The 69502-nt window shown below is 50.8% G+C and overlaps 2 protein-coding genes across 16 annotated transcripts in view; one reads left to right on the top strand and one right to left on the bottom strand.

The window, feature by feature from the left end:
- Positions 1 to 10924: 10924 nt before the first annotated feature.
- Positions 10925 to 43913, top strand: LOC116073835 (maestro heat-like repeat family member 5). 7 transcript variants are annotated; one of them, XM_031346000.1, is made up of 30 exons: positions 10925 to 11037; positions 12179 to 12277; positions 13483 to 13764; positions 15415 to 15503; positions 16624 to 16759; positions 18777 to 18925; positions 19881 to 19973; positions 20175 to 20291; positions 20510 to 20629; positions 21194 to 21340; positions 21799 to 21921; positions 22015 to 22091; positions 22859 to 22994; positions 25588 to 25683; positions 28350 to 28454; positions 33109 to 33244; positions 33321 to 33418; positions 34450 to 34599; positions 35061 to 35215; positions 36139 to 36283; positions 37318 to 37502; positions 37689 to 37826; positions 38000 to 38111; positions 38310 to 38453; positions 38979 to 39155; positions 40139 to 40294; positions 41666 to 41788; positions 43165 to 43267; positions 43465 to 43539; positions 43728 to 43913. In XM_031346000.1, the coding sequence occupies exons 5-30, from the start codon at positions 16672 to 16674 to the stop codon at positions 43826 to 43828; spliced, it is 3249 nt and encodes a 1082-aa protein (XP_031201860.1). In that variant the 5' UTR covers positions 10925 to 11037; positions 12179 to 12277; positions 13483 to 13764; positions 15415 to 15503; positions 16624 to 16671; the 3' UTR covers positions 43829 to 43913. The 7 variants fall into 7 exon arrangements, with proteins under 7 accessions (XP_031201860.1, XP_031201896.1, XP_031201885.1 ...); XM_031345987.1 differs by lacking the exon at positions 10925 to 11037 and adding an exon at positions 11430 to 11581; XM_031346015.1 differs by lacking the exon at positions 10925 to 11037 and adding an exon at positions 11430 to 11581 and having other exon boundaries at positions 12102 to 12277.
- A 13729-nt stretch (positions 43914 to 57642) lies between these two features.
- Positions 57643 to 69502, bottom strand: part of Adgrb1 (adhesion G protein-coupled receptor B1) — a 71160-nt gene continuing 59300 nt past the window's right edge. For 4 of the 9 annotated variants that reach the window (XM_031345910.1, XM_031345919.1, XM_031345926.1 and 1 more), the window contains 8 exons: positions 69441 to 69502; positions 66151 to 66322; positions 64179 to 64274; positions 62736 to 62790; positions 59722 to 60422; positions 59028 to 59063; positions 58761 to 58868; positions 57643 to 58415 (listed from right to left, as the gene is read on the bottom strand). The exon at positions 69441 to 69502 is cut by the window's right edge and continues 37 nt beyond it. In XM_031345910.1, the coding sequence (XP_031201770.1) occupies positions 58218 to 58415; positions 58761 to 58868; positions 59028 to 59063; positions 59722 to 60422; positions 62736 to 62790; positions 64179 to 64274; positions 66151 to 66322; positions 69441 to 69502 (1428 nt within the window). In that variant the 3' untranslated portion in view covers positions 57643 to 58217. The remainder of the gene's footprint in view (positions 58416 to 58760; positions 58869 to 59027; positions 59064 to 59721; positions 60423 to 62735; positions 62791 to 64178; positions 64275 to 66150; positions 66323 to 69440) is intronic. The other 5 variants (XM_031345933.1, XM_031345979.1, XM_031345952.1 and 2 more) reach the window with 3 other exon arrangements.

Genomic DNA, 69502 nt, shown 5'->3' with positions numbered 1-69502 from the left:
AGTTCTCTTCATTAACCTTGGCTCCTAGTGTTCCTCATAAGGTAGTAACAGGAGAGACACCATGATTGACCTCTGAACTTGAGGTGGCTGATGAGCTCAAGTCAAGGCAGTGGCCTACCTCAGTGCACTCCTCCCAAAGGACTAAGGCATCAAGGAGATCATGAGCCTCGCTGATGCTCATGACAAAGCTTGTAGAAGGCTCTTGGGATGTTTTTCTTGCCTGTTCTCCTCCCCTAAGAAGGGCAAAGCTGATTCAACTGCTTTGAACCCCATTTTCAATGGCAGTCATAGTTCTTCAAACAGTTTGAGCTCTTCTGTGTTACAAACAGTGCCTCACTTGCACAGTGTAAGGAAGACATTGTCCTCAGCTAGCTATCCTTCGCTCTATGACTCTATGGCTGACTAGTTCTGCTGAAGCTCTCTGGATCAGCCCCAGGATCCCAGCTTCTGAGGGACTCCTCCTTCTTGTCTGCAACATAAAATACTACCTGCCACAGCAGGAACCAGGGAGAACAGTCGTTGCCCGCATTCCCAATGGAAGTCGTGCCAGTTTCTGAGATCGGAGAATGAAGCAGGGCCAGGGCACCTTAGCCTGACTGAGAAAGCAGAGATGGGCCCCTTTAAGAGGGCTTTCAAGCTCCTGTGGTTGCTCTCCTCACCTCACCTGTCACAACATCCTTTGAGGCTGTCATATTTGTTGTCTCTACATTGCTCTTCTCTCCAGGGGATATAGGATGGAGTTCTTTGTCCATCCTATAGAATGAACTTGGTGGTACCCTCTACATGACCACCTCTCACCCAGATTCCCGGAACAGCTGTAGGGGCTTGTCCAGTATTTGAAGACCTCCACTTAAGGTCATTATGACTGACTGAAAATCATGACAGAGACCACCTCTGGCATGCACGCGCACACACACACACAGCCGACTTCCCCAGTCACTTTCACTATGCAGGTCTTTCTTCCAGAATGTACAGTTCTTTGTCTATCCCACAGAATAAACTTGGTAGTGCCCCCTGACAACCACTCCTTACCCCAGACCCCCACAACAAGGTAAGTTCTCAGGTCCTATCTTTCTGCTCCACTTTCAGTAAGCCCTTGTGCAATACTCATGTGTTCCCAGCATCTTTGGTGTGTTTATATCTGGTAACTTTTTACTTTAAAAGTAAATTGTTTATCAGTCTCTATCATGTGGGTGGTGCTGGTCATGTGGTGTCTGTGTACATAATGAGGTGCAGAATCATTCTGAGCTACATGCACACTTAAAAGGGTCCAAGTACTTCTTGTAAAATGCAGTCACCCAGGGCAAGGCTCAGCCTGAAAGCCATGGTCACACAGTATGAGGGTGACTTAAACCAGGACACAACCTGATATCCACATTCTTTGTGTTGAAAAGTGTTCAGCTGAGGCCTAGGGTGTCTAAAATGGCAGAGGAGATGCCATTATAATTAGCTCCACAGTGCATGGAGGTTCTGAACAGCTGTGGGGTCTGGTGGCTCCACCCTTGAAGGGGATGGTTTTACTTGCTTCCCAGAGCTTGCCTTCAGCTCTCTGAGTCCATGTCTGCACATAGACAAATGTGGTTTTCCCTCCACTTGACAGATATCTCAGAACAACATTACCCTTCTCTGGCATAGCAGCCAAGCCCTAGACAAGACACCAAGGACAAAAGTAGGGGTGGTATATGGCCAAAGCCCATCAAATCAAACCCCTAATCCCAGAGGTCTGGGGACCCTACAGGACAGCAGCTGCTCTGGAAAGAAATGACCATGCCAGAGCCCTAGGCAGTACAAGGCCAGAGGGTTTTAACTCTGTGCTCTTTGGTTTCTCTCTCTTCTCTTTGGGAACCTGCCTGAAAAGTCTCAGGAGTGTGACAGGCAGCTTGGTGGCCTCTTGGCCTCAGAGCTGAGTTCAGCAGTTTCTCATACCCTTTTCCTTGAGGGGCATAAGTAGTCACCATTCCAGATCAGCTTCACAGTTTCCAGGCCAGGGAGGTGCACACAGTCCCTGCCTATCACCAGGACAGTGTCAGCTGCCCCACTGAGGTGTTGCCAGGCACTTTCAGTGGGTGGAAAGGCTGAGGCTGCCGTCCTGATGCTGCCTAGCTCTCATTAGATAGGCCTTAGGAAAGCATTAGAGATAACTTGCCAGGAGGTAGATCCCAGCCCCACAGAGCCCTGCACTTGAGACCCTAAGACAAGGATCCCTGGAGGGCAAAGGGGAAATACAACCTCACCTTTGTTTCCCCCTCACCCAACAGACTACCACACTCTCCTAGACTTCTGTTTTGTACTTTTGGAAATAACCCGTCATAGCACCCAGCACCTCTGTCACGTGGCTGCACTTTGGCTTCTGCAGTTGGGAGAAAGGGTGGATGTCCATTTGAATAAGGTACTGAAAGTCAACAGATGAGGGTGTGGTCACATCTGAGAAGACCCTCTGGCCTAGGAAGGAGCAACCTCTAGCCAAGCCCCCTGGACCCTTTGGGCCTTCTCCATGGCCTCATCACCTCAGTTAGGTATTCTTGCTCTCCTAGAGTCTTTCTAAGCACACAGACCAGAATCAGATCTCTGGCCTCACCAGCTGAAGAAGAGATATTTGAAGAAAAAGGTTTCAAAATTAGAATTGCTTCATTCAACGATCACGTGAATGAGTATCAAGGCTTTAAGTCACAAATGAATGAGAAAGCCAACTTGACAGACTGACTCTCAGTTTAAGAGACCCCAGGGCCCATGAAAGGACTCTCTTTGCTAGAGATAGCCCCTCCCTGTATCTAGAGGATGGCTCTGGCTCTGTGAGCTGCTCAGGAAGTGCCTTGCCCACTCGTCATTCCAGTGGATTCCGAGTGTCAGGCCTGAAAGCTTGTACACGGATTTGAGGTGTGCAGCTTCAAAGGGAGCTAGCTAGCCTCCCGGAGATCACTTCTTACCATCTTGGCATCTCCTAACTTCTATGTGTTTCAGATTGGTGTCTGCTAAAGTCTGTGGAGAGATCTGCATGCTTTCTTTATTCAGGCATAAAGGTGCCCTAAGAAATATTTCGTTATTAGTTAAAACAGATTTAACATTGTTTCCTGGCCTCCACAGTGTTTCAATGATCCTAATTGATTTCCTAGCTGTTATTAGCTTGGAATTTTTACAAGGGAAGCTGCCTTAGCAGGCAGGGAGTCCCTAGAATTAGCAATAAAGGTCAGGCATTATTGCCTACTGATTCCCACAAGGAAGCTGCCTTATCAGACAGGGTGTCTCCAGAGTTAGAGATAGTAGTCAAACACTATTGCTATCTGTAAACATGGTTAGAACTCTAAGAGCAGTGCCACACAAGGCAGGATTGCTTTACAAACTAGAGAGTAGTTGAAAAGCTTCCTGAACTAATGTTTGTGTTACAAACCAAACCAATCCAAACAGGAGCTGCTAGAATGTGACCTCCTGGTGCTTACCTGCTTCAGACCAAGAGAATTTGCTTAGGGCTGCCAAGATAGCCCATCGAGGAGGAACACTATTGCTCTTCCGAAGGAATCATTTACACCTGGCTGTTTGATCTTACTTTGATGTGACCACTACCTGCCTACGTGATCCCTGACATTCTCCCTGTTTCTCTATACTATATAAGCCTGATTTTCACTTTGTGCAAATGCACTCAGATTCTGTACTCCCTTGTGTCTGTTTCTGTTTGTCACTCGTCGAATTCTTTGCCCATCAGGCCAGAACTCTTATCATCCCTAGGAACAAGGGGTCCCTGCAGAAACCCAGTCCGTAACAAGGAAGAAAGCAGGAGAGAATATGATACCCCTTCCCCTAACACCTGAACCAGAGATAGCAGGAAAGACAAGGTCACCCTAAAACTCGCCTGGGAAGGAAAGGGATTTGATATTTTGAAAAAAAAAAAAGGCAAAAGGGGGAGGGACTCCACTCCCCATGTTCAGGGCTTACAGGACAGGTGTAGCGACAGAGGTTAGTTGATGTGACACGGGGAGAGATGTGCACAGAGAATAAAACAGAAAACACAGAAATGCATGGCCATTCCTGCTTGTTTAGTGAAGGACAGCTGGTTACTGAGTGCTGGGAACCCCATGACTCCACTGTACCTCAAAAGTGGCCCTGGCTGTAAGTCCTGGAGGATGGCAAGGGTAGACAGCCCATTCATGAGCACCCTGAATGATGAGGGGTATTGAAGCTATGGGCCTTATCCCTTGTGCTACTGTCAGTACTGAATAGATCCACCTTCTGTCCACCTCTACAGGTATGCCTGAATCATATATGCTCTCTTGGCCTCCTCTGCACACTCAGGTCCCTTCTCTGGAGACTCATGAGACTGCCAATGCTCATCCCAGTTCCTCTCAAAGAATGTTTGGGGAAGGCTCCCTTCTCCACCTGGTCGGCACCCAGGCAAACATGCTGCAGCTGAAGCCTCCAAGAGATGCCTATTCTCAGCTGGTCCACCATTAGCTCTGATGGGCCCTGTGCCACCTCCTCTGTTCTCACCACCTCCCAACACTCACTCAGATACTTGGCATACAGCATCACAAAGTGCCAGAGAAGATAAGCAAGATCATTTTATCTCAGGGCTCTAAGACCTCTTGAGCGACAAGCTGATGCTGGGCAAGGGCCTGCAGCTCCTGCGAAGGCAGTGGCAGCAGAATACTTGTTTCCTTCAGCAAGAGATGTCAAGGAAAGGGGGCCAAAATCATTGGCCTTTCACATCTTTTGTTCTGGAAACCTTACATTGTAACCAGGCTGCACCAGTACTTTCTGTACACAAGGTTAATCCTTCAGCAGGCATGAGCCGAGGGACTAAGGGGCCCAGAGCTTACCTCTGCTGCAACCTGTTAAAAACAGTGAATCAGTGTGGGTAAGGAGGGCCCTGAGAAGGAAGAGCTTGGTGTGTGGGTGTGGCAGTAGGCTAACCTGCTACACACTCCATTCTCCTTATCCTCCAGCTTGACCCTTGGAGGATGAAGTCTAGACTGAAGACAGATTGGGGGGACAAGTGGGGCCTCAGCACCTCAGAGCCCCACCCCCTGGCTTCTCACAGGGCATGGGAAGGCATTCTGTGCTGGAAAAAGTCTTAGAGGCCATCCATGCCCAGGCTTCCTCCTCAGCTTGACTGGGCTCCAGTCCTGCCCAGTTGGACTGGTGAGCTCACAGAGCACCCACTGTGTGTGACACGGCCTCTATCTTAACCAACTCTGTGTCCCTCAAGGCACAAGGGCTGTGCATTGTTTATCCCGTTGTCCACTGTACTCTTCCAACCTAGTGCCCAGGCTTCATCCTGGACTTTTGCCACATGTTGGATGGACTGAGGCAGACAGAGGGGTAGAAACCATGTACAGCGTGGGCCTTGGATTGTCTGTGCCTTCCCCAGCACTCCTGGCTCTTCCTTGGACACAGATCTACTCTCCCAGGCCTCTGTCCCATTCTCTATGCCACCCCTATTTCTCCAGAACACCCCCCCTCCCCAGGCTCCTAGCCAGAGGGATGTGCCTACCACCCTCACAGCCTCTCCTAACCCAATCACTATCCCCACCCCTACATTATGAAATGCCTCCCATCAACATGACACCTATGGTGCAGTCTTTTGGGGACTGGCTCTGTCTGCCCCAAGCCCCACTAAGCACTTATCAGTTATCACAGCCTCATGCAGTAGGCGCTATGCAGGAAAAGTAGCTCAGGGATCCTTCCAGAGCTGACCCTCAAAGCCGGGGGCCTGGTGTTCCCTCTCAGGGTGTCTGCTGGAGTATCAACCAGATGTTGATAACCAACACAGCTCCATCTGCCAACCACACCACCCGTTGAGTTTGGAGTGTTAGCAGAAGCCCAGACACTGCCACGAACACTCCAGACTATCTCTGGCTCATTACCAATCGTATAGTGGAAAAAAAAACAAACCACCATCTCCATAACAGATCCAACCAAATCAGAGGAAGAGGTAGTACCTGGTCCCTGAAAGGTTCCCTTTCTGTGAAAAACTCTGACAATGACAGTGTGCACACCACACCATCACAACCCTCTCTGTTCAAAAGCCTGCCGGAGAAGCTGCTTGGTAGGAGGTGGGGCCGCCTTCCTCATTCGCTAGCCACTGAGGTAATTTCCTGCCAGTTCTCAGGACTGCTGGAGTATCTGCCCTTGGGTAAGAGGAGGAAGAGGACTTGTAGGTGCAGTAACAAGACATCACAACACTAGTAGAGGGGTGTGGCTTCCACAGGAGCTGGGAGTGGGTACCTACCTGTGGCCCAGGGGCTTAGGGGAGAATCTACTGCTGCTACTGGGAAGGCTGTATGCAGGAGAGTCTGACCAGAGTGCCTCCTGAATTCTCACTTCAGACAATGTCGAAAACTTGTCAGGATTCTTCCCCAACATCCAGTTCCCATCTGGAACTCAGATTCAAAAGTGAGGGACACTCTCTTGGGGATGACTAAAGAGGCAATCATGGGAGTATCTCAGGAATGTCACCCCTGCTTCTCCCCGCTATAGCCCAGAGAGGGGAGGGAGGAAAGCCCCCGACAAGTCAGACTGGCTTCCTGTGATTGGGTGATCCTGCTCCTTGTTCTGGCTACTGGTCCCTGCTGAGTGACAGGTCAATTGGGTGAAAGGAAGTAGGGTGGCTACCCCGAGCCTCCTCCTCAACGGGCCTTTCCTCTTGAAAGGGCCCAGAGATGTCACCCACCTCTGCTTCTCGCCCTTTGAATCTCATAAGACACTTTGCACTTTCAAGCAACTTTGCAGTGGGCACCAGCCCACTGCCTCCTCCTGCTCTGTTGGCCAGGCTGGCCATCCATGAGAACAAATCCCAGGCTGGCATCCTCAGCCTCCAGCTTGCCACATCCGTCTTGCCATAGGTCTCTGAGTTCCCCTTTTGCTTCTGTAAAGCCATTTCCCTCCCAGCCACCCAGCAAATGTCTATGCGTGCTCCAAGCCTCAGCTCCCAGCTCTGTTTCCCTGGTGAGGCCTACATCCATTTTCCAAGAAGAAGAGCTCCTTCCTCTGCTTACTTGCCCTGTGCTTTTAAAAGTCTTCTCTACTGGCTCTCAGGCTTTGCCTCCCTCCTTCTACATGTGACAGGTGACAGAACATCCTGTGTTCTCAATCATTTTATGCAGAAGAAGAGACGCAGCAGAGGAAGCCTGAGGGTAACAGAGGCCACGGTAGACTGGGAAGCTAAGAAGACCCCCCCCCCCTGTATCTCTCTCTGTAAGCATGGGAGCTACCTTCCAGCACTGGCCCACACTGCCCAGTCTTGTTCCCTTGTGCCCCAAATTCCCTTCTGCCCCACCTCCATAGGTAATGGAAGCAAACACAAGTCAACAAAACATAGTACACTGGAAAAGCCAGCCCCACCCTGGGTTTCTGTGCCTGTAAGGGACAGAAGCAGTCTCAAGTGCCCCACATAAAGTTTCACACAGCCCAGGCCTTGGGATAGGGCTTTTTTTCTTCAGGTCCCTGTTAGGGGTGAGGGTGACCCCGTGTGGTTTGGATGTGAAGTGTCCCCAGAAGGCTGAAGAGTTGAAGTCTTCCTGCCCAACTGGTGGATCCAGTCATTAAGAAGTGACTGGACTTGAACCTCACCAATGGATTAATCTGTTGCTGGAGCCATAATTTGGTGGCATTTAGGAGGTGGGAATCTTGCTCAAAGTAGCTTATTGGGAAAATATCTTGTTCTGCTTCCTGGCCATTAGGGAGTAAGTAATCTCCCATGCTAAGCAATGGATTCAGTTGTCCATGGGATAAAACAATTGAATCTACGAGCCAAAATAAATCTTCCGCCCTTGCATGGTCATGTATTTGTTGTAGGGACAAAGCATCGGGCTCCCACACTGCACCAGTACCCTTCACTGGGAAGCAGAGTCGGCTCCTAAGACTCTGCCCCAGGCAGTGACATAGAGGGACTTGGCAGCCAGCCCAAGACCTTCTGACGAGAAAGAGGCGGTCTGAGAAAGCATGCTGCAGACTGCAAGCTCTTTAGTGTCAACTCTGGGATGCTCATTTTTTTTCTAACAAAATTTCTTCAGAGCTGATGTTCCATGAGATAGTACCACAGTGCATTTCACTCTAACACACCGAGATCTCCAGCCAGGGAGGAGCTTGGGCCTCACTTTTGTAATATGGCAGGTACAGAGAATCAAATAGGTTTTGATGGCACCTGGAAAGGACCTGTCCACCTCTGGTTCTCACTTTCTGCTGATCATCTTTCCATGACATCTGCTTTTACTGTTTGGTTCTTAATCGGCACCAAGAAACAGTCTCGTTGAGCCCTTCTGACAATTCACTAATGGCCCAGAAGGGACCTTTCCCTGTCTGAGAGGTGGTGCTGACAACCTGCCTGCTGCTGATCCAGAGGCCAGGCTCAGCCTTTGCTCAGGGATTCCTGTAATACAAGAAGTGGTGCCATCTCCTTGACATAGTTTGGGGACAGATTCTACTTGGCATGTTGAGTCTGGTACTATCGGGGGAGGGCAGCTGGAAGGAGGTGGAGAAGAGTGGTTTACAGGACTCTGCTGCAGAATCCTTGACAACACTTGCTGGTTTGGGTCAAATAAAAATGGCGAGAACCTGGTTGGCACACCAGTCTGATTCAAATCTATTTCTCTGTCTGTTGGGGATGCCTGACAAAGAGGCATCCTGTGTCTGTTCACTGCAAGCCTCACACCCTTATTCATCCAATGCACAAAGCCTGCCTCCTTTTCCAGTATGAGCTATATGACCAGCTCATCAGTCAGGTTCAAAGCTATCTTTTACTTCAGTTTTGAAAGAAAAAGAAAAGACACAGTCCAAGATTAAGAAGTCTCAGCATTAGCGTCTAGGTGTTTAAAAAACAATCCATTGCTTCATTCGCCGTGGCACTCATCCCTGCATGACCTTGGAGACTATGCATAAGGTATGGTGAACCCTGTGCCCCGGAGGCCAAAAGGTCTAACTAGGAAAACTTGGCTAAGATTCTTCTGCTGACTCCTGGCCCCTGGAGGAACGCGTTTCCAGTCTCCATGGTAGTCCTGTGTGTTCAGGCGTTGGTACTGGATGTATCAATAGCTTCAATAATTAGGTCTTTTGTGTAAAACAGTACATGCCCCAGGTTGTCACTACACTCTTTCAGAAGTTAGGACAGCAATAGGCTCACATGTGCTCCAGTTTGAAAACCACAAAAAGAAATAAAAGGTCAAGGCAGGAGAGGCTAAAGGGGAAGGTGTTAAGTCTTTCCTAGTAAACACACACACCCCCTTGTATTCCTAATTGCTCAAAACAAAATAAAAAATGGCTGCCAGTGGCCCTGACCTCAGATACAACCTCCACAGACCCGAGCTTAGGTGGATCTCCATGTTCTTAGGGGACCATTAAAAACAGTATGGGGAACCCTCTGTGGTAGACAATTAAGGTTTCAAGTCCAAGGAAATCTGTGAGCTGTGGACTGTGGGTGTGTGGGAAGAGTTGATCCAGATACATATGCTCAATGCTACCATGGCTCTAAGGATGTCTTAATGTCAGTTCTCAAAAGCAGAGCTCAAGGAAGGTGCCTGAAATAGTGGGACAGTGACTAAACAGTCTGGTGGGACTTTTGTCTGTCGTAGCAGGAGGAACATTCTTAACACAACCACTGCTGAAAAGGTTTGCAGCCACTGCTAAGGTCTCACCGATAAAATCAGATTCTATTTCAAGCTACTCTACAAACCCCAGGTCCTCTGGAGCCTTGGTTACAGTTTCTGGCTTGCCCCATCACCTTTTTTTTTTTTTTTTTTTTTTCTTTGCAGAGAAGGGAGAGGGAGTGTGCCAGAAAGTAGATCGTGACATTTTCCTGTTGATGTGTTAGGTAGAATCCCAACTGGCATCATAGAAGTTTTATAGGAGGCAACTTCGATCTATGATATAGAAGACTCTACTCTCCACAGAGATTTGAGACAGTTAAAAAAAAATCTCCCCCAAATTCAACCTGGTTTCATCCAGGACTATGAGGCCCCAGTAGCTCTCATAAAAATTCTGCTATAGACCTTGCGCCCTTGACTGCCTACTGCCTTTTCTTAGATGTAGATGAGAAATCATCCTGGGGTACAGACAAACATGTCACCTGAAGAACTTCAAACTTATCTCAAGCTAGACGCTTAACATGTTCTATAGTGATTCTTGAGCAGTTCCCTTACTCCACGGGAAGTAGGTTTGGAAGGAAGGTCTATATCTATATCCCTCAGGAAGAGAAGCCCAAAATGTCTCAGGGAGGTGACAGTGTGCAGGGTGTAGTAACGGCTTCAGGGCGATCTTCTCCAAAGGAAGGAAGTCTTTCAAGAGAACCTGAGGCAGCCACAGCAACTACCCTGGGGTTTCTCATTCAGAGGTTTTCTGGGGACCTGAGATTAGAACCAAGCCCTAGACCCTGGCTCTTCTCAGAGGAACTCCCTCTCTGGACAACATATGAATGTCCCTCAGCCCTTGACAGTGGTAGTAGCTATTCTCAGCACGAGTCTGACCTGCTTCAGCTGAGCGGGCCTTGACTTTTGTTCTCCCAGGGGTAGGTAGCTTTTGCATCCAGAGACTCTGTCTGTCTTCCTACAAAGCTTCCATCTGCCAGCTTTTATCTGTCTCAACTTATGGAGAGTCAAACTGTTCACCAGGATTCCTGCAAAAGTCCTTAAGGCCTAGCTGTGAACATGCCCCGAGTTCCAGAAGTGCCCTCGGGGATTCAGTATCCCCTCATTAAAGAAACTAAAAATAAGCAATCGAAAACCTCACCACTGATGGGTTACCACATCTATTTAAGCAAGGCTTCTGGGCCTGAGCCATGCCTGTGCTGAAGCCAGCTCCAGACCACAGGTTGATCCTGAGGCCCAGCTAGAGCAGAGCCAGAGGATTCATGGTGGCTGTGTGTTTTTCTAGGACAGTTAACCTTTCTACCATCAGCCTACACAGCTGTTGTCACACTGGGGTGGGGGTTACTGGTGATCTTACAGATCTTCAGGTGGCAGTTGGCTTAGCCACACCCCTTTCAACTGTCATTCTGAGGGGCATTGCAGATCTAAGAGTAGACTTGAGTCCAAATGCCCTAGGGTAACCTAGGTGTGTCCACAGTGATTATGTCCCAAGAACATCTGGACAGTGTTCATCCTTTGGCCATAAGGTCCTCAAGTCAGACTTGGAGCTCAGTGGAGCAAGCCAGAAGCAGAGCTGCAGACATTACAGGGGCTCTAGGCAGGGTGCCCTAGGCCATCTAAACCATGCAGCAGGCTCTGCCAAGCAGCTGCACATGTTCAAGCCTCCTAGGGACAAAGTCTCTTCTTGAGACTGTCAGATAGGCAAAGGTTTTACAAGAGGAGCTCCCCCTTAGATCTCTGATGGGACTATTCCCAGGAGCCCTTGTTTTTCAGACGACACAGAGCCCAGCTGCCACTGGCGTAGATAATGTGTCTTGCCTCTGTCCAATTTCCATTGCTCCTCAACTGCCCTCAGTGTCGGTTAGGACGGAATCCTCAGGGCTGAGGTTCCCTCCTGACCTCCTGGCAGTGGCTGTTGGGAATTTGTCACTCAAGCCTTAGGGGGCTTCTGGTTGGATTTCTTGGGGCACAATCCCCACTGAACCTTGGGGATAGTAACTCAAAGACAGGTCTGCTTTTGAGGAGGCATTTCCCTGTAATTAAACCCCAACTGGGGACTAGTCGAGATTTTGTCATCTCAGGGTACCTTTCAAGTCTGTCCCCTGCCCCAGAGAACCAAATCTCACAGTGGGGGATTGGGGATTTCCTTCAGAAGATTCGGTAGTAGATGATAGAAGGGTCCTGAGTGGATACACCAACACTCTGAAGGATGAAAAAGTACCTTCTCCCTCTTCTTCCTTACCCCTCTAGGTCATCAAGTTCTGTCCGCCTGCCCTATTTTACATTCTTCTTCTGTCTCTCCCTGTTGAGGGCCCTCTCTGGAGAGCCATGCAACAACGAGAATCTCAATAAACTTCTTAGGAATGAGGTGGGAGGCAGGGGAAGGAGAGGAGCCACACCTAGTGGGAGCTCATCACTATCCCCTACAAAGTCTCTTTTCCTCCAGGGAGCTGTCGGGAGTCCCAAGACTGCCTTCTACTCTTGGCTAACTTTAGCCTCTTTTCTCACTTTCCTTGAATCTTGATGCAGGCAGGGCCCAAAGTCTTCAAGTTTACCCTTGGCTAGGCACAAACCAGCCCCAGCCACACAGCCTCCCTTCTTCTCAGGCTGCCCAAGGCCACCAGGCTCAAGACTTCAGGTGCTGGCAGAGCCCTGGACCAGATCCTGCCTCTCAGTTTTCCTTCCCTTCCTTCCCGAAGCCAGAGGTATGGTTTTACCAAACATTATCTGCTTGCCTTTCAAAAACCAACCAACCAACCAACCAACCAACCAACCAACCAACCAACCACCAACCAACCACACAAATATACAACCAACCAAACAACCAACCAAACAAGCACCTCACAGCTTTTTAAATTTTAAATAGCACTTTTTGTTATTTTGTTTTGTTTTTCTGATAATAATAAAATATACTCCTTTGCACCTGTCCCCCCACCCCCCAGAATTTTTAAAAGAGGATTAAGAAAAGAGAGTCTGGGGGCTGGTGAGATGGCTCAGTGGTTAAGAGCACCAACTGTTCTTCCAGAGGTTATGAGTTCAAATCCCAGCAACCACATGGTGGCTCACAACCATCCTTAATGGGATCTGATGCCCTTTCCTGGTGTGTCTGAGAACAGCTACAGTGTACTTACATATAATAAATAAATATTTAAAAAAAAAAAAAGAAAGAAAAGAAAAGAGAGTCTGGAATCACAATATCTTGGGAAAGTGGATCTTAATTCTGGGAATTTGCCCCTGAGCCAGACAATGCCCATGTGATCAGTCAACATTTTGGGAGCAGCTTGCCGGTACTGCCCACTGAGCATTTCTGTTTTCTTTTTTGTTTTTGTTTTTTAAAGATTTAATATTTACTATATGTAAGTACACTGTAGCTGTCTTCAGACACGTTTTCTTCTCTCTTCAGCCCCCGCTTGGTCCGACCCAAAGATTTATTTATTATATGTAAATACACTGTAGCTGTCTTCAGACACCCCAGAAGAGGGCATCAGATCTCATTATGGATGGTTGTGAGCCACCATGTGGTTGCTGGGATTTGAACTCAGGACCTTTGGAAGAGCAGTCAGTGCTCTTAACTGCTGAACCATCTCTCCAGCCCGCACCTCTTTTTTGATCCTGTGGCTATTTAAGACCTGGGAAGAACCAGTGAACAGTGATTTGGGGGCATTTTTACTTTTTAAACCTTGGACTAAATTCTTGAAAGTGGAGGTCTAGGACAAGCAGACCACAATGCCCCAGGGGTAAGGGAATCTTTGACAGCAAATGACCTACACAGGTGCAGGTGACCAACACAGGTGCAGGTGATCAGTGGGGTTCTCAGGGGGCTCTTGGCGACCACTGTCCTCTGTGTCATCACCAAAGCTGTGTACATGTGTGAGTAACAGGTCTTTTCTGTGTGTTTGTGTTTGAGTAGCCTGGAGGTCACCTCTACGCTGCCTTTCAGCACACAGAAGTATTTCTTCATCTGCCAAAGACGGTTTCACTGCAGCAGCCCCAGAGGGCACAGGCTGAGCACTGATCTCCTGGTGGCCCTCCGAAGTTCACTGTGCATAGGAACCCAGCACTAACCCAGAGCCAGAGAATAAAGAGACAGCTGGAGAGCTCAGGTGGGAGAGGCCGCAGCAGAGAGGGATGGAAAGGTGACGACGATGAAGGAGTGAGGGACGTGTAGGCAGTCAAGACAGAAACATTCCAGGTAATCAGACAGTTTATACAAAGCTAGTGATGGGACCCTTGTGACTCCCTTGGAAGAACTAAAGAGGGATGTGGCTTCCTGGAGACGGATGGGAGTGTGGCCGACTACAAGAGACTTGGCAGGGAGCTGTAACTGAGTGAACCAGGCTGCAGGATCTGTGCAGGGGCCCTGGAGCCTATGGAGCTGAGGACTAGATGGATGAGAGGGGGAGGGGTTGAGAATCCCTGGATACACTGGAACCCAGAAGGATCTGAAAAGCTGGTCTCTAGGCTCCTTGGGTAGCCTGGCTAGGTGCAAGCTGATTGGATTAGGTTGGAGAGGAAAAACAGTTTGCATGGGAGAAGCTAGCCACAAGCAAAGAGCAGGAGGGAAAGGGTGTAGGTAGAGGAGATAGCAGTGTCTCCTCTATTCTCCCTAAGCGGCTTGTTATAGACTTATCTGCCATCTGTAGCCACACTTGACCCCCTTTGCCCTCAGTGGCCCCCTCACCTTGGGTTACTGTCTGACCCTTACTTTAGTTTCCTTGTCAAGTCTCATGTCCTCCACCCAGCCTTCTAGTCCCTGTTTCCCTCCACTTCTACCCCAGGCTTGGAGACAGTCACTTACGAATGGCTTTTGTGGCTTCTGTAAAAAGATTGTAAGGGTCCAGTTTGCAAAGAAGAGAGGTTGAACATCCCTGGACCCTTTTCGAGGCCTGAGGGCAACCCCACTCTAGCTTGATGGGCGGAGCTACTAAGAGCTCTAGGCGATGGAAAGAATTCAGAACAGAACAGCTGAAGTTGCTAAGGCCAGACAGTGGCATGGCCATTGTGGCTTGGAAATCCAGAGTCAGCTCTGACTTGGGTGGACAATAACTTAAAGTGATGGGAGGGGTTCTAGCCAGGGTCGTAGCAGGGCCAGACACCTAGGTTATCAGGATCTTGAGGCCCCAGATGGGCAATGGATTTCTCAGCATGGTGTAGTGTTAAGGCCACCAATACTGGGCCACACTCAGCCCCTGGCACTGGGCAGGATGGGGCACAAAAACGGCAAATGGGCCGGAGCGCCACCAGAGGCTCTCCCCTCAGCTAGAAGGCAAGCCCTTGTGCTCTTCCTCATCATAGCTGTGCTTGCCCAGCCAATCACTCTCTAGCTCTCACCTATAGTCAGTCAAGACATTGCTTATCTCATAGCATCTGTTCCTCCCTGGTACCATGAGCGCACACAGTGCCAGGGGTGCTGAGTATACAGGTCTGAAGGGAAACAGAGTCTTCTTTTCAGGAGAGGTAGGTGCCGAGAGGTCCCCTGTGCCACAGAGCTAGTGGGAGAAGCCACGAAGAGCCTTAGGACAGAGGTGATAAAGGCCCGGCCAGGCCTGAGCCAGCTGAGCTTGCCAAGAACTGCAGAGAAGTGGATGGGTCGGAGGAGAGTGTTCAGAACAAGGAGCCTCAGGATGGAGGGAGTAGGCTAGGTGCTAATAGCTTGACTAATACTTGACAGAAACAAAGGAGGGGATTTGGGCTCGAAGCTTCAGAGGTCTCAGTCTGCCATGGTGAGGAAGGCACGGCAGAGAGGATTAGCTTGAGGACAGTTGTAGGAGGATAGGACACTGTTGGATGCTGACATCTGCACCCTTTCTCCTTCCCTCCTTCATTGTGTCTGGGACACCAGCCTATGGAATGATGCCTCCCAACATTTGGGTAAGGTCTTCTCCTCTCAACTGATCCCTTTTGGAAGTACCCTCACAAATATACCTAAAGGTATGCTTGGCCAATCTCCCGAGTTATTCTAAATCCATTTAAGTTAAACAATGAAGGTGGGGTAGGGAGCCTGATGCGAATGCTTTACAATAGATTTGAAAGACCAGGGGGAAATGACAGGGAGTGGCCCTTAGGATACTTGGGAGGCTCCTAAACTGAGCAGGGATGTAGATGGACAGCAGTGTGGTGAGCTAATGGGAAAATTGGCTAGCTTGCTGCCTAGGGGTCTGGTATATACCCCAACTGGGCAAGGCTAGACAGATGGGACATTTGTTTAGAGTTCTGAGATGTCCCAAGCATGGGGTGAATCTGTAGCCAATACCTGCAACCAGGTACTCTAGACTGTGGCCTTGGTGACACATAGGGCCCTCAGATCCCTGCACCATAAGGTACCTTTTAACAAGCCCAAGGAGAACCTTTGAAGCCTATGGGTGGGTGGGATGGCTGGTTCACAGAGAAGGGCCTGGAGCCAAGTTCTGGGGATGCCAGAAAGAAGGATTGTCAGGGTAAAGGCTGCAGAGTGGGATCGGAGTCCCCACCACACCCATGTTAAAGTAGCTGTCTTAGTCACTGTTCTATTGCTGTGAAGAGACACCATGACCCAGGAAACTCTTAAAAAAAGAAAGCATTTGACTGGGGGCTGGCTTACAGTTACAGAAGTCTAGTCCATTATCATCATGGAGGGAAGCAGGGCTGTATGTAGGCAGGCCCTGGAGCAGTAGCTGAGAACTTTCATCCTGATCTGTAGTCGGATAGATAGCTAGATAGCTAGATAGATAGACAGACAGAGCTTGGCATGAGTTTTTGAAAACTTCACATTTCCTAAACCTTCTCAAATAATGCCCATCGCTGATGACTAAGCACTCAAATATTTGAGCCCATGGAGACCATTCTTATTCAATAGCTGAGCAGGAAAGGCTGACCAAGGCCTTCTGGACATCACACTGCTGCCTCCAGGATCAATGGTGTTGTTTCAAGTCAATAAAAGGGTGGGGGAGGCAGGAGAGGCTTGAGTTGATCAAGGGGAAGGGAGATGGGAAGGCTTGGGGAGGTTGAGAGTCCCTGTGCTCTTGCTCTGTCCCCAGGTAGGTAAGAGATATGGATATTCTGTCTTTGCCAGGTCCTGTCTTCCAAAGAATCACTGGTTCCATTTTGGCTATGCTTGACAATGGCTCCTGGTGGCTCCTCAAAAAGATCCTCTCCCCATAGGAAGGCCAGTCTCCCATTGCTGATGCAGGAGCAGAAGCAGGAGCTGGGTAAGTGGGGTGCACAGCAAGTGTGAGTTAGGGGATGGGCACACCGCTTAGGAAAGCCAAGGCCCCTTGGGATGAACAGGGAGCTTGAGAGCAGGTGCTCACATCCAAACAGTGTGTGGGTTGAAGATTATTCAGACTCTGACTTCTTGAAGTCCAGCACTGGGCAGAACCCACTCATTTGCATGTCTCCATCCCTAGGAAGGACAGCTGAAATGGTGCTATCATCTCTACATCCAAGAAGTTAGGTGGGACAGATGAGGTACCATTGCCACCCAGCTGAACAGGGGCCCTCACAGCTTCTCTTGTGTCGTTCTTGTGGCTCTGGGGACATAAGGGGTGGCCTGTTAAGAAACAGCTGTGCTTACTGAGGGCCTCAGTGCCTGGCAGGTAGACAGGCAAGTTTTTATGTCATGTCCAAATGTGTGTGCGCATGAGTAAAGGAATTACTGACTTCCAGTGGGTTGTACAGTGTCAAGGTAGGGTTGAGTGATGCCCTCAGATGCCAACAGCAGGATCCTTTCTGCCATAACTGCACAGGATCAAGACCAAGTCTCAGGTGAGGACCCTGTATAGCACTTCTCGTACCAGGTCCCATAGGTCATGGTTTGCAAAGGTTGAGTCTGACAAGAGCCCCGTGATGAGGCAGCCTATATGTATTAGGCTTTATTTCCATTTCCATGACTAGCTTTGTATATCATCTTTGTAAAAATGCTGGACAATGCAGAAGTAATATACAGCCATCGTGAAACCTCTAGGGTTTCCCTGTTGGTGAGGAAGGAACTTTTTATACATACATATGTTAGCTCTACATGGTGTTTGCAAAACACCTGGCATGAGCATAGGAGGAACTATGTGTTTAGGCCCACTTGGTGCACAGTGGCTCTACTTCTGTAGCCATGGCCTACGGTTAGAATAATATGGTGGAAAGTCCAGGTGGGCAAAGCTTCTCACCAGATGGTGGCCAAGAAGCAGGGACCAAGAAGACTATACCCTTCCAGGGCCATCCCAGTGACCTCCTTGTTCTATCCAGACCTCATCTCCAAATAATACCATCAATACTGACACCATCAGCAGCAGATAAGGCCACTACGTAGATCAGAGCCCTTATGACCATATGGGAGACATCTGCATAGACCAAGACTTCAGTCTATGAGTCTTTTGGGGGGCCACATGGAAGCCATAATGGTGTGGCTCTAGACATGCCTTCCTGTTTGCACTTGGAGATAGCTACTGAGGAGGTTTTCAGAGAAAGACTCACTTCCCAGCCACATGTCTGTAGGATGCAACTGTCTTCCCTCACACATTCTTGACTTTTGTCTCACAAGTATATATAAAATTACGGCTCCGGGAGACACATTCCCACCCCACTGATAATGAACATGGCTCTTTTGGATGTGTTTCTGGCAGTGGGAGCCCTGACTGGCTGTCAAGGTAGAAGTCTCCATGTGTCCACAGAGCTCCTACCATAGATGCAGCCAACTCCTTTCCAGCAGTTCCTCACTGCGGTGGATGGCCAGGTCTCAGGAAGTCTGTGGCTAATCACTGCAGAAGTGCCTGCCCTTTAGAGTTCTGCTTAGGCTTGTCGATGACAAACCCTATGATGATAGTTGATTGGATGCTTACTTCCAGCTTTGTGATTTAAACAAGGGAGGAGCTAGCAGTTCCACTACTGAGACTAGGCAGGAACTATGTCAGTATGTCATTCCAAATGACCTGCAGTTGAGGCCACACTCCTGGCCTTCATGTAGTATCCTCTACTCCCAAGCCAACTAGATGAACCCTGGTCCAATGCTGAGGTGGCCACCAGGCCTCCTTGATGCATCTGTGTTAATGAAAGCAAGTCTGCCTCCAGTGTCTGTCCTTTCAGTGTGCCAAGCAGGGAGCTGGCAGGACAGGTGCTAGATGAGCCTAGGGTGGTCCTCTGTACCCAGCTCAGGAAGGCTGCTCCTTAGGTCTTTGAGGGACTGGTGGGTATGGCTTGTACTCCCCCCAGCCCCTGCTTCTGGAATCTCTACAGATAACTTGGATGTGGGGCTCTTTGGAGAGTACATGAATATCAACCCATCCTGGGAGGACATGGTGGTCAATAAGATCAAGAACATGCTGGTCACGGAGCAGGGCCTAGTGCTGGACACCATCTGCCACTTCCTAGAGAAGGAGAGTCAGGTAAGTTCAGAGAGCCTGATACTCCTCACTGGTTGGGAAATTCATGGGGCCTGGGAAAAAGTCAAAGAACTCTGTGGAACCTGTCCCAAGCCACCATGTTGAACTCATCAATGATGACTCTTGGACTTCCAGAGGTCTTGGCCATCTCTGAAACTCCTAATCCTCTATGGGAAGGTGTTGGAGGGCTTCAGGGGGTTTCCTACAGGTGGAAAGGCACAGTCTACCCAGGGTCTCCTCCTGACAGGGTTGGCCAATGTATTTTCAGGTCCTTGGCTTCTCTAAAAGCCTTAGTGGCAGGGTGTTGCAGGGCTATCTACCTGGAACTTTCCTGTCCTCTAATGCCAGCTTGAAAGTCACAGACAATGCCAGGAGTGTTTGAGGTCTTGGGATATATGGGGCTATTCCTGGTGCATGACTATCAAATTAATTTTTATGACCAATCTCCCTCAGCTGTTGCCCACTCCCTCTGGGCCAATCAGAGTGGAACATTCTTTGAGGGCTACCGCAGGCCTGTGTGCTTATAGAAGGAAGCTAGGGAGGCTACCAAAGCATTGATAGGCGCAGGTACTGAGAACCTAAGCTCAGGTGGGGAGGGGAACTATCCAGTCAGAACATAGTGGGCAAATGTCCAGTAGGGTCAATCAACACAGAGGCAACACTAGGGACATGCCCAAATGCCAACAGGACTTTTTGTGCTTGTTAAGAATGTCAGTCTCTGTCCTAAGGGTCTCAGGGCATTATCACAGAGGTAGGCACAGCCAGGTTTACTTATGATTGAGGTTCTGGCTCCCAGAGAGACTTTGCCTTTGGCTTTTCCTTGCCTATTTGAGAGCAGGCTGTCCTCCACCCACTCAGGATCCTGGTAGGGCTATATCTGTTCTGCTGGTTCTAAACTCCGTATTACCCTGAGGGTTGGGTAGGGATAGGCAGGGCCTGAGTACCAGTTTTCCTATAGCTCTGGGAAAAGCCGGAGGTCTCATTCCGGGATGCCTCTGTTCTAAAGCTCTTCGAGTTTCTCAGCCTGGACCCCAGGAAGTCTACTGATAAGGTCAGTGTCCCACAGGCAAGCTGCAGCCATCTCAGCCCTGTGGAAATGCTTCAGGAAGGTGACCCTCCATGCTTTGTCCCACACAGTGGGAGGAGAAAGGGCTCTCTCTTGGGGATGGAGTAGCTCTGAGCACACAGCCCTGCTGAGCCCTGGTGAGTTTCTGAGCAGCATTAGCCTGCTCTCCACCCTGCCTTACCACAGGCTTTCTTCTTCTACCTCTACGGCATGATCCTGCGTGAGTGCCCCAGCGTGGAGCAGGTGCAGTGCCATCTGGCCAGCCTCCTGGATCTGTCCCATCAGCATTCCAGACAGCGGGAGGTGGGTCAGGATATTGTCTTGTGTCTCCATCCGTGCCAGTTCCAGCCCTTTATGCCCCATTCAACATCACTGTGGTATTGTGGTATTGTCTCACTGCATGGGACACTTCACCAACTTTCCACCAGCCCAGACCCTGGGAGGCAGCCCTGGTGGAAGAACAGGCCCCAGAGAGCTGGAGGAGGACCTGTGCTGCCTCACAAGGGTCTTCTGGTATACAGGGCATTGCGCTGGCTGTGGGCCTGGCCTCCACCAAGCACTTGCAGGAGGTGTGGGCCCTGTTGGAGCACCTGGGCCGTACCAAGTTTCTGCGATCAGCTGCTGTTACAGAGGACAGCCAGGTAGGGAGGTCCCGAGTACTGGAGTATGTTGAACAGGGCAGCACTGGGCAGAGAGGGTGCCAGCTTACACATGCCCATTGGTGACACTAGGGATCCTGTCTTTCTTAGGGGCTAGTGTGGGGGACACAGGATGGATGAAAAGTCTACTTTGTGCCCATGCTTTGTAGAAGTCCCCGTCCCCAATACCTTAGGAGTGGAAACTATTGAGCTAAGGATCTTGAGCCAAGGAGCCTCCCAAGACTTTGAGTGCTACGCCATGCCTGGCCTCAAGTTCTCAGATGTTCCCTGAACCTAGTAAATACACTGAGCATCTCCTCTTTCCTGGCCAGTTCCAACCCCTGTAGCTGTGCAGGGAAGAATCTACAAAGGAATCCCAAAGGAAGAGGGACTTTCCAGATAAGAGGATTAGTGTCAGCCCTAGGCCTGGGCCTGTAGAGGAGGGATACTGATGGCCACCACCCTAGGTCATACAGAGGCTTCAGCTTTCTCCTTGGCAGGGGGGAGGTAGGGGCTGGGAGGGCTGAGAGTGTGGCACCCTCCAGCCTAGCTGTCTCCCACCCACAGCCATCAGAAAACCTTCGATGGAAATGGGTCAGCAGCACCTCCCTGCTGTGCTATGGGCAGATAGCCAAACATACCAAGGAGCAGATCCTGCCCTGGGTGGACAACATCGTCTCGAGGATGGTGTACTACTACTCCTGTGGCCCCTATGTGAGGCCTGCCCCACCTCTCCATAGAAAGGCAGGGTGGGTGGGCAGAGCACCTGGCTTAACTCACAGAAGCAGTTCTCGAGCAAGGCATCCATCCCTGGTGTCTTAGGAACTCCTGGGCTCAGTGCTCTGGCAGGCAGGTGGCTGGGATAAGGCTGTGCCTTTCCAGGGTAGTAAGGCTGCCCCAGGGAGAAGGGAGCCCTAAACTTTGCTTCCTCAATTGGCAGAGAAATTGTATGCGTGAGTAGGGTTGCCATGTACATGTGATAGCTCTGTGCCCTGTGTATGAGGGGGTTGTGTGTGTTGTATGTAGGTGGGATGGATGGTCTGTGCATGTGTTGTGTGTGTGTGAAGTACACACCTTCCTGGTCCCCCGATCAAGGGGGCTGCTTGGGTTGTGTGACAGGATTTTAGGGAAGTGTGCTCTGACTTGGCCTTTGGCTCACCTATGGGGGACAGGATGAGATCCTGAAGTCAAGCTTCCTCTCTGCGGTCATCTTGCTCACCAGATCAATTCAGGCAGAGTATGGCTCCCAGAGGTACAAGTTCACGCAAATGCCAGAGCTCGTCCAGTGCCTCTTGGTGAGTGGCACTGGGGTCCACATTGGGTGCTCCCAAGTACCAGGGTAACCAGTCAGAGGCAGCTGCTACACTCGCTCTTCCTCTGCCCTCCAGGGCATCCTCCAGAAGGAGCCCAACTCCCTGACCACTTTCTTACGGCAGAAGATCATACTGGTCATCGTAGGCCTGAGGTAACTCACTGTCCCAGGCATGGGAAGGAAGACCAGCAAAGTCCTGAGTTTGTGGTCGAGTCATTGTGTGAGGGGCTGGGGCCTAAAGGGGTACCAGAGTAGCGGATTGTTGAGGCCTTGCATATTCTGCCTAAGAGACTACGTTTGCTTTCAATCATGGCCAAGATAAATTGTTAATACTGGCAAAAACTGAGCACTTGCTATAGTCACACACTGAACACTGTGTTCAGCATAGATTGGGCCCTAACCTGGGTTATGCATGAATTCTGGCTTTTCACCCTAGGGCCCTGATCTCACTGCTGTCTGTGTTTGGATATGTGCTGATCTACTTACTCATAGCTTTGATTCTGACCCTAGAAAATGTCTAGGTTTCCCCCAAGCAAGTTTTCCCCCCTCGGCCTCTTTGTATTAGCCCCTGCCATTGCTCTGAGCCAAGACAGTGCCTGTTTTCATATTCTTTTGTTTGGTTTTTTTTGTTTTGTTTTGTTTTTTTGTTTTTTTGTTTTTTTTTTTTTTTTTTTTTTTTTTTTTTTTTTTTTTGAGACAGGGTTTCTCTGTATAGCCCTGGCTGTCCTGGAACTCACTCTGTAGATCAGGCTGGCCTCGAATTCAGAAATCCACCTGCCTCTGCCTCCCAGTGCTGGGATTAAAGACATGTGCCAGCACTTCCCGGCTCCGTTTTCATATTCTAATTGTGCTGACATGTTTTTGCTGGGGCCCCCTTGGGCCAGCATTGCATCCCAGTCTGTTACTTTGTTCTCTTGCAGTAACCTGCGGCCCAGATTCAAACCCCTGCTCAAGTCCCAGGTCCTGAAGGCTTGTCTGCAGAGTGTGTATATGCTTCCTCCTACCAAGGACTTGAATAATGACTCATTTTCAATGGATCTACCCTCAGATTCCATGGTGATGCCCCGGGCTTAGCATGTCTCCATCTCAGAAGTGTGGGTTCCTAGTACCAGGCCAGGGGTTAGCCTTGTCTGGTGATTGGAAGGAAGAGAAGCTCTGCCTGGGTGTAGATCCATCTTGCCTGGAGCACAAGCTCTCTTCAGTATTAGAAAGCCCAGGACCTTCTAGGTTTTCTGTTCAAATAGACCTGGGTCTCAGTGCTGTGCTGGCTCCATGTACAGTCTTCCTGTCTTTCGTACTCTAGTGACTTCTAGTGAGCTGGTAACCCTCAAACTGAGGTGATGCATCCTGATTCTTGGCTCTTCAGGCCTGTCCTGCAGTCTCAAGCTGTCTCTAGGGGAGTTGAAGGAAGAACAGGGCTGGCTGTCACTCCTGTGCCTCTTAGTGAAATGTGTATTTAGCTCTCACAACTAACTTTGAAATGGGCTTCTATGTAGGTTTTTCAAAACTAGTTTTTATTTACAGTCATGCTGTGTGTGTGTGTGTGTGTGTGTGTGTGTGTGTGTGTGTACTGTACTGTGGTGCACATATGGAGATCAGAGGAGAACTTGAGGAAATTGTTTCTCTCCTTCTATGATGTGGGTCCTAAGGCTCTAACTCAGGTCTCCAGGTTTAACAGCAAGGATCTTTACCCCCATCATGCATCTTTGCCAGCCCCCCTATGCAGTTCTTAAACTTCCACTTGCACTCTTATCTGTAAGCCTGTAGTCTCCATTTGAAAACCAAGTCAGGGCTTCCTCATATTCTCTGGGGTGTGACTTCTGAAGAGAAGTTGCTACTGGCTAGAAAAAGCCTGCTGGTTTTTCTTTTATGTCCTACACTTCAGGTGTGTGATTCCTAGAACCTTTGCTTACCACAGGGCCATAAAGACTGCTTGGGTTTTCTGTTAGGAGTTTTGTAGTTTGAGGTTTGCGCTGTATTTTGTAGGGGGAACTGAAAGGAAGCACTGTAGCTGTAAGGAATAGAACATGGCACCCCCAGCTCTGGCAGCTGCAAACGTCCCCCACGAACTCATGGCTCTGACTCTTAGTCTCCAGCTGGTGGTGCAGTTTTGGGATCTGGGGCCTAGATGGAGGAAGTGGATTAGCAGGGTGAGCCTGGACCTGCTTCCAGCCTGAGCGTTCTCTTTTCTCTGAGCCATGTGAGAAAGTGTACTGCAAGCTCCTGACACCATAGCCCAAGTAGCTTGCAAGGGTCACCACGCCCTCCCACCCATCAGCACTGTGTGGGCTGAGCTGTGCGCCAAAACAAATCTTAAAGTTGCTTCTGTCAGGTATTTGGTCAACGGCATCTCAGGTAAGAGATGCTGTTGTTGGTATTGAGAGAGACAAAGGCCAATGCTGCTGCTTGCAGAGGCCTGAGAAACTCCTTTCGGGGACACATACTCAGTGAAAGTCAAGATTCTTGACTTTGTGCAGAAAGGAATGTCAAGAACATCTACTTTGAAGCAGAGTTGTGTATTGTTAGGAAGAGTGTTTAGCATAGACCTAGCATGAGATTGGTAGAAACAGAAGCAGCCCAAGAGGCAGAAGACACACCCAAGTGTAAAAAAGTCAGTTTTAAATACATCAGCTATGGGCACATAAATAACATCAGCAGCTTTCAAGCTCCAGTTCAACTGATTACTGAGAACCTTCTTTTAGGTAAATAAGATCCTCAGGTGCTTCCAGAAGTGGGTAGCACTGCCGTCTGATATGGTGAGATCTTGGGTTGCTAGGGTTATATGAGGGGGCTAAGCTGTATCTTTCACTGGAAATGGATTCTCCTATTTTGCTTGTGAGATTTCTAGAAAATTGCAAGTTTGCAATTTTGGAAAGGAGTGGGGCCATCTTCAGATCGGCTTTAAGCATGTTCATGGCTATTTTCATTTTTTGTTTGTTTTTATAGACATGTTTCTCCTGTGTAGCCCATGGCTATCCTAGAACTTATTATGATTTGTTCCTATTTCAAATATCTCTACATAAGAGTATAGCCACTGCGTTAGAAGCCTTCAGAGTTGATTGTATCACTGACTGCAATTCTTGACTCTGTTCAGTGGCTTGCTTGGGTCTTCCGGATCTGTTTGTGTTTTTACTTTCTTGTTTTATTTCGATTTTGGAACTTTCCTTCACTTTGAGAGAACATTATCATCTAAAATAATCCTTTCATCTAGAATTATTTTCTTTCTCTTTTAATCTTTATCAGAAATGGGGAGGGGGGAGCTGGACCTTTAATTACAGCACTTGGGAAGATCTTTTATTTCTATCTGCTAAATTTTCAGTGGCTAAGACATTAGCTAAAAGTCCTCCTTGGGAAAAGAGCAGAAAAGAGTGCAGAGCAGCAGGCATCAGGAGATGGGTACAGGAGAGGGGTGAGCAGAGCTGGGGAGGACATGCTTGAGGGAGCTGTGTGCTCACACCACACCTCCCCTTAAAACAAAACCTGTCAGGAAGCAGGTCTCACTATTCCAGCCACTGCCAATGGTGTAGTCTGGCCTTACCTGCTAGAGTTAGGCCCAGGAAAGTAGATGCCTCTTAACCCTCATGGAGGAGCTGGAGAGACCACGAAGTGGCCCGGCTATGTGATGTTAGCTAGCTCTGTCCTTTGCCAGCTGCTGTACAAGAAGACAGCACGTGCCCTCGACCTACTTCTCCAGAACTTCATCTCTGAGAACCCAAGCATGGATGAGGTCTGCTTTCTCCTGCAGGTGAGGCCTGTGAACCAGCCTGGGCTACTATGGGGTGGGTAGGTAGGCAGCAGGGAGGGGCAGTGTGTGCATGCATACACTTACACCCACACCCACAGTGACACACCTACTGCAACAGGACCACACCTTCTAATAGTGCCACTCTCTGTGCCAAGCATATACAAACCATCACATCACTCTTGAAAACTATTGTGAGGGGGAGTGAAGGGCCTTAGACTAATACAATTGAGGAGTCTCAGGAGGAAAGCCTCCGCTGCATGCCCCACATCCCTCTGTTTTGTTCCATTCTATCCTGGTGGGTGTGGGCAGACCAGACTCCTCTCTGAAGGGTAGCAGCATCCCTGCCAGCCTGGCCACCCCACAGGCTGGGAGAACACAACAGCCTCTGCTTTGCAGCTAAGGAAATTGGTGTGAGGGGGCCTTGCTGCCCACTGACTCCAAGATGACCAAGGAAAGATCCCTATTCTGTAAGTCCAAGTACTATCCTCCCCCTAGCATAGCACCAGAATAAGGTGTGTCCCTAGAAGATTCTAGACTCCAGGCTGTCCCTTTCCTCAGCTCTGAAAGATAGGAGCACATTGGCCCTATGTTGTTCTTTGACATCAGGTGAGGTTGGGTGTGGATTTCAGCAAGGAGGAGATGGAGTTCAGGGTGGGACTAGAGGCCTGGCTTCTCTTTATAGCTCTGATGAGTACGTCAGAGAATATGAGGGAGGCTGAGCTGAGTCACCAACAGAGTCAGAGTCCACTATTAAAGGTATTTTCTAATTTGTGGTAGTACCAAGTCAACAATGCCACTGTCCATATCACTAGCCAGAGTTTCGTGTTGCCTGGAAGCTTGGCTGATCTGAAGCAGAAACTCCTGGTGATCCATTCTGGCTAGATATACTTCTCTCTGTCCTAGCCATGTTGAGCAGGAGCTTTGTCAGACCCCACCCTATCCCGGGAGGGGTGGACACATGTCAGTCAGAAGTCAGCATCTATCCCTGATTGTCTGTCTGAGGCTGGTGATAGGACCAACATCAGGGAACTGGCCCAGAACATCGGACAAAAGAGGAAGGGTCAGGTCACTGGAGCAGATAGCCCCAGGCATCTGAAAAATTCTGCTCAGCCCAGTGGTTGATCCTGAAGTGGCTTTGGAAGCACCCAGGGGAGAAAGACTCTACCAAGTGCCAGTTCTGTGTCAGACCCAGCTGTAAGCCATTTACCTACAGAGTTGACCATGGACTCGAGGTTTCCTAAGCATTCGGAAGGTGCCATATTCCTGCATGGCTTTGAAGCAGTAGCTGGTCCTCACCCTGCTCTTCACACAGTTCCTCTCCTAGGCTTGAGGATGATGAGTGCCTGCGCATGAGTGTGAGGCTTGGCAGCCTGGGCTCCTGGATGCCAGGGCAGATGGAGCCAGTTGAGTCATCAGAGGGCTTTGAATTTTTGTCCCATCCCCACCCTGAGGGCATGACAAGTTGGACTGGTGTGTGAACTGCAGCTGGGTGACCAACCATGAATATATATCAAAGCCTCGATCCCCAAAGCTCAAGGCTTAGGAGACTTTCCAGTGGTTGAACCTTTGAGACACAGACCTAGCACAAGACCAGGAACTATGTGGGAGCTTTGTGGTTCTTTCTGCGTGATGTCTGTTAGTAACCTTGTCATGGCATCTGTAATAAATGGGCAAACACACACCCAAGTGTCCCCAAGTTGTGTACATTGCTCAAGGAAATTGAATGTCCCTAAGAAAGGACTGGCATGGGCTACCATGGGTGTGGCAGAATGCAGATGTATTGTCCTTTGGTATCTGTTGAAACCTGGTCCCCACTGTGATGTCCTTTAAAGAATACAAGCCTAAGCCAGTGTTGGGAATAAAGCAGAAAACTGCTTGGTTGGACCTGGTGGCTGTGTGTGTGTGTGTGTGTGTGTGTGTGTGTGTGTGTGTGTGTGTAGTACTAGGTAGAGGTTGAACACAGGCCCTTGTACATGGGTCTTCAATGTGCTAGGTAAGTGCTCTAACACTGAGCAATACCCCAAGCCCTCCTGTGGCAGCCTTTATGAGAAGTGGAGGGAGTTGGGAAGACACAGGCACATATGTGTCTCCTGCCTCTATGATATGGTGTCCCTTAGCACCTCAGGACTGTAACCAAGGTCATCATCAAATCCTCCAGAGCCATGTGCCAATACAACCAAACAGCTTTGTAGTCAGCTTTGAGTATTTTGTTACGGTAATGAAAGGTGGCCTAACATAATTTATAGTGGGTTGGACTGAAGCATGAGCCACAGTTGGGGCTTGTGACTGGCTCCAGAGTCAGGGAAGTCTTGAGGACAGAGCCCTTAACCTGTGGGACCTAACATGGCCTTCAGGTTGATAGCATTAAAGTTTAATTGAGATGAAGGATGCTTGTACCTATCCTAGAGTTGTTTGGCTGGTGTTAGCAGAATCATGTCATCTGTGAAAAACATGAAGTTTTCTTAGGTTTTCTCTATATCTAATTTGGTCCAAAGCTGTGAGGCACCTCCAGAACTGAAGGAGTAGATTGATGAACAGACAAGGAGGCCAGTGCTCTGGCTGGGTAGCTGTTACCCTTCCCAGCAGTCCTACTACAGGCTCATCTAGAGCTGGCTGCGATGACATCTGTGGGTCCAGGTTCTCACTCTCTGCTCTATTCATCCCAGCACCTAGAACACTGGCTGAAGTCTGACAAGACCCATGAACGCAGTCGGGCCGTCCAGTCCATCCACCTGCTTCTGCAATATGTGGCGGACTCTTTGAAGCTTGCTGTGAGTTTCCTATACCCCAAAACCATGGGGAACACCTGATGGGGGGAATAGAGATTAGGCTCTCTGGAAACCCTCAGGCTGGGGGTTGTGGCTACAGCTCAGTGGGGCAGTCTGAGGAAATCCCTAAGCCAAGAACAGAGGCCCAACAGAGGGCGGAGACTGGAGGAGTGAGAGAGGTAGGGTCTTAGGAAACAGCCTGGTCTGGTCAGGAAAGCTGTAGTGTGGAGGAACCATGTCTCAGTTCCAGAAACAGCTCATCTGAGAACTGGGAATGGAGAAGCTGAAAGAGAGTCACCCTGTCCATGTGCCCTCCCTCACGCTCCAGCTGATTCACATGAGTTAGATGGGAAGGGCCAAGACAAGCTGAGTTTCTTAGGGCAGTGGGTATCAGCTACCACCCCACACCGCAGGGAAATCATAAGCAGGCTTCTCATGGGCCAGGTGTGGTTAGCTCAGCACTCAGAAGAAGGGCTAGAGGATTGGATGAGGCCAGCATGAACTATATAGTGAAATCCTGTCAGGAAGGAGGGGAGAGAGGAAGGGGAAAGAGGAGGAAAAAAAGGAAGGAGAGGATAAGGATGATTAAATGTGAGATGAGAACTTCCAGATCTCTAGAAGTCAGACCCTCCTCGTAGAGGAAGGGCAGGCAGATTGGCTGTACAGCATTCAGAAGGCAGAAGCTACCAGTGAGATAAAACAGGTAGGGGCGTATGTAGCTCAGTTAGTAGGGCGCTTATTTAGCATACACAAGTCCTAGGCTGGAGCCCCAACACTACATGAAGTGGGTGTGGTGGTGCATGCCACTCAGAAGGTGGAGGCAGGGAGATCAGAGGTTAAAGGTTATCCTTGGCTTGGGTTTGAGACCAGCCTGGACTATATGAAACCCCCCCACATCTCAAAACCAAAATTGACAAAATTGACCTCATCAAAATGAGGAACTTTTGTGCACCCAGCAGCCACAGGACACAGATGGGCAAGAAGTATGTGCAATGTGTGTATCTCACAGAGGTTTTGTGTCCAGATAAGGTGATCAACTATAGCTCAGTAAAAAGCTAGTCAGCCCTTAAAATGGGCAGCGGATGAAAAGGGACATTGCAGAACCCATGAAAATGAATGTGCCCCCACATAACTGGTCAGAAAGGAAATGCAAATAAAACCTCCATGAGGTACCACTACCCACCCACCCACTGGAAGAGTAAAATTAAGACTGGAACAGAAAGTGTTGGCCAAGGTGTGGAGTCCTGGAAATGTCTTACACAGCATGGGGAGTGTAGGATGTTAACACTGCCTGGCAGAACTTCTAGCAGTTTCTTTGAAAGTTAAATACATACTTGTGCCCTAAACGCATAGGTCTGGTCCTAGCTATTTACCAAAGAGGAATAAAAATCTATATCCATAAAAAGGCTTATGCAAGAACACCTATATGGTGTTATTCATACTGGAGCCTAGCTGGAAGCCCTGTAGCTGTCCAGCGTTAATAGCAGGCAAGTAACTATGGCAACGCCCACCCAGCCATTCACAAGAGTGGACTGAAGAGATAGAGCTGAGAAGCTGAGTGATGGGTGCTGTGGCTGAAAGAGTGGAAATTGATGGAGATGTTGGGAAGTGAGCTCCATCAGAGGCACTTTACCTTGAAACTGGCCTCTCTCAGGAACTGATTACCCCTTGAGAGACCGGAAGTCTCTCTTGGCATCCAAGTGTCATCCAGCGCAGAGTGAGAGAGGCCCTCTCAGGAAGGCACTACCTGATGTCAGGCCTCCTAGCATCCAGAACTGTGAGCTAAATAAACTACTCTATCAATCACCCAGCCTCAAGCTCTCTGTTACAGCAGCAACAAGAGGATACAGACATGGGAATCTATCCAAATTTCCAAAACTATTGAAATTTTCACTTATTTGTAACCTTTCTGTAACTGCAATCTTAAAATTACCATAAAAACTGCTAAAAAAAATTCTGTAGTTTGGTTTTTACAGTATTATTGGTTTGAAACTTTATCCTGTACAATATTCTAAATATTCTAAAATTTAATTTATAAATGATAAAAGGTGTGGGGGATCTGGAAGGAAGAGTCTCCTGCAAACAGATGAGGACCTCCATCAGAGAAAGAGAATGTGGCGTTGTACTAGAGTTGGATCTGAACACTAGATTGATTCTCTTAATACACGTGTGTGCATGCATGTGTGTATGTGTGTGTGTGTATCTAAGCATATGTCAAGCTTTTGTGTGGTGTTTTTGTAAGGCATGTATGAGGAGTGTTGTGTGAAGGAGGAGTGTTGTGTGTGTGTATGTGTGTGTATGCATGTATGTATGTATGTAGTGTTGTGTGTGAAGTATCACTGTATTGGAACAACTGAAGAACTTTGGATATAGACTGTGGATTAGGTAATGATGCTGATGTTTAATTAGTTTTTTGTGACTGCGACTGTTGCATTTGCCACTAAGTGTCCTGATTAGTATGGAATAGACAGTAGGAGTGTTTGAGGTAAAATGCCCCATGTCCCCTGTCAGAAGAAGGGAGAGGACTCTCTTGATCTGAAGAGAGCAGTCTGTAGCTAAGGGGAAGTAGTGGCTAGAGGGCACACTGGAATTCTGAGTTATTCTTCTATACATTTGAAGTGAAATCAAACTCAAAGCTCCGGTATTGAAGATTAAGTGACTTTTAGGGTCCTCCTCCCGCAGTTAGACCTGACTGAGGTTTGATGCAGGTGAGAGCTTTACCAGAAACTGTGAGTTGGGCCTTGGGAGGCTAGCTTTGGGGATCTAGGCTGGGGCTGGCTGGGGCAGAGAGACCTGTTCTACTCAGGACCTAGAACTGGCCTTTAGAGAGGGGTAAGAGGCCCACTGTTCTGGGCTCAGGGCCACACTCAGGGGACTCAGGCCTCCAGAAGAGAAGGAATAGTCAGGGCAGGTGGAAATGGCCCTGCTAAGGAGCCTCGTGAAAGAGAACTTGAGTGAGTCCTGGGTTGGTAATGGTATGTGGTTTGACCTGGGCACAATACAAGCAGAGGCCAAGGGAGGTCCTTCTGAGTAGGCACCAGCCTGGATACCTGTTGTCACCAACTGAGGTGGCTGCTGAGTCTGCACTGGGTATGTGCTCCCAGGTGGGGCAGGCGAGCCAGGCGTGTGATGGCTGCTGCACACTCTCAGGCCTCGATGCTAGCCTGCGTTGGGATCTGGCAGGGAGCAGACAGGCTCAGCCTGTGGACTTCAGTAAAAAGCATCCGATAATGGACTTCACAGAGCGATGAATTCAACAACACAAAAAAGTCCTAAGCAGTACTGACAGTAAGCAGGCTGTCATCCCCCAGTCCTGGAGCAGAAGGTTCACTTTGAGAGGACAGCAGTGTGGATCACATAGGGAGAAAGAGACTCTACAGATCAGGCCTGATCTCATCCCAAGGCCCTGTCCCCAATACTTCACAATCCTCATCAGATCACTTTCCAAATCTACAGATACCACCAGCATAGAATGGCCTAGCCTGGGATACCTTCTGTTTGGGTCTAATCTACTTGGGCACCAAAGACTCACCAAAGTCAGGCGCCAACCACATGGCCCTCCAGATCTCAGAGGCTGGACATTCAGAGGAGAGGGCATGTGACCTCCGCATCATCTCTGAGGATTGCCAGGAGGTCTCTGTTACTACTCGTGTACACCACTTTGCCTATGGTAAAAGGGATTGAGAAAACAGTGTACAGTGTGTGGCTGTGTTCAGGAAGTTAAAAGAACACACAACTGCAAGGAAATCCATGATACTAAGAAACACATGGCAACCACAAAGAGTTGGAGGGAGTTCTAAACTGCAAAGGAAGCACACATTCGAGATGAAAAGCCATTGCTTCCCTTAACCAGCAGCTCAGCCACCACAGAAGAAAACAGAGCTGGAACCAGGACAAAGGGAAAGAAAGCCCTGAAGAACAGGATAAAAGCCCAGTGGCTGTGGAACGGTGTGGAATGCAAGCAGGATCCCAGGAGAAGTGAGATGATGGGGGCGGAGGAGGTGGTGCTGCTGTGGTGGAAACTGCTCAGTTTGGCTGAGAAAGTACACATCTCCAGATAGGAATATCAAGAAATCCCCAAGCAGGACACACTCGAAGGAAAACACCAGAGCCCAAATTATCAAAGACCAGTGAGAAACAGGAGAGTCCTAAAGCAATCAAAAGAAATGAATCTCACACAGCCTACATGGATATACGCTAGCGAAGTACATGCACACACATATATAGGCATGCACACACATGCACGAGTACATACACAGGAGTACACGGTCATGCATGTATATATACAGACATTCACATATGCACATACCAGCATGCAGGTACATAAGCACACACTGGCAAGCCGGCATGCATACGCACATACTAGTGTGAGCGCACACACACACATATGCACATGAACATAAGCCTGCAGGCACATATACATATCCACAGGCACATCTGCACACAGCTGCTTGAAGGACCCAGCCTTTTATTAAAAACAGAAGTGCCTTTTCCTGATGAGAAGTCAGGTGAGGGAGGTGAAGCGCTCTGCCAGCTGAGACAGGAGCCCCTCTCAAACCCTAGCCAGTGTGTCTCCCAAAGATGCTGGGAACAGGAGCAGAAGCAAGATGCAGCACAAAGAAACCAGACCTGGCTTTGCTTGTCTTGCTCTCCCCAGAAAGAGGCCGTGCCATCCATGCTGGGTCACCAGATAGGCCTACTGACTCTGCTTTGGCGGGACAAAGACAAGGTCACACAGCAGCATTCTCACTTCTGTGTCTACCTCCTCATGGAGCTTGTTTTCCAGCAGAAGGGTGAGTGGGGCAGGGGTAGGGGTTTGAGGCTGGAGGCGTGGGGAGAAGCAGCCCTCCTGAGCACAATTGTACACAGGGAAGTTGGTGGAGTCTGCGCAGTGGAGCAAGATGAAGCACTTTGAAAGCAACATGTTTAATAGAGAGTGGGAGATGAAGCTCTACCACTTGGCAAAGGTGATGGCCCCAGAGCATAGCGGTTATATGGTTCCTTCCTCCCCATTCCCAGGCCTGAATAGATGGGCCTAAGGATCCCAGGGACCTGTGCAGGCAAGTAGGTTGAGCAGAACCAGGATGGGATTGACTTCTGCTCTTTCCACAGAAGTTCCCTGTGTCTCCCCGCCCAGCCTCTGCTCAGATGGGACCTTTAAACCCACAAAGGGGCAAAGATTCTCACTGTATCTCCCTCTGGGGACAAGAGAAGTCAGCCTGTTCTTTCATGTTCTTCTGGGGATACACTGTTCTTAGCCCTGCTCCTCCATCCTATGTCGGCTTGAGGAACACTTCTTCTCTGGCCTTTCATGCCACACCCTTCCTGTAGTCTTCTCAGGCATGGCCTGCCTATTACTCTGGGTGGAGAAGATCAGGGCTGGGTTTGTGTCAAAGCTCCATGACTGGATGACCCTGAGTCAGTCATCCCATCTTCCTGAGCTTCAGTTTTCTTACCTTCCAAGTGAGGGTCACCTGGGTCTGGATCCAGCTGCCCCTGAGACTGGTTGGATCAGAAGCAGTGACACTTTCCAGCATTTGGTGTCTCCTGGGCCATGTACTAGGCTGAATCTGTTGTTCTAGTGGCCTCTTCCTAAGAGAAAGCAGATTGGGTCCAGAGGCAGTGGGATAGGGAAGCAAGGCAGAGGAGAGCTAGATCCAGGCAGGAGTTGGGCGCTGGGACTCCTTACAAGGATATTTACCACCATTGTCCCCTGGGAAAGTCTTCAGAAACTAGGCTAGTTGAGAGCTTATGGAAGGCACATGTGCAGCCACTGAGCAACGGTCTCAAGGTGGAGGAACTATGCAGTTTATAGCAGCCTGGGGCGAGGGCAGGATGGGGCCTTTGGAACCCTGCAAACCTTTGTCCATAGTTCTTACATAACTGTGTCCACGACTTTCATTCTCTCTGTGGTGGTAAGAGGCTGGAGGACCACCTGCCTGGCCTGAGCCACTGCTGACCAGAGATTTCCCCCTCCCTGGCCTTTGCCTCTACACAGGTCTTCAAGGAGGACCTGACGGTGGCGCAGCACACACAACTGATCCTCACACTGGTGCACAGTCTAAGCAGTTCTAATCACCTTTGCTGTGACCTTGCTGCCAAGCTCCTGCTGCTGATCTGCGTGGAGCCTGGCTTCAGGAAGGAGCAGGTAAGGCTGGATGTCTGTGGCTCCCTTCTGACTGTGTGTATATGCCCATGCGAGCATGTGCCACACCCTCTCATGCACATGTAACCACAGAGACAACGAGTGACGACCCTAGTCGCCCATGAGTAGGGTCCCAGTGGACTTCTAGCCAGTTACTTCAGTCCAGCAGATTCCTGGCCCATCTTCTGCTGCCTTGCCTCACAGGCGGCCTGTGGGAGAGGGCAGCTCTAAACTGCCTTCCAGTTTGACTTCACCCACTAAACTGAAAATTTATCCTTGGGGACTGCCAGGCCCTGTCCACTTGGGTCGGTCCTCTTACAGGGTCAACCACAATGCTCCTCTTGGCTTGTTCACCCTACTTTCATTACGGCAGTGATGGCGATGGGGGAGCTGAGCTGTAAAGCTAAGTCCTACCATGAACTCAGAGGGCTTTACTCTGTCTGAAGCTGCATTCCACCTTACAGGTAGCTGAGCTCTTGCAAGGCCTGTTCCAGGAGCTGCCAAACATCCGGTCCAAGAGTATCCAGAAGACTATAAGTCAGGCCACCTTGGCTCTGGGGACCCAGCATATTCAGGAGGTGGTGGAGGTGATCTTATCGCTAAGTCAGCCTTCAGAGAGGTATATCTTCCCTTGACCCCAGACACTCCAATGTGGTCCTCATCCAAGTATGTGGTGGTCCACCTTCCTGGGCCATAGTACTTAGCATACTAGGCGAGAATAGGTATTTGATGGTTCTGTCTCTATCTTGACTCTGGACTATGACCAGAGGGGCTCTGAAGGTGTTTGGGAATTAAACAGGGTTCTAGCATTGGTGTAGAAACAATCTCAGATTCACAGTCACCAGAGGCTGACCTATATGCAGAGCCCTAGACCAGTCAAAGGCTGTTAAGATACACAAAGATGCCCTTCCAACTATCCACAGGTTCCTCCATGGCCCCAGAGTCTTGATTGCAGCTGCCACACTAGATAGTCTTTCAAGAGGCACTCTGTTGACAATGAAGCCTTACTAATTCAAAACATGGCTATGGGCTGCTGGCAACAGCAGCATAGCCATAAGCCTGTTAGTCCTTAGGTGGCCAGCCATATGCTAAGCACCTCATGAATATATGCATATAGTTGGCAGTGTGGGACATGGCAGGGACACTGGCTGATCTCTGAACAACACAGCTTTTGACAGGGAGCCAAGTGCAACTGCGGACTCAGGAGCTCTGCCTGGAGTGGTTCCTGGCTCGTCTGGCTTCCCTCTTCTCTTCAGACTATTTGAGTGGTGGGGGTCGGACGGGGCTTGCCCCTACCTCCAAGAGAAAAGACAGGCTGTGGGGCACCTATTTGCTTGGGGTCCTGCAGAGAGGGGCTGTAAGACTGGGACTCGTGCAGACATCAAACAAAGCATCTTAGAATATAGACCTCAGGGACCTTCACTTACTGCCCATCCCCAGGGCTCACTGTCTCACATCCTTCTAATAGCCAGCATTCATAAAGGCCTCTCTACAGTGTTGTGCCCAGTGTTCCCAGTGGTGGCCTGGTCCTTGTCTCATCAGGTGGATCCTACCTCTGTGGAAGGCTCTGGCTGCCAACAACCATGTGGCTCGCGATGTTATAATCCTACTCTACATAAAGCTGAAATTGCGCCCACCAAGGAGACTCCTCCAGTCCACATATCGGGCCCGGCTTGTCTCACTGATGGTGAGCAGCACCCTGTGCTACAGGCCACCAGCATGGTTCCCCAGAGCAGTAGCAGTCTCCAGGGCTTCAATCAGCTCCTGGGTATGGGGGTGGGCAGTCACTGTGCTACCTCTAAAGGCCCCACCCTCAGGCCTTTATCATGGGCTGTAGTCATCTATGGAGTTGGGCAATGCATTTTACCTCAGGTGTCTGAAGTACTCACGGATGGGCCAGACGACTGGCTATAGACCCCTGCTGCTGCTACTCTATACAGATGCCTCATCATAGAACAAAGTCCCAGAACAGAGCCTTGGTTGCCCTGGCATGACTCAGAGACACAGTGACCAATGCACTGGGCCACACTTGGCTGTGGGGACAATAAAGAGAGATGGAGGGGTGACGAGAGGCTGCCAGGATCTAGGGAAGACAGAGGGATTTCTGAAGTTCTCCTTCAGGAGGGGCAGAGGTGGGAGGTAAGGTAGCCAGCACTACACTGACTGGGAGCCAAGGCTAGCTAGCACCTGGACTTCCCACCCCCCCAAGCTTACCCATTTATTATCTCTGCCCCGTGAACTGAGACAATTACATTCAGGGAAGGACAAAGTAGAACGGTAGGCAAGGCACTGTAGGACTGGCTGGGGAATGGTTTAGAGACAGAGCCAGGGGATTCTAGGGCCAAACATAGCCCCAACCCCAAAGAAACAGGGCTAGATGGTGCCAGCCACCAGACACTCAGGGCCAGGAGAGGCCTTCACTAGGGAGGGTCTGAGAAGGACCTCCCGACTGGATGGGCACTTGGAGAGATCAAACTCATCAAAAGATGGAGCCAAGCCAAGAAAAATAGAAGCAACCATGTTGAAGCCAGGCTGAGCAAAGCCCCAGAGACCACAAGGGGTCCTGGTTGAGCCCCAGGGCTTGTGCAAGGATCTTTGGAGATTTATCCAAGGGGACTTCATGGGAGGCCAGATGAAGGCAGTGAGGCCCAGACTAGAGTGCCTTTGTAGCTGTTGTCTCTACTCTTCTGCTCAGGGGTCCCTCTTTATCACCCTCCACAGGCTCTGGGTACCATTTATGAGCTCCTCTATACCAAGGAGTACAGGAACACAGTCTGCTGGGCTTTCTCAGGAATCCTTCTGGGCCTCCTCACAGAGCTCTACTACCTGCTGGAGGTGGGCCTAGTGCAAGGCATGTTTGACTACCAGGAAGATGATCTAGGCTCTAAGCCCCTCGGGCCTTGCAGGTGAGTCAAGATGTCTGTGGCCCCTCCCTCACACTCACTGATGCTGTGGACCCAAGAAAAGAAGGATTTTGAGTGGAGGTAGGACAGAGGTCCCAAACTGATCAGTAGGGAGACTCCTGAGCAACGGAAGTCTAGTAGGTGGCAACTGACAAGTTTCAGGCACACATTTCATTCCACCCTGCCCAGAACCTGCATGGAAGCACTCAAGGGCCTCTTCTGGACCAACCAATACTGGGAAGTGTTTGCTGATGTGAAGCTGATCCAGGGCTGGGAGCTCTTTGGACAGTTGGAAACTTTCCCAAAGGGAGTGATGCTTTTGGCTAGGTGAGCCCTCAGCTTGGGTATCATCTGCCTGGGGTTTGGGGAGGGAATGGCAGCTCATCCCACTCTCCCTACACTGGGTCCTGCACTCCAAACTCATAAATCTGGCCAGTGCTGAGACCTTGTTGGAGAATGGAACCCTCTGGGACTCTGTGCCTGCCTCTTGCATGTGTTAGGGCCATGGCTCACTATAACTGCGAGATCAAGGCTGTCTTGGGGCAGGCTCTCATCTCCCTGAAGAGTGCTGAAGAGCGAGACAACATTGTGGGCATCTGCATTATCACTGAGGTCAGTCTGTCCCCTACCCACCCCGGTGGACTTCCTTGGTCTCTGATATAAAACATAGAGGTCTGGCCCTTGTGTGTGAGCTATGCTTGCCAGTAGGCATGCTGCTTTAGGTCTCACTTCATTCTCACGGCCTGGGGCAGGCTGATTCCTTGCCAGCTGTGGTTAACAGGTGGGCTGATGGTGCCAAACCCTGCCCAGTTTCTCAACAGCCCAGATGCCTCCCAGTACATGTCTTGGAAGATCATGTCCAACTCCTTGAACCTGTGCCTTTCCAGCCGCAACCAGATAGTGCGGGCTATGAGTCTGAAGGGCTTGGGCAGCACCCTGATGCACCCTAAAAAGGTGAGGGGGAAGGAATTTGAGAGATGTACCCTATGCCATCCTGGAAGGATCACAGGGGGGGGGGCCTAGGCACAAAGGAAATATCTGGAAGGGAGTGATGCTTTTGGCCTTGCAAGGGTGGTAGAGAGACCATCAGGCCTGGTTGGCCCTGCTTAGTTTCTTCGTATGATAACTTCTGTCAAGCACCCAATATCCTGCCCTTTTGAACCTCCCAGAGCAGGCCTTTTCTGAGGTGGCCCTCATGGTGGGCTGGAATGCAGCTGCAGATTTGGCCTATCCCAGACATGTGGTGTGGTTTTGTCTGTTTTCCTGTCCATCCTGTAGGGAGAGGTAGGGGATGGATTTGGGGATAGCCAGCTTCAGCACTCAGACCTCTTTGCCACCTGGACTGACTCAGATGGGTAGATAACACCTTCTGAGAAGGCTAGGAGCTCCAGTAGCTGTCCAAAGCTATGGTCTGCTTCACTGGGGCAGCTGGCAGAAACTAGTCAAGGGCCCTACCAGAGGATGGTGGTCTCCCTGCAGGCAACTCTGCTGAGAAACAAGTTGATGGAGCTGTTGGACAACTTTCTACAACCTGACTTCAAGGACCCTGAGGGCTTGATGAAAATCATGGGCCACCTCCTGTACTGTCTAGGAGTCCAGGACATTGGAATTATTAGCCTCAAGATTGCCCAGCACCTTCTCACCCTCTTCACAGATGTGAGCTGGTCAGGGGAGCTGGGGTGGCAGGACAGGACATGGCAGGGCTGCAGATAGCAATCAGAAACTAGTACCTGTCCTCAGCACTATCCCCAGAACCCACCTAAGAATAAAGATTCTGTAGACTGCTACTAGTTGAAGTTTGTGGAGGTACCGAGTGCTATGCTCAGGATTCTGCCTCCCAAGCCATCAAGACCAACGACTCCATTTGAGGGCAACATGAACTCTTCATATTGTGGAATAAGACCTGATTTCAGGGGATTGAGGTTAGGAACAAGAAAGGCTTGAAGTTGGTATGGACAGTTATAGGAAGACCACCATGAGAGGCCTCTGAAATGGATTAGACCCGGGGATCTGAGTGCTAGGATGAGCCCCTGTTGGGATAGGTAGGTAGGCATGGGCCACTGCACATCTGGAATTGAGGAGGAGGCAGCAGACCCAGTTTGGGGCATATCTTTCATAGAGGGAAGGCTGAGTCCTGATGGAGGTAGTGTTAGGAGGAATGATAACACTAGCAAGCTTAGGAGCTGGGTTCTGCACTCTCCTCAACCCAAGGGCAAGGGTGCTGTTGTTAGTGTTTACAAAAGGTGAAGCAGTGTATGAGGACAGAGCCTCACCCAGGATCAAAAAGCCAGAATGTCACAGATCCAATAGTCAGGTCAGCTTAGGAGCAGAGGTATGGCCGCTATCACCCCAGAGACTCGCAGGGAAAAGCAGGGGTAAGAAACCAGGAAAAAAGAATAAATCCAAGAAAGCCACCAAAGGATGAAGGAAGCTGAGGAAATGGGAAAGTGAGAAGGCCGAGGACATGAGGACAGAAGTCAGCAGGAGTCGGGGCCTGCGGGTGGCCACTGGCTTGTGGGGTTAGGGCTGGTCCTGAGCTGCACAAGGCCAAAGCGAGGCAACCAGGAGTCTTGTGAAGAGAGGGAGGGGAGAAGACTGGCTGGTTGCATGCCTGACTGGAGACCTGTCTCCCCGCCCAGGAAAGGGCAACGGTTCGGGAAGGTGCCATCTTCCTGTTTGGAGATGTCATCTACTATGGAGGTAAGAAGCTGCGGCCGAGCCTCAAGGATGTGGTTTCTCAGGCTACAGTGCCCCTCCTCTTCAATATGGCTGACCCCTGCCAAGAAGTAGCCATGGTGAGTGTGCGCCAGCTCAGCTGGGGCAGATAGGAGAGCCAGGTGGACAGGAAAGGAGAACAGGACTCGAGGGCTCAGCTCTCTGAATGGAGGCCAGAGTGAGGTTAGAGTTCAGGAGAGGCCACCTAGGCAACCGAGAGGGCTGGGGCTGGGTTTGTAGGCCAACCCAGCAACCAGAGAAAAGGAGTGGGCTCCACCTTGGTGGTGTTGCCTCAGCCAACTGCTTCAGGTTCCTCACTCACATCCCACCGGGCCCTTGGGCCGCCTCTTCTGGCTGAAGACCTGCATTCGGGAACTTTCTACCTGCACTTTTCCCCTCCCTGTTGCTGGAATTTCCAACCCCAATAATTCCATATAATAAATCACAATCCAGTTATTGTAATTTTAAGCTATATGCCTAGGCTGGACAGATCTACTACTATACTATCTTATTCCCCACCTATAAGACCCCTTGCTACTTGTGATTTCTCCTGGCCATGTGGTTCTGGTCCATTGTGGCTTCCTCCTCTTCTTCAGTCCTTTCTCCTTACCATCTCATCCTCTTCTTTCCACCACCCCCTACTCTCAAATCTCCAGTTCCCACCTTTGCCCTCCTCTGCCCAATCATAGGCTCTAGTCTTTACTGACCAGTTAAACTGAGGCGAAGGTTCACATGAGATCACCTGAGTAAGAGATGGGGGCAGCCCACCTTGAGGAAGCAGAATTAAATCAGGATACAAACAGCATTGGGACCACCCACTACACTCCCCAGCCAGTGGTGTGACTGTGTGGTGAATGTGTACCCTGCCTGCCTAGTGGCACTACCCCAGGCCAGAGGAACTTTGTGCAACTTTCCCTGGGTGGCCCTGAAACATTCGCCATGTCATGAGGACCTTGTGCTTTTATAGGCCATGCCTTTGCAAGACACCCTGAGCTCCTGGGTCCATCCTCCACCTCTGTTTCTCCCTAGGGCTAGCCTAGTCTCTATCCACTAGCCACAGGCCAAGCTTAGCCTCTTCTGGCCCTGGAATAAGTTCTCCCAGGCTTCTGAGAGTATGACTTCATATTTAACAACCCAAACGTGGCCCAAGCCCATAGCCACTGTGGGAAATCAGGTCCCTTCCCAAACTTAGACTGAGGTTTCACCCCTCTAAGGCTGGTATTCCAAGCTGGTTTCTCAGAAGGAGGTCGAGGCAGGTTTTCTGGAAGTTCTATGTGAATTAGAGCAGGACACCCTGCGTTAGGTGTGGGTTTCTCCTTCCTCTGGTGATAAGTTCTCTTCCAGTGCCCCCGCAAGGGTGGTACTGCTGCAGAGACCTCTCCTTGATGTCTGTCTGGGATGAGAGGGATGATGATGGGCAGGAGCAGAGACGCTCTCTTCCCCACTTACAGAAGGCCAAGTTCACGTTCCTGCGCTGTGCCATCTTGTTAAAGTGGGAGTTTGGGAAGGAGCTGTTCAGCAAGCTAGCCTGGGGCCAAGGGCTGGGCGCTGCAAATGACATTTTTGTCTACATGGTAAGGCCTGGGCACCTTTCCGGGGTCAGGGGAGGGTCTGGGAAAGGAGTGGTTTGGTGCTGAGCAATCACCTCAGACCTTTCTGAGGGTAGGGAACGAGGAGGAGAGGTGGTCCTGAGGGAGGATGTTTAATTATTGGGCTTCTGTGAGGAACATTTCCCCTTCATAATGAAGCTCAGATTCTCTGAAATGGGTAGTCCAGGAAGGAAGGGAGTCTCCACCATATGCCCAGGTGTGCTCAAGGCCAGCCTAGTAGGTCTCTGAGGGCACAATGCCCCACTGTGTTCCAGTGCATATCTAAGGCAGACACACCTGACCCTCTGAGCCCATATATTGCAGAGCCCAGGAGTGGGAGACCAGTAGTAAGTGGTACCCCCTTGCTATCTAGTCACCAGTTTAATCTTTGGCCCCAGATTCTTCTGCCCTACAGGGTCTAAGCTGTCAGGGGCATAATCCCGGCCTCTTAAGTAGGACCAAAGGCCTGGCCTCAGCCTTCAGGCTTCAATGGATTCTGGTTCAGCCACGAGGGGATAAGCCTAGAACTGTGGCTGCAAAGATCTCAAGGTGATCTTTGGACAGCATGGGAACTCTGAACTCCTGGCCTGCTTATCCATCCCATGTAGTGCACCACCATGTGGCACCTTGATGACAGTGACAATAGAAGCATGGCCCTTGAGAGACCCAGGGCTGCAGCCTCCAGCTGTTTCACGTGACCCTAACTTTAAATATGAGGTGCAGTTAGGGCCCATGAAACACGAAAGGTTTATAAACTGGCAGGGAGGACAGGAGTCTGGGCAGTTAGAAATGGAAAGGCCAGTGAAGGCTGTAGAGCAGCAGAGCCTGTATGTAACACAGGCACTTGTGTCATGTCTGCAATGCATGATAACAACACCCCAAGGTAAGTGCCTAGAGAAATCCCCGAAGGCATGTTTGCTCCCTCAACAGCAGAGAAGAACAGGATACAAAAGTTGCCAGTGATGAGCCTGCCTCTCCTCTTCATGACATGGGACTTTCAGGGGAGCCTGAGGGCTTGGGAGTGTGGGACACGAAGCTTTTGGTTTGTGTTGAGATGACAACCAGGTAGGGATGGACAGAGGATGCTGGAGGATCTCCAGGGTGATGCTGGGAAGGGCCACACATGTGGGTGCTCCCAGATCCTTGACATGGGCTCCCCTCGTTGGATTGAATGAAGTAACTGGGCCAGCTACCCTTCTCCATCCTTTAGGGAACTCAGATGTCCGCCCTCCTCTCTTCCAGGCTCTCAGCACTGGAAGTGGAAATCAAGAGCTTAGGGGTCCCTCAGGAAAGCCATGTCCCTGAAGTGAGGTAGCACACAGACCTTCAATATGGTCACAGGCCCTCTCTTCTCTCCTCAGCTAGAAAGCAATGTTGGCAACTACCAGCAGCTTCTTAGTCAGGCCTTGACGTATCTGAACAGTTCCCACATGACAATGAAGCTGGCAGCCATGAAGTTCATTGGTAGGTACTGACCCAGCAGCCTGAACCTCCACCCCCGGGATCCCCCTGCCTCAGCGGTCACTGTGGATGGTCCTGGGTCCACTCCAGGGACAGTAGTAGATTTGGCCATCAAGAGGGTGGGATGCCTCTGCTGGCCAGTGCTCTCTGTTTCAGTGGACAAGGGTTGCCACTCCTAACCACATCCTTGACTACCCCAGGGGCATTGCTTCAGGACTATTTCAATGACCTATGCCTGTACTTGAGAAAGAACGATGTGAACATCCTTAAGAACTGTGAGCAAGCAGAGCCTTTGTACCCTCGGGGTGGCTAGGGCCTGTCTTACCCAACACTTGCAGGAGCTTTCTGGTGGGGAGATGACTCTCCAGGGTGGGAGGCTGGCTTTTCCCTTCAGACGGTGGGTTCACTGGCACCTTGCGCTCTTCAATGAGCTCCTGGTGGGACAATCTGGTCTCTCCTGCAGGTTTGGAGGCCCTCCGCCATGACACCGACTCCAGGACCCAAAGGTTCTACCAGAACTATTGGAATGATGCTGTGGAGCTGTCTTACTATGTTCAAGACTAGCTGAGCCTGCGATTGTTCTTATTTTTGTCTTTGTTGAGTCCTATCTTTATTAAATGCCCCAGAGTATCTCTGGTCTCTCACCAGACATGTGCAACAGGCCAGGCCTGTTTCTCTGCTTAATCTCAACTCCATAGCCTGTTCAGTGGGAAGGGCTCAAGACTCAGAGCTCCAGAAGTTACCATAGTGTTCCAATAGGGCAGCAAGAGTTAGGGCCTTCAGAGCAGGTTCTGCCATACCCAGAAGAGTTTAAGACTCCCAGAGTTATCTTCAGCAGTCCCTTCCCCAAGCCCCGGTTATCCTCAGCCAGGCCAGGCTGTCCCCCCGTGCCTACATGGCCTATTGCCTGCCTTACTCATCTGTCAGTCTACATCCATCCTGCCCTCAAGTAGGTCTTATGTGAACCTGCTTAATCACCTACGGCTCTCTTGTGGCCACTGAACCTCTGACACTTGCCAATGACCTTTGCTTAGCTTTGCTGACATCCATACCTTGGTGGAAGCTTCCAGAGTTCTGGGGATACCCCTCTCATACTCAGCTTGGCTGCTTCTCTGCTGTTGTGTGGTCCCCCCATGCATACTCATTGTCATCTAGATCCTTCAGTTGTGTCCAGAGCCCTTGCCTCTCACAGTGGCATTAGGATACTGTGGTGGCTACCAGGGTAGACCCAGCAGATTTCAGCTCCCACGACCTTGAGATGCCACAATGAACAGAACAGCAGTCAAAACTGCCATGTGGGAAACATTAGACAGGACAAACATCTCACCAGAAAGGGTTAAAGGGAACTGATGAAATCCCAAGAACTCTCCAGAACAGAAGGAATACGTTCATAATCACTCACAAGGAGCATGGTATACACACACACACACACACACACACACACCTCAGGGTAAACTAGGGGCCTTCTCTCTTGGAGGCCCTGCCAGTTGCATGAGATCTGAGAGGCTGGCTGAAGAGTGGGCTGAAATGACTTGCAAGCTTTGTTAATGGCCAGGAACGGCTCTGAATGAAAGCAACATAAAGAAGGCAAAGTTTGGAAAAGGGCTAGAAAGGAAGAGACACTTCCTCCACCATCCCCACCCCCACCCCCAGGAACAGAGGTGATGTCAACTGGAAGAGAGTGCAGTGACACTTCTTAATGGCTGCCCTGGGATATGAACACTAACTTCCAAGCACAAAGGCAGAGGTGATGGAGACAGAATTATTCCAGTATCCTTTTAGACAGAGATTGAAGGGCTGTCCACATCTGCAGAAAACCGAGTTGACTGCTTCTCCCAGAATATGACACTAAAGCCAGCACAGGCTCAGATAGGCTGCACAAAGAATAGCTTCCAAGGTAGCAGGAATTGGTAGAGAAGACTGATGTCACCTGTGGACATATGGAGCAAACTTCAAAGGCACAGACGGTTCCTGTACTCAGGAGGTTGAGGCAGGAAGATGATCACAAGTTTTAGGCAGCCTGAGCTACATGGCTTCCTCAAAATTAAAATGAAAGGCTATGGCAAAACAAAACCCAAACCCAAACCCAAACCCAAACCAAAAAACCAGCAATCCAACATCCTGGGAAGTACCACCACCACTGGGTGGATGGCTGCTGACAGATACCTGGATGGAGTGAAGGAACAGCAGCGGCAGCTATGAGGCTGATGGCTCTGCCAACTTGACTTGGAATCACTATGGAAACACACATGAGGGTGTGTCTGTGAGGGTGAGTCCAGAAAGGTTTAATAGAGGAAAAGAGACCCACCTTGAAAAGGGGTGGCACCCTCCCGAGGACTGGGGTCCCAGACTGAACTAAAAGGAGAGAGTGTGCTTAGTACCAGCACTGGGCTCTGCTTCCTTGCTGTGGGTGGCAATGTGACTGGCTAGCTGCATCACACTCCTGCCTCGTGGGTCTCTTCTGCCACAGTGAACTCTATCCCTTGAACTGTGAGACTTACTAAATCTCTTCCTTCCTCAAGCTAATTTTTGTCAGGTTTCTGTCACAGAAAGGAGAGAAGGAACTGATACAGGTGGGTTACAGAATATACGAACAAGCCCAGAGAAGAAGCAACAACAACAGAGAAATGGGTCAAGAACACGGGGCAGTTTACAGAAGACCCAGGGCCAACAGGTATAGGGAAAGAAATGGAAACTTGGGGGTCATGAGGGGCAATATGCCTGTAACAGAGCCTCAGATCCTTCTGCGCTTCTTCAGTAAGTCAACCTGGTGTGGGTGAGGCTGTGGTACAATTGGAGCACAGCCCTATGGCACGTGACCTGACGAAGACCGCAGAGCAAGGTTGGCTGGTGGTCCAACCCCTGAGTTCTCACACCAGGCTACAGCAGGCCTGTGTAAGGCTGTGTCCAGCAGGAATGCTGGTGAGATCGTGTTTGAAGTAATTGGAGAAAGCATGAGGAGTGCATAGACAAAGCACCATGAGAGCATGAGGGAGTCTGATAGACTGAAACAGCTCTCCTGCGAGATGCAGCTGTATCTCACAGACTGTATAGTTGCAAGGTGCTCTGGACTGAGCTCAGGTCTCACTTTTCCTCTGGTATTCCCTGAACAATACTCAAAAGCTATCTAAAGCCTAGACATAGTCACCAGGCCCAAGGCCACCTGTTTGTGGTCCAGGAGATAGAGACGGCTCCTATAGGGAGTGAAGGTCCCTCTGCTTTCTGCATGCTTCTGTCTGATGCTCCAGTCTTGGGAAATCTTGAACCGAGCAGTACTAGCACTGAAGGCACAGACCTCAAAGACAGGCGTGGGGACTGAGAGAGCAGGGGATGCCCCTGTTTTTCTGTTTTCCCTTTGCCTCCTTTGCATCTGAACCAGAAGACCACCAGTTGCACAGATGCCTCATAGAGCCAAGAATCTAAAGCTCCCATTTGGAAAGCCAGTTTTGCAATCTAAAATTAAATGACCCATAGAGAATCCGGAAAGCCTCAACAACTGCAGGAGCTGGGGACGGGGAGACACGTGACAGATACCAGACTAGGTGAGGCAGGGTCTCCAAGGTCACCATTGCTCTACGATGTAATGCAGTGGACAGAAAACAGAGCCACTGCCACAGACAACTGAAGAAACATGCATCAGAGGGATTGGGGATGGACAGAAGGATCAAGCAGAAAAACAAGAACCAGAGAAACAAGACAGGAAAAAAAAATCAGGATTGAAAAAAGAATCACATAAAGCAGAGAGAAAACAAAAATCAAACAGAGAAGCTGAGCAGAAATAAGGCCCAAAGCAGAGGTATTGATTGGAGACAAGCTGATGGGCAGAGCCAACTAGAATCCTGGAGGAGCCTGTGTGCAGTTCCCTAAGCGTTAACAAAGGGAGAGAAGCAACGTGGCACAGCTCGCTGTACCACATCCTCTTTCTTCTTGCCCAAAAGTTAGCAAATTGGGAGCACGGCTGGAAAGATGGCTCAGAGGTTAAGAGCACCTGTTGCTTCCTCAAGGGACCCAGGTTCAGTTCCTGGCACAAGCATGTAGTTCACGATCATTTATAACTTTAGTTCTAGGGGACCCAATACCCTCTTTGAACTCTGTAGGCACATCACACACTTAGCACACAGGCATACATACAAGCAAAACACCCACACACACATAAACTAAAAATAAAGGTTAATTTTTAATTTAGAAATGAAGCTATGAGAGTGTCTTTGTAGGGGTAGTGGCTCACACCTGTATTTCTAACACTTGAGTGACTGAGCCAGGAATGCCATGAGATGGAAGCCAGCCTGGACTACACATTATGGTTCAGGCCAACCTAGACTAAAGGATTAGATGCTGTTTCCAAACCAAAAACCATCAGAATGGATGTTAGAGAGAATGCAAAACTAAAGGTCCTAGACTTTAGCCATGAGCCCTTAAGAGTCAACACACAAAAATCACCCTTCCTCAATGTTAGGTCTCTTCAAAGAATATTCTGCTCTAAAAAAGATGTTGCTTAGAGGAGGGAGAGGTTGACCCCGAGCTGGGAAAAATAAGTTAAGAGAGACAGTACTAGGCACCCTGTGTGCAGTAAGATGGTTGGAAAGAGCTAGACACATATGGCGGTGAGATAAGGCAGGTGACATGCCCTCTGAGGAAGACAAACTAAATACAGCCTTAACCTTCTAGTCTAGATATTACAGTCCAAGGTATTTGCCTGAAGGAGGTGAAAGCCTATGACTATATTGGGGAAAAACAAAGGATTTTAACAACAGTTTCATAACTTCCCCCAACCAATCTAGATGCAATCAAGATACCTCTCAGTAGCAGAGTGGATTAACTGTGATGTGTTCGAACAGTGAGCCATTGTTTGCTAAAACAGGCAGCATGTTAAACCACAGCACATTCCAAGGGTAAAAACAAAACGAAACAAAAAACCCCACCGGCCTAGAGTTGGTGAGATGGCACAGAGGACAAGAACAAGGCAGTAGGACTGAGTTTAAATCCAACATCCATGTGAAATCCAGGCATGGCCATACACAATAGTGACTCCAATGTTGTGAAGACAGGCTGATCCCAGAGCTCACTGGCTATACAAACAGTGAGCTTAAATTTAATGGAAGCAATGTAATAACAACAACAATGACAATAATATAATGTGGAGAGAGCAATAGAGGAAGACATTTAGTGTCCTCCCCTGGTCTCTACGTGCACATACAGGAGTGTGTGCACCCTCATGCACATGTGCACATACACCAAATACTCCTGCCTATCAAGGCTGCCAACTATGCAAGTCCAGAAACTGTAAGGCTGAGGCTAGAGGATCATTTATTCCCGACCAGCATGGGAAGCTTTCTCAGACCCTGACTCAAGGCTGAAAGGGCAAGTAGGATTCCACTCAGCGATAGGATGTCTGCCTAACAAGCATGAGGTTCTGGGTTCAAACACAGTGTTGCAGAATTATGGAAAATCAGGCCAGGTTCCCAGTGGAGGACTTGATGGGAAAAAAAATTGGAAGTCTTTGTCCTGCCCATTGCTAGTTACCCATGCCTAGCTCACAGAGAAGCACACACTTGACCAAGCTCATTGAACACTCCAAATGTACAGTTACGGTATATATATGAATGGTGCCCTGCTACACATGAATGAAATGGTGGAACCCAAGAACCTATGACCGCATTCATCACCATGTGTAGAGAAAGCTGTTGAGTATAGCTTTGTGTAATTTGAGCTATGTGCTCGGCTATATGTATTCTCATTAAAATAACCCATGTTGAGAGGAAAAGAGGAAGAAGTAACAGATCGGATGCACACGTAACAACCAGATGGATGGCTTTTAAAATGTGCTTAGTGGAAAATTTTTAGATATGGGTTAAGATATAGAGCAATATTGAAATGAGCTGGTGCTTTGATCACTGGGCCCTGGTTATGCAAGGTGCTAGTGGGAGGAGATGCTTGGGAATGGGCCACCAAACTCACCACACTCTCTTTGCACTTTTCTCTATGCCTGGAATGATGGTCAGAGAAACGCAAAGAAGCCTTTAAACAGGAGCCACACATCAATTCAATCAAATAGAGTCTTACAGGCTTGGTCAGGGCTGTAGGGTCACAAGGAAAGCCTGGGGTTTCTCAAAGGTCAGTAGTAGAAGGTGTCAGTGGGTGGATGTGAGTTGACTCAGTCTTTAACAGCAGAGAGACAGACTAAGGGAGGGAGGGAAGGATAGAAGGGAGAGGGAAGGAGAGAGGGAGGGGGAGAGAGGGGCAGAGGGAGGGGGAGGCAGGGAGGAAGAGAGATCAATAACAACCTAACAACCACTCACTGTAGGCTCGAAAGCTTATGTCTCATGAGACCAGCTTGGAATCTTAGACAGTGACCCCAGAAGAAGCCCACACTGCCTATAGAAATAAGACAACAGTGTCCCACTTGCAGAGTTATCAAAAACAGGACTGAAACAGCAGATAGAGTTCCTGGCCTCAGTCAGGGACCAGAGCAAGGTTCTGAGATCCTTGTGCTGTTGGGAGTGGGGTTTGTGTGTGTGTGTGTGTGTGTGTGTGTGTGCCTCTTTGTCACTCTTTGACACAGCTTGGATCCTTACATTCCTCAAAACACACAGAGCAGTCTTTGACAGGACTGCAGGGAATTTTCCACTACGACAGAGGGAATTTTCCATATGTCTTTTGCAGTCACTGAATGGTTGAGTAGATACAAAACTCCCAAAAGGTTATGAGAAAAACAGCAGGAAAGAGTCTCCTGGCTGACTAGTCACTTCCGCCACCAGAGAGGAGCACAGGCTGTGTCCTTAGTAACTGGGTGCCCTTCATTTCAATTCCCTCCCACACCTTGCACCTGGACAAAGTGTCAGACCCCACAGGCTGAGGGCACCATCCCCCAAGATGCCCAGCTGTAGACAGTCCTCTGGGGCTTCTGAGAACCTGGCTCCCATCCCCCATCTCTGGCATGTAATCCCTTCTTAGGTGCCGTACTTACTTGGAAGTCTCCTGACTTCTGCCCTTTAGGAGTTTCATGGGGGTGACAGTATCTAGGCATGGCTAATAATCATCCCCCAGAGCAGCAGAAGAAGATTAGCCATCCATAAGCCAAGAAGAGAGGCCTCAGGGGAAGCCAGTCCCACCCACACCTTCATCTTGAACCACAGACTCTAAAACCACCCATCCCAAATAATTGTTTGGCTACCAGTGGTTAATTTAACCATCGCTGTTAGTTCTTTCCCCTTCCTGGATGTCTCAGGAGACTGGCAGTCTCCACTCCCTAGTCTTGCTGGTGGGCTTTCCTGGGAGCAACCTCTTCCTCAGGCTGTGGAAGAGCTCCCAGCTAGCAACCTTCGCATTAGCCTACCAAGGACACTCATCAGCCCCAAGACTCCGCAAGTCCCAGGAGCTGAGTGTGTGTGTGTGTGTGTGTGTGTGTGTGTGTGTGTGTGTGTGTGTGTGAAAAGCAAAGACAGGAACCGGATCTTAATACTTCACAGAAGTATAGATTGAGCCATAAAATTGACCATCTTGACTTCCTGAACACAGCGGTGACTCTACTCTGGGTTGAGAAAATGTGTATTGAATATTCATGAGAACGGTCACATCTTATGCAACAGAGCATTTGTCATATAGACCACATTCCACCGGCATGATAGTTAAATCAGGACTCACAAGTGGGTGTGTACGCCTCTGATCCCAGCACTTGAGAGGGGTGAGAGGATGACCTAGAGGTCCAGACTAGCCTGGGGTACATAAGAAGAAACATCCTGTCAGGAAAAAAAAAAAAAGAAATCATCAATTGATAAATTTGTTTTCAAAACCCTACAGTTTAGAATTCTTAAAACGTGTATAAAAGAACTTGTCTACCCAAGGACGTACTCTTGATAAAATTAGAAGAATAATTACAACTGAATGATAAAAATAATGTGTACGGGAACCTGTAGGATGGAACTCAAGTGACATGTTGAGAGGAGCTGGTGGCCTAAGCTGCTTATATTAGACACTCAGAGAGGCTAACAGCTTATGTGGGAGGGATCCAACTTGAGCTGGTTGTCTGTGTTCACTACCTCGCTCAGGCAAAGAAGGAAGTGACAAGCGAGGATTAGCACAGGGACCCAGAGGGCACGCAGCTGCTTCCTAAGCAAGGTGACCCAGAGAAAGCACAGTTCCCATGTTGAGGGGGCTGGCAAGAGGGACCAGACATGTCAGCAGTTCTGAGAGTAATGGGAGGTTATTATGAGCCCTGCCAGGCAATGTGACTGAGGTAGATTCCCAAAGACATCACATGAACTAAGTGACTTAAAAACAAACAAACAAACAAAAAAACACCCAAAGCCCCCAAAGCCAGCACAAAGCTGTAATTAGTTGCTGAGAAGGATTTGGTTAAGGGATGGAGTGGAAGAGTGTGGGGTGGGGACAGCCTTGGGTGAAGGGTCCAGTGGGGATTCTGGGATGGGTGGTCAGGAGGGATCAGAACCCAGAAGAAGCAGGAAGTGGGACAGCTGGATTGCTGAGATGTGAACGACGTTCTCGTGCCTGACCCTGTGTTGAGCTGCCTGACCAGACACACTTCATATTAGCCAGTCCATGAAGAGCCCAGGCCTGGATCAGCACCGCGCTTTGGGGCCAGAAGAGTAGAGCAGCTCAGAATCTGCCCGCACCCCACTGGCTTAACTCCACCTTTGCTGGGGGTCCCCTTAGTTTCCTCTTCTACAAAGTAGAACAAGGGAAATGGTCCTCCCTTTGTGGTGTTGGAAGGTCTTACAAATATCTGCCCTTACTGTCCCTCCATTTAGTTCAGTACAAGATGGCAGGCACGGGAAGACTCAGTCCTCGTTGACCCCTTCTTGAGAGTCTCCACCAGGAGCCACTCTTGGGATGTGCCTGAGTGTCCTGTGCTCCAGGGTCCCTCTCAGCCGCTATGCTGTCAAGAGCTTCCTTTGAGCACATCTTTCTGTGTGTTTGGCTCAAGGTCCACACCTTGAGAATCAGCCTGCTAGGAGGCATTTGAGGAGTTTAGAGTTTAGATAGACCAGGGGTGAGCACCGGGTGGGGCCAGGCCATGCCAGGCCGCTGAGAGAGAGAGGTCTTAGCAAAGTCTGGGCTAGGTGTTTGTTGCAGATGTGGAAGGACTGAGAGCAAGTCATGGCATATGAAGAAAGAGTCACGCCCCTTTGGTTGATTCACTCACCCCTATTCACCCCTGCCCAATTCATTCCTTCTTACTCACCCCTGCCCATGTCTACCCTCCCTTTCTCCCATTCTGGTCTTTGTCCATTGGGAGTTGATTTTGTTCTATGGAAAGACTAGCAGAGGAGCCTCTGAGAGAATCCTTGACCCTCAGCTGGACCTGGATTGCACCAGCTACTATGGAGGGCAGGTGGGGTGGCAGGTGCTAGCCAGTGAGGAGAGGCCCCCAGATCTATGTTCATTGTGAACTCAATTAGGCTTAGCCACAGAGTCCTCCTGGCTTGCAGCTCCATATTCCTGCCAGCGACTCCAGGGAGAGAGAGAACAGGAGGATGTTCATGGGGTGCCTGCCTCTAGCCTCCCCCATCCTTGAATGAAGTACATATGGTGTTCCCAGGAAGCCATAAGGAACCCAGCAACACCTCCTCTGCTTGAGGACAGCTGTGTGTCACTGTCCCACCCCATGTCAGCCTCCTTATACCCATCTGGTCCTATTTCCTAGTGAGTCCATAGTGATGGTTAGGGGAAGTTCCCAGACCCCCTTGAGATGTGTGTGGGCTCACACAATGTCACTGAAGCAGGGTGACTGACTGTCCTAAGAGTCTAGACTACTAAGTTCAGGACTCCAGCTAGAGGCTTCTAAAGTCCCCAAACTGACCTTACAAGTTCCAGGACCCAAGAGCAGACTGCTTTGATGAATTGCCCAGTAAGCTCTTGGGGACCATGAACAAACCAGACCCCCAGGTCCCTGAGTCACACGGGCTCTGGGAGAGACTCTGGGGGTGCAGGGAGGGAAGGTTCTGGAATCCACGTCAGTGCTGATGAGCTTGCGTGCTGTCTTCTGCTTTGTCTAGGCCTTATTTGGAGGTGCTTCCGCTGCGTGGGGTGCTGGCTGGCACATTTGCTAACTACTCAGAGTTCCTCCTGCCTGGTTATTTTTAGGCCCTGACAAAGGGGAGCCCGAAGCTTCTCGACTACCCAAGAAGCTTTGTGTTAGAAATCCAGGGACCTGGGAGTCCTTAGGGACTTGTGGCCCCAGGAGAGGACTTTAGACCCAGAGGGGGGAATGGGAGACACGGTGAAGGGTAGACTTGATCTTGTTTACCTGGTCATCCCTGGGTGGCCAGTGAGGCAGGAGAGACCACCCCTACCGGTGCTGCTCTACATACACCCAGCTCAAATCCTTATGCACAGGTGCTGTGAAGCCAAGCCTGAGATGTCTCCACCTTGACTCCTCCTCAGGAGGCTGGCTCCTCAGGACTGAGGCACTAGACAGATCAGAGGACTGAGCAAACCAGGACCACAGAACTTTACACCTAAGAGGATTAACTGGCCACCTCTGCCCATACCAAAAGCCAAGGGGTGGTTGAGCCTGTGTGGGAATGACAGTTTCTGGGCTCTTTGGGTGATTCATCAGCTGCCCCATAGCCTCATGGGCATTTAGGAAGCCACGGGGAGCTGGCATCTCTTCAGCCCTCAACCTCCAACACAGCCATCAAAGGGAGGTGAGAGTAGGCTGAAGAAGGGAAATTCTACCTAGCAGAAGATTCTGGAACAAGTCCTAGAGCCAGTGTCATCTTGTATATTTGCTCCCATCTGGGGCCAGCCCATGGGAAGTGGGGCCCGGGGAGGAGAGTGGGGTAAGGGAGAAAACCAAAGGGTAGAATTTTCCTGGGTAACAGGATCCCTCATGTGATGGAGCGCAAGGCAGACAGGTTAAATGCAAAGGGCTTGCTCTTAGTAAGTCTTTTTTTTGCAATGTTGGGTCCAGGAAGTGGGAGAGAAGTCACTGTAGAGCTTTGCCACAGAGGTTTCCAGTTTGCCTAGAGGCAAGGCATTATGGGAAGGGCTAGAGCATCACCGAGGCCCCTCTCGGCAGTGTTTGCATTAGTCACAGGTGGGAATGAACAGACAGAAGCAGGTAAGGAGGGGCATCCTCCGGATTGTAGGGGTGTGGGTGTTGATAAGAACGCAGTGCTTGCTGGCAGCTGCTGCTGCTGGCTGTACCCCAGTTGACGCAGAAACTCATTGTCCTCATGTGTCCTTCCTTTACATTCCCCAGTCCATAGGAGCCAGGAACCAGTGCACTGTAAGATCCAGGTTCTAATTCCATCAGCACCACTACTGTCCACAGAGGTCACAGTAGCCACTGCTGTCTTTGACACCACCAGGACAAACGTCAGTCACAACCATGACCCCCATCCCCACCACCCTCACCGCACTAGCACCACTACCATGAGCATGTGACTATTTGTTGATGTTTCACTATTGCTGTTATCAGCCTTACCATCATGTCCATCACCAGCACCAGCACCATCATCACCAGCCTCACCATTACTACATCACCTCACTGACATCACCACCACCATCATCGTGACATCACCATTGTTATTATTGTTAACCTTACTACATCATTATCACCATCATTACTATCACCATCACTAACACCATCATCACTATCACAATCAGTATCCCTCACCTTCATCACCAGTAAAATCTCCAGTTCTATGTCTATAAACCAAACTTTCACCCCCAACTTTACCTGCCCCAACACTGTTCCAGTCATAATGGTGACCACCATTATTCCAAGTCCCACATCTCCTAAGGTTCTAATGATGGCAGGTGGAGGATAGCAGAGAGTACTCTCAGGCTCACTTGTGACAGGTTGCTAAAACTGGCGGCCCGGGTACTGAGAGGCTAGGACAACCAAGTCACACAAAGGAGGGCCCAGGAGGATCTCTCTAGAGGCCCAGCCATCTGAGGTGCCAAAGGAAAAGAGTGCCTTATGGTAGTAGCAGCACCTAAGGATGGTGTTGGTGCCCTCAGGAAAGACACCCACTGGGGGAGCATCCGGGAGCTGGTGCCTTGAGAGTTGAGTTTCAGGCAAAGCCCTTCCTGACCTGTAGCATGCCAGCAGCATCCTCTAGTCACCCTGAGTCTGGTTCTTCATATAGACAGTGTGATAGTTTGTATATGCTCGGCCCAGGGAGTGGCACTAATAGAAAGTGTGGCCCTGTTGGAGTAGGTGTGTCCCTGTGGGTGTGAGGTTCAAGATCCTCATCCTAGCTGCCAGGAAACCAGTCTTCTGCTAGCAGTCTCCAGATGAAGATGTAGAACTCTCAGGCGCCTCTTATACCATGTCTGCCTGGATGCTGCCATGTTCCCGACTTGGTGATAATGGACTGAACCTCTGAATCTGTAAGCAACCTCAATTAAATGTTATTCCTATGAGAGTGGCTTTGGTCATAGTGTCTGTTCACAGCAGTAAAACCCTAACTGAGGCAGATAAGCTCAGGACCCTGCTTGCCAGGCGTTAGGAGCACAGCACTCTGAAAGGCTGAGGCAGAACAAAGAGACCTGAAAGCGATCCATGGAAAGGCTCCTGTGCCCACAAGGGTTCTGGGCCAAGACGATACTCGGTATGGACTCCCCTTTGGAATGTTAATGGAGCATGCTGGAGTGGGGCCGGCTGGAGCAAGGCTCAGGGTGCTGATGAAGGACAGCCTTTGCCGACCAGCTTCCCATGCAAAAAAAGTAGGTATAAATTTCCATTGTGAGTCTCTCTAGAAGGAGGAAGAGGAGCCAGGACTCCTAGCACAAATATTTCTCCAGAGGGAGGGCCTGCAGTGGGCGTTGGCAGGGAGAGCTGCCTCTGAACACACACTGCATTTTGGCATAGCTTTGACTCCAGCCGTTGAGTCTATCCCTTCTTATAGCAGGTGTGAGGGGCTAGGGTGCTCTATGCTGCTCTGTGTTGTGTTGCAGGTGGTGAGGACGGACAGGAACAGGGAGGTTACGGAGCTGGTTACGGATGCTTAGTCCCTGCATGAGGACAGTATGAGGACAGTGGTAAGTCTGAGCAGGGTTCAACCCTCAAGACCCAGACCTGCCTGGCCCACATTCACATGCTGCCTGAATAGGGCTTTCTCTACCTGTACCAATAGGCTCTCTTAGCTTCTTTCATTCTATAATAGCCAGGGGTGTGGAAGAGTCTCTGGCCACTCAACTCATAGGAAGCTCTCCAGTCCTGGAAGGTAGGGCCTTTGAGCACAGACTGCAGTGCATAACAACAGTGATATCTCACTTCAGGAGGTGCTGTGATAAAGCTTAGAAGCCTTCCACTGCAGAACATATGCACCGGTGCATACACAGTTCACATTAGCCATGCATTGGCAGGGTTTTTGCTTTGTTGTTTGTGGTCTGTAGCTAGGGGTCTATCCTGGACTCTACGTGCCCTTCTTTGGCCATCTGTGAACTTGTCCCTCCTCGCTTAGCATTCAACCACCTGTGTTTGTGCACCTGGGGGTGTACATGGCCATCACAGTTACCTGAGCTCATTGTGGTCGCTATACCAACAAGCACTACCCTATCCTGGCTCTGCCGCTAAAGAGGATGCTGGGGTGTCAAAGGCAGGGTGAAAAAATGAAGGGAGAAGATTCAGGTGAGGGTATAAAAGGCACCTATATGGGGCTAGACTCCTTTTCTATCTCTTAGCACTTTGTTGGGGTTCTCGGGGGCTCCACGTGTCCCTCAGGACCAATGGTCTGCATCTGGATTCTAGTTCCCATCAAGGTCTGAAGTGTTCTGTCTTCAGAGGTCCAGGTTTGTGCAGTCCCAGGGATCAGGAAAGGAAGGACTTCCTAGCTTCCCAGCCAGATTCCTTGAGTGGGTAAGGCTGCCCTCTGCTGGAAGCTCAGGGAAATGCAAGAACACTGAAGCTGGGATGGCATCTGGTTGGTTTGGTAAATCTGACCAGGCTCACATTTCCCTCCCAAGTTTACACCACGGATAGGACCACCATGGGCTGCGGACAAGACAAAGGGAGTCAGTACTGGGCCCTACAAAACAGTGGGGCAGGCCTATCCAAGATGGGCTCGGGGGGCTGCAGGTGGGCGGAGGACCCTAGAACCCAGCTACGACCCACATTCCGTTTCTTTTCTTTCACTATTTTCAAGTTGTTTTGAAGTTGCTACCTGTTTAAAATTGTTAACTCTGTCCTTCCCACGTGACTCAGGGGGCCAGGGAGTCAAATTAAGTCCAGCCTCAGAAGACCATGTGGAGGGCAGGCACTTAGGGCAGGATAGGACAGGAGCTGTCTACCTACCACTGAAGTGGAGCCCGGCTGCTACAGAAAAATAAAATAAAATAAAATAAAATAAAATAAAATAAAATAAAATAAAATAAAATAAAATAAAATATTAAAAAGACTACAAATCTGGGTTTTTAATTCTTTTTATTGAAGAAAAGAAAAGGAGAGAAAAAATAGATTCCCCACCCCACTTCTTTCCAGAGTGGTCTCAGTCCTGCCCCGGGGGGTCTGGGTCAGGACCATGCTCTGCCTGGGTCTGGAAGGGGCCCAGGGTCCTGGAAGGGAGTGGGGGGTCTGGCTGCTTCCCAAGGGGTAGGGGTGTCTAAAAATCGGAGCCAGGCTGGTGGGCCGCAGGCAGTCCTCTGCAGTGGTGGCTGAGGTGGGCATCCTGGGGACGCTGGCCACACCAGGCCCGTCCATGTCCACAGCCGCTCGCCTGCCTGCCCGGGCTTGCCCAAGGAGGGCAGAGTCTGAGGCACCATCTGGCCTCTGGATCCCTGTGGCCGCCGGCCATGCCACCTCCTGTCCTGTTTCTGGCTCTGGTCCCAGCACCGCGGGCTCTCTGCCTGGCCGCCTCTGAGCGCCCTGAGGCCGGGGCTGGACCCGGCCCGCCACCGCGAGCGCATCTGTGCCCGTCCTATGGCGGAGCGGGCAGAGCAGCATCCCACCTCCTGGCCCGGTGTGGGGCCACGGCCCGCCCGCTCAGACCTCGGTCTGGAGGTCAATGATGTCCTGGCCAACCAGTGGGATGGTGGCACCCGCCTTCTCCCACTCCACACTCCGCAGTTCCAGTGGAGATGGGGGCAGTGGCTCCAGCTCCTTCTTTACCCAGGCGGGTGTCCCATGGGGCTTTCGGAGGCTCTCCCAGGCCCTCTTGTTGGGAGTCTGCTGCTTCTCTGGCTACTCAAGGCCCGCGGTGTAGGCAGGACAGAGGCGAATGGGCAAGGAGGAAGAAGAGAGAGAAGGGCTCTTAGGAAGGGATTCCCAGAGAGAGCAGCAACCCACGAATCCCACAGCCTGAGTCCTGGCAGGAGCTGCAGTTCCCATGATGGGATCAGCGCTGTGGGGAAGGAGTCTGGGATCTGCCAGACAGAGCCAGGCTCAGGATCCTCCTGCCCTGCCCTTTGCACATCTGAGAAGGGACAGATAGAACAGGGAAAGGCCAACCAAAGAATCCAGGGAGTGAGGGTGTGGAGAAAGTGGGCAGAAGCCCATGGTGGCTGGAGCAGAGTACATGCTTCTGACCTTGCTGTCTACGCCTGGCACCTCCTTCTCCTTCTCAGCCGCATGCTGCAGCTTCCGGTTCAGGTCCTGGAACATGTCCTGGTGTCGCTTCCGTGTGTGCATGATCTTCTGTGGGTTGGGGCGACGAGTCCTGAGCCAGGATGGGCATCCACAGCCACCCCTTTGTCCCATCTGCTGTTGGCCCTTGGCTCGAGCCCCTCCCCAGGTCCCACTGCTGAAGGCCCAAGTGCCCAGCCTGTCTGTCCAGAGAGAGGGGCTCGCACTTACCTCAAAGTCCAGTTCTGCATACCGTGATTTCCGCCGCTGCAGGGGAAAGGGGTTGTGTGCATGGGCAATGTGTTCCCTAAAACTGCCTAGACCACAAGTCCAGGTCTTCTGGTCTGACAACTGGGGAAAACACCAGCCTGCCTTCAAGGGAAAATGCTAAGGACGCATCAAGTACCCAGGTTCCCTAGGGACTAGCCCCAGCTCTGGGTTTGGAGAGGCTGCTGAGACTCAAGGGAAACCCTTGACAATGGTGAAATGAGGATGGGGTCTCTGTGAGCAGTGAGGACTCCCATCTCTGCTCCAGGCCCGTTTGCCCTTGCTGTCCCTCTGCAGCGTCCAGCTCAGCCAGGCCACACAGGTCACATGGTTGGACCCCCAACAGTGAACTTGGTGCTGGCTGCACCTAAGAGGTAGAAGGCTGGATGGTGGCACATCCTAGCATGGGGGAGGGGCTCCCTAAGGGTGCCATCTTGCCTCTGCCCTTTGTCCTAAAGGCTGAACAAGGTAACAGGAGAGTACAAGCACTAGGCTAACCACAGACTGCTGTGTGCTACCATGAAATGGGCTAGACTGCACAAAGATCCTGTACCTGGGCCAGCCCTACCCACTTCTGACATACCCAGAGCCTACAGAGCAAGGAAGTACCAGCCCTTGGCTGGGGGCCCACCCATCTCTACCTCTAACCCATCCTCACCTCCAGGGAGCTCACTGACAGGGTGGCCACATTCTCATTCTTGGTCCCAGCACCTGAACTGGGTCCCGGGTGGGCCGTAGGCTCCCCCGTGTCTCCCAGGCTGGGAGGTGCAGGCTCCAGGGGGGGTGGCGGGGGTATGGGCTGCTGGGGTGGAGGGGGTGGTGGAGGTGGTGGTGGTGGGGGCTGGACAGGGGGCACCTCAGGGGGTGCACCACCTGGGGGCTCACGGGTAGGTGGGCTTCGGGTAGGGAAGCTGGCGTCAGGCGCCATGCTAAGGTGGATGAGGCGGGTTTGGGGCATCTGGTCAATGTTGATGCTGTATTTGGGTTCCTCCTTGGGTTTGGGCCGGAGTGTGGCCGTGGCCGTGGGCAGGATCACGTAGCTCGTGTCCAGAGCCTTCTCCTGGGCCCGGCTCAGCTCGGAGTCCAGTTTCTTAAAGATGTCCCCATCACCGATAAAAGAGGACTTGGGGGCCTTGTCCTTTTTGAGGGTGAGTGAGTGATTAGGGAAGTCAGGCAGTGGCCCACCGGGGTAGCGGGGTGAACCGTGCAGGTGCAGCTTGGACACGTTAGCTGGCAGGCTGTTGAAGGTGGGGGGTGGGCCCTTGGCCAGCTTCATCTTCTCCTCTTCAGGCAGTGAGGGTCGCTTGAAGGTACCTGTGATAGTTGCTGTGCGGCAGGCTGCAATATCTTTGTTCAGCACTAATGGGGAGCATCGGGAAAGACAGCAGATAGGGAAAGGGATCAGAGTGGTAAGGAGGGTCCGCAGCAGCAGGGGCTCACCCTTGCCAACACTGCTGCCACCCTGGGCTCCACCCACAGAAGCCCCGACATCCGCTCCAGACTCATAGGGCACTTGGGCAGCTGAAGCTCCTTCGCTTTCTAATGAGGGTGGCCCACAGGGGCTTCTGTCCGCCTCCCAGGACAACCAGATTGTCACTCGTACAAAGCCCCAACATGGCGATTCCAAAAGGCAGGCGAGGGCGCCCTCTGCTGGAAAGCACAGAGGGAGGGAGTTCCAGGCAGAAAGAACAGCCCCTGAGCTCCCTACCCCACTCCCCTCCAGGACTTCTCCAGCACATAAGCCCTTGCAGGAGGGGAGGGAGGATGTGCTTGGCATAGGCACATCAGCTCCAAGGACCATGAGACCTAGCACAGGAGGCCAATCCCTCTGAAGGGCTCTCCTGCCTCTACTTCCCTCGTGCCTTCATAAAGACCCTTTTCCTGAAGTGTCCACCCTGCCACCTCTCTTGTGTCCCATCAGGCATCTGGCCTCGACCCCAGCTCACCAAACTGTCACTTGCCCATCAACCCAGCCCCATTGGCTAGTAGAGTACGGGATTAGTTCTCACCCAAGGCAGCCGCCCACACTGCCCTTCCTGGGTGCCCTCTCCAGAGCAGAGTCATACTCCCTTCTTAGGAAGTCTGGCCCAGGTCTGCATACTGCCAGTTCTGGTCACACCTAGCCCACCTAGCCTTGGGTCCCACCAGCATCTCTTGCCATCTTATCAACTATGGTCACCCACATGGTGACCTAGCTTCCCAGGTCAAAGGTCCCTCACCTTCCCTGCTCATCTCCAGTGACAACATTTGACTCTTCCATACCATCACCCAGTGTGGCAGTTTGAATATGAATGACCCCCATAGGCTAATATATTTGAATTCTTAGTCTTCAGGGAGTGGTGTTATTTGAAAAGGATTAGGAGGCATGATCTTGTTGGTGGAAGTGCTTCACTAGGGATGGGCTCTGAGGTTTCAAAGCCCATTTCAGGCCCGGTGTCTGGACCTGTGGACCACAGTGTAGCTCTCAGCTACTGCCCCAGTGCCTGCTTGCATGCCACAATGCTCCCCACCATGATGATGAACTAAAACTCTGAAACTCTAAGCAAGCCCCAAGCTAAATGCTTTCTTCTATAAGAGCTGCCTGGATCATGGTGTCCTCACAGCAATAGTGACTAAGTCACCCAGCATGCCCTCCTCCAGCCCTTCCCTAGTACTCCAGCAGTGAACTAGCCCTCTTTCCTATCAATTTGTATGCGCCTCTCCAAGGGTCAACACCATCTCAAGGACCTCCTTTGCCTGCACAGAGCTCAGCCCATGATACCCCCAGGAGGAACACTGCCCCACCATGGACATCTATGCACAGACACCCAGCCTGCGCCCACCAGCCACATTCAGCCCATAGCATCACGAGGCACAGCCGGGCATAGGGAGCCCCGAGCACACCACTATGGCTGGGTCAGCACCCAACCCTCGTGGTACCCGGGCCATCTCTTGGGTAGGCTGTGGAGCTGGATCTCTGAAGACTAAGAAAGGATTCTTCTGCCCCACGCCAAAGTCACCTCCTCCAGGAGTCTCACCCAGGAGGCGGCTGACATTCACCCACTTGGGAACCAGATGGCACAATGCCAGATGACCCCTCCACAGCCAGAGACTGTGGACTATTGCCCTAGCCCCTGGTTCACAGATGCCATGACTTGACGTCGGAAACATGGGGGAGGCACTGAGTCCCTTCTTGACTGTGCTTTCAGGAAGCTCAGCATTAGCAGAGCGCCAGGAGCACTTCCTTCCCCTTGGGTTCTTCCTGCTTCCACAGAGGTCTTTCATTCTCACAGCGCACTCCGCCCCCTACCCTACCCCAGTTTAACAACAAAGAAACAAAGACAACACAGAACATGGGTGCTTGTGGGGAGGGCAGGCAGGAGGCGGGTGACAGTGAGTGTACAGGCAGAGGAGGGGCTGGGTTCCACACAGAGCTGGCTCATCTGCTCTGCCCTATGAGAGGAGAAGGGAGAGACAGACACATGAAGGGAAACCAAAGATGGTCCCAGCCCAGCTCCACAACAGCTTTCTGGGGCTCCCTCAGTCACACCCACAGGCCTCCTGAAGCTCTTGAGAAGGAGGGGCCCAGGCTGGGCCATGTGGCAGTAGGTGTGGGATGGGGACAGGAAAAGCACACAGATGCTAGGAGTAAAGAAAGAAGCAGAAGGGCCGACTGGCCACCATGGCTCTCACCTGTCAGGCGCTCACCTGATCTACAGGCCAGATCCACATCCTTCTCAAAGTCGGTCTGCAAGACAGAGACCGAGGACGAGATGAGGGCAGGGGCTGGTAGCAGGCAGTGCTGCGAGCTGCAGGGTGGTAGGAACGGGGCCACCAAAGCCACACCCACACCTCAGAGGTCACAAATATGCTGATATTGTCACCAAGAACCCCAGCCCAAATTATTAGGCTATGGGCCACACAGTGTGGCCATGCATCTGTATGCTTGTCTGGGCAAGCATGGGTGTGTCTGTCAGCATTCACATGCATGTGTGTGCTGTGTGTCTGTGTGCTTGTGGTGCATCTGCCTTGGCGAATGCAGAGGAGCATACTGTGTGAGCAAGAACACATATGTTGAGAGGAGGACTGTATGACTCATAGTTGAGCCAGAGTTGACTTCTATGCACTTATGTGAAGGGGCATACACACGTTTCTCCATGCATGTGTTTGTAACTGCCTGTGTGTGTGTGCGATCAACCATGCATGCTCTCCCTCCAAGGCATCATGGAGCAGCCGGCCTCTGCCCCTCTGGCCATGCTCCCCCAAAGCCATGCAGCTGCCAGGGCTTCCAGAGCCTCTGCCATTCCATCCAAGACAGACAGCAGGGGACAGACACAGACCTGGGCCAGCACCAGCCTCCCCTAGAGCAGAGACATGGTCCCCCCTGCATCTCTGAGGACAGCAGCTGGGGAGGCCAGAGTGGTGACCCAGGACCACCTTAGAAGCTTGGGTCTACAAGACCCATCCAGAGGCCACAGGGCTCCAGGGGAGTCAGTCTGGCCTTTAATCTCAAACTGGAGGTCTTTCCCTGAAATGCAGGAGCCAAGATGCTGGGGAGGTGGCCATCGTCCCCTGAGGTCAGAGGTCAGGCCAGGAGAAACATCAAGAGGAGGGAAAACAGTGTCCCCAAATGACAAAGTACCTGTCCAGCTGACACTTGTTCCCTCTAGATGGTGGCACTGATGCCCAGAGGGTTGGCCCTGTGTAGATACCACTTGGAGATGCTCCCCAGTGCCTCACCCCGGGGGGGTGCTGGACACCTGGGACAACATATGGGTGATGCCAGAGGGGCAGGAAGCTGGCCAGCCAGCAGAGCCCAGGGCTCTGCTCAGAGGCTACTGTGCCTAGATCCCATAGTTGAAGCAGTCTGCATGGGTTAACTCACAGTTGGCTTGTGCACAGCTCTGGAAGGGCCAACTTTGAGGAAGGCAAGAATGCCCCCACCCAACTCACCAATAGCCATTCCCAGCTCAACACCCTGGACCAAGGATTTCAACTTGGCCTCAGTTTCTCCAATTGCAAACTGAGATCAGAATTCATCTAATAGGGCTGCCAGGGCCCAGCAGAACTCTGGGCACAAGGAGGACCTAGAGGTCCCTGGTGGGACAGCTTGTATCTCCAGGCAGTCAGTCCTACCATGAGCTGGGCGTGGCCATTCTGGAAGGAGCCCCCTGAGTCCCCGTTGCCCTCCTCTTGTCGGTCTACCACACGGCACTTCACAGCATCCTGGACCTGGAGGAGGGAAAGCATGTCAACAGGGAGCCATGGCCCCACCTGGTACCTCTGCAAGAAGCCTCCTTGAAGCACACCTTGCGCGAGGAGGAGAGAGTATGTAAAGATGACATTTGCAGCTCCTGATGCTGGGAAGGAGCTGCAGGCTCCACTGGCTGGAGGCCACTGTGAGAATGTAAACCTGAAGCAGGCACCTGGCTTCAGGGCCAGCCTGCACCCTAAAAACCTTTACTGACTGCAGGTGATGAGCCTGGTCCTCATAAGTAGGTTGTACAGGCAAGGCTAAGGCCAGCTACAAGACCAGCATAAATCTTGACAAGTAGAACCGAGAGAAAGGGGCCAATTACCCAGGATCATCAACATGAGAAAGGACACAGGAGCAAATATTACCTAAAATCCAGGCTCTGGAGATAGCCTGCATCCAAGGGTTGAAGGTGGTTCTGGGTGCTCACCCTACCCAACATGGGGCTGTTAGTCACACATGAACTTCTTTTGTTGTTGTTGTTGTTGTTTTGTTTTCGAGACAGGGTTTCTCTGTGTAGCCCTGGCTGTCCTAGAACTCACTTTGTAGACAAGGCTGGCCTCGAACTCAGAAATTCGCCTGCCTCTGCCTCCCAAGTGCTAGGATAGGCGTGTGCCACCACCACCTGGCCACATCTGAACTTCTTGACTATGAGGCTTTAGACAGAGCCCTAGGGCCGGATCCTAGTGGGACGTTCTGCTATTCTTCTGACATCTGTCCTGCTGCCTTCCTGGGGTGCCTACTTTGAGCCAGCTGGTCCTGCAGGCCTCTCCTTCCAACTGATCTCGCCATCTTCCTTCCTGTCTTATATATTAGGCAGGAGAAACCTCCCTCTCCCTGGCCTAGGTCTGAAGTTGCAGTTCTGGAGTTAGGAATGCTCAAGCGCCTTCTCTCTACAAGGTTCACATTCCTTTCTCCCAGGCCACTGCTCATCTCCTAGAAGGCAGAACACTGAGAGAAGGACAGGTCAGGATTGTAACTTCAGAGCAGACCAGGGGCCTTAGAACATGAGAACAGACTTCACTTGCCTGTGGGCTGAAAGCTGAGGCACCTGATGGAGGGGCTATTGAGGATTGTGGATTCAGTGGCTAGATAGCCGGAGCCAGTGGGCTCAGGAGTCTCTTCTCTCCCTGTGAGCTGCCATGGGGCTTGGAGGCTTCTCACAGTAGCTTCCCACAGCTGAGTTACACCTGACTAGCACAGGGATGTGGAAGGGGGCGTAGGCTTTGTTGTGGGAATATTTTTTGCAACTTCAGGCAGCCCTCTTTTCCAGGGTGCTCCTCCAGAGCCTCCCTAGACAACAGTAGCATCTGCCCTCCTCACTGCCTGCTGGCCCAGTCTTTTCTGTCACTTGAGGTCCCCAACCTGGTTCCTGCAGCTACAGTCGATTGTGTTCTCTCATAGCTTCCTGCTTTTCAAGTCCCTCAGCAGCATTCTAGAAGGTTCTGAAGAGAATGGAGGCAACAGGCTCTCTCTAGGCCCTAGCTATGTCCTGGCTCTGTCTGGAGCAGAAGCTGGCCTATTGAGGTAAGATGCACTTCCATCCACAGGGCAGCCTCTCTGAGGCCAGGACAACCACCTGGTCTCACTACTGCCTCCTGCTGGGGGCCATCAGGACATAGATAGGAACCTCATAGTCTCACCTCCCAAAAGGTTCAGAAAAAAAACGCTATAAGCATCTAGCACTGGCTCTCTTACTCCGCCCTGTCAGCTGCAGACCTCCCATAGATGATGGGGTATCTGGGGAAATAAGCTATTTTTTTAAAAGGGGGCCATTCTCAGCAACCCTGGCCATGTGATGGGCACGAGTCCACCACGAGGGACACAGGTGGACCTCAGGCCCAGGACGCCCACCTCTCTGCGCAGAATGCAGTGCACCATCACGATGACAAAGCCCTCCAGCGAGTCAAAGACAGCGAAGAGGATCTGGAAGAGGGCGGAGCGGCGGTCGGTGACAGCAAGCACAGCAGACATCCAGGTCAGCGCCAGCAGCGGTAGCACCACGCAGGAGCTCCACAGGGAGGCCCTGGGGATGGAGGGCATCAGGGCGGCCCCATGGGCGCTCCACCTCTCCTGAGGACACCCCCTTCCCCCCATCCCCAGGCCTGAGGGCTTGGAAGGGACCCAGCAAAGTAGAGGAGTGCTTTGGGAGAGAACTAGGACCCTGTACAGGAGGTTGACGGGAGGGAGACAGACAGGAAGGACACTGGGATGAGAGATGCACAGAGCAAAGCAGCCCATGATTCCATCTTCTAGGCCCTGAGCCCTGGACCCAGAGACCCAGGGCTCCAACTGCAATGCAAGATCGCTGTGGGGAACAGGAGTCAGGGAAAGTACTGAGAGAATGAGAGAAACTGTGAGGGAAAGACAGGACAGACAGTGGACAGTTGGACAAGGCCAGAGGGTCAAAGGAGAGACCAAGACAGACAGAACAGACAGAAGGGTGTTCTTCCTCTTCCGAGGCTGCAGCTGCTCTCCTGGGCCTCAGTGCTCTCCTGTGGCCCCGACCTGTGAGCCACCCCTGCCATCAACCCTCAGTCTCTTCTTGGAGCATCTGGCTGACATAGGGAGCCTAGCAGCCTGAGCCCTCCATCATTACCTGGCCTGCACCTACCACGGAGCTTTTACTCAAGCTCAGTTGGGGACAGTGGTGCTACCTCAAGGTTGTGGGACATGTAAGTGCTTGAGAACTGTGCCTTGGTCCCAGCCCCTGCACTCTGGGGTTCCAGGAGCTACTGTGGCCTGTCTGTAGCCCCTGTCATTGCCAGGAGTCAAGGTCACTTCTCCCTCTTCTCTTGGGGGGATCATCATGCTGTCCCCTCAAAGGAGCAGATAGGAGAAAGGGACTGAACAGAGTGGGGTCTAGGACAGTGGGGCTGATGGGAGAGAGGATCTGAAGGTCCAGTTAGGCAGGGGGTCCCCCAAACTCCCACCAAACTGGAGAGTACAGCTGTGACAGGGATCCTATGGAGAGACTGGCTTTGCAAAGGACACAGCCGTCCTCACCTTTTCCGAGGCCATATGACTGGCTACAGTAGCCCTTTATCATGACCTCTTCCAGGCCTACCTTTGTGCCTTCTGAAGCCATGCTACGTTGACCCCAGGGATCTTCTTGCCCGCAGTCACAGCTATTACCACTTGGTGAACTTAGTAGCCACCAGTAGCCAGGGCATACATGACTGGCTCTCTTAGCCCTGCCCAGATCTCTGTCTGCTCACCTTCCCCAACTCAGGCCCAAGTCAGGAATCAATCCGATGACCCCACCCTTCCCGTGATGTCCTGAAGTATGGACTCTTAAACTGTACCTCATATAGCCCTCACTTCCAGTCAATTCTCATCCCCTTCTTAGAGGGAACCCCATATGAGGGACAAAACCCCACTGGATCCCTGCTGACACCACTCATATTTTTGAAGTGGAGGGTAGAGTGGAGCCTCCCAGCACAGAGCCAGCTACTTCACTTCCTTCTCCCCTGCTGCATAGGTCAGAATGCTTCACCCTGACCCTACCCTATTGTGAGCTCCCCTGTGCCTGAATCTAGAACAGAACAGTGGCAGGCTGGCCCTCTAGTAAATGACTTCCCATCACCAGCACATTCTCAGTTCTATACTGGTTTCTACCATAGCACCGGGCCCAGGGATATCTCCCCTCTCCTTCAAAGCACTCTTTGATCTGGGACCTTGACTCCTCGTGTCACCCGAGTTTGGTGTAGGAACAGACCTTCCCAGCAGCAGAGACCCCTTGGCTTCCCACAAAATCAGCTCTGCCATTTCTCTATTTCCCCTAGGCCACCAGTTTCCAAATCATTTCCCCAGAAGCCCTGAGGAAAAGGAGCCACAAGTTCCCTAGAGATTCAGATACTCCAAGGCAGAAGATCTCCAGGGAGGCCTGGGTGTCACCACCTCTAGCTGCTACCTGACCTTTGGAATCCTGACCCTCAACTGATTGGCTCAGGCTGGACCTGAGTTCATCTGCATTCTACCCAGAAAGACTGCTGGTCCAAAAATCAGGCATCAGGCCCCACAGCCTTGTGGGCCCAGCATGGAAACAGGCCGATCTACTTGGATGAGTCCTAAACCATGCACATCTTTTTACGCACAAAGCCTGAGGTACCAAGAGTCCTGGGTTCCAGTGTTTGCTCAAGAGGGTTAATGTTTGGGGTCACTGCTATTGTTATTGCTATGTCCTGAAGGAGGGGCCTGGACAAGATGAGGTTTTGGTTGGACCTTCTATGCTGAGCTTCACCTACCCAAAACACAGCTATGTTGTCACACCAAGTCAGGTGATCCACACCCCCTTGGGCTCAGTACCCTGTTCCCATGGCCACATCTTCCTGAGCACCCATACAGACACACAACACAAATACCCATGGGGATAACACATACATCTATACACAATTGCCCATGTGTAGTTACATCCTTACAGTTACATGTTTGCAGGCACACACACCCAACACACACATATTCACGCTGACTTACCATTCATTCACTTGCTTACAAGTTCACACTTGCATACTTTTTCCTCTTTTTTTTTTTTTAATCTGCACACACCAGTCACTCTCACTGCCACGTGCAGCACACTGACCACACACCCACTCACATATGGGAACCTCTCTGCACAGCTGCATACTGTAAACATACCCACTCCCACACATAGGCACCATCCCTGTGCATACTGGCACATATATGCTACATACACATCCAATCACTCTTACCCATGAGCAACACTAACAGGTTCATACCCCCCAAACACTCATATATGTACACACTCGCATGACTCCAGCCTCTATCCACATGTCTTATGGAGGTGGGGGCTGAGCTCTGGGCTAGCATTGTTGGGGGACTCAGGGAGTGGCAGGAGGCAGTGCAGGCCCACCCCAACTGACCGTGGAATCAGTCCCATTCTACTACCTTAGCTGCCCCATTCCTTGCCTCCCAAGTATCTTATATGCTGCATAGCAAGCAGGTCTTGAATTGGGAAAGAAGCCTGCAGGCAGAGGGTGGGTAGAGGCCAGGGCTGCCTTGGAAACCCAGAGGGGACTGCAGAAATGAAAGAAATGAAAGAAAAACATAAAAACAAATAAATGTGAGTCAGGAGGGAGCAGAGCCCGTGCAGGGCTGCTCCAAGGTGGCGGCAAGGCACTAACATGGCATTACTGGTGGCGTCGGAGGTGGCTTCGGCCGCAGAGAGGACTCCGCATTCAGCACA

Source organism: Mastomys coucha, unplaced genomic scaffold (genome assembly GCF_008632895.1).
Source record: "Mastomys coucha isolate ucsf_1 unplaced genomic scaffold, UCSF_Mcou_1 pScaffold11, whole genome shotgun sequence".
Classification (NCBI taxonomy): domain Eukaryota; kingdom Metazoa; phylum Chordata; class Mammalia; order Rodentia; family Muridae; genus Mastomys; species Mastomys coucha.
This window is presented reverse-complemented; position numbering and strand designations above follow the sequence as displayed.

Excerpts from the sequence above, each read along its gene's own strand:
- LOC116073835 (XM_031346000.1), top strand. The coding sequence starts at position 16,672 with ATGGCTCCTGGTGGCTCCTCAAAAAGATCCTCTCCCCATAGGAAGGCC. Across the intron at positions 22,995-25,587 it reads ATCTACCCTCAGATTCCATG|CTGCTGTACAAGAAGACAGC; the intron begins GTGATGCCCCGG and ends GTCCTTTGCCAG. Across the intron at positions 43,268-43,464 it reads GGCAGCCATGAAGTTCATTG|GGGCATTGCTTCAGGACTAT; the intron begins GTAGGTACTGAC and ends TGACTACCCCAG.